The sequence below is a fragment of the Dermacentor silvarum genome, chromosome 3, assembly GCF_013339745.2.
Source record: "Dermacentor silvarum isolate Dsil-2018 chromosome 3, BIME_Dsil_1.4, whole genome shotgun sequence".
In the NCBI taxonomy this organism is placed as follows: domain Eukaryota; kingdom Metazoa; phylum Arthropoda; class Arachnida; order Ixodida; family Ixodidae; genus Dermacentor; species Dermacentor silvarum.
Window position 1 is genome coordinate 113,994,050 of NC_051156.1, and position 72,089 is coordinate 114,066,138.

Sequence of the window (72,089 nt, forward strand, 5' to 3'; positions counted from 1 at the left end):
TGAGCTTGCGCTTTTCTCTACATAATCAGGTAACACGTAAACAAGTAACACGCAACCTTTCAAAAGCAACCGCTTTGTGAAAGCGAGCGCAGCGAGCTCCGCCCTGGTGGCTCTTTCGCACGCTCCAGCAAGAGACCCACCGGCTGCTTCCTGTCATGCGAATATCACATATCACTCACGCGCTGACGGAGGGCATGTGACTAGTGCAGTCGTCGCCTCGGAGGCGCCGAGCTGGCTTTCCCGCCCTCTCGGAATACCTTTCGCTCATCTGTTTCTCTTTGGTGTTTCTCTTTCGTCGTATAGCGGCGACACAAGAAACAGATTATCAATGTATCTGCGTTTGACTAAACTGCGCTCTATCGAGTAGGAATATCCACGGGGTTACCTCAATTTGTCAGGGTTTTTAGCAGCTGGCACGCGGGTACGTAAGCTTTAAACTTTGTGCGCTTATTGAAATGCAGTTAAGTGACGCAGAGTTTGAAGTGAAGTCAACCTTCTCTAATTGTATATCGCATAATTCGTCTCATAGGTTGATTCGAACATCAGTGAAAGTGCTGGGTGGTGGTGGTGGTGAAAAACATTTATTTGCTGTATTTACAAGTGAGAGATACGGACGGCCTTAAGGGCCGACCCTTTACAAACTCTAGGAGGAGTCCCTAGTCCAAGACCCCTGTGGCTTCCGCAGCGGCGCGTGCCCTGGCCACGAGGGCTCTCTGGCCCTCCAAGGTCGAGCAGCCGAGCAGGGCAGCCTCCCAGCTCTCTCGGGTAGGGAGGGGGGGGGGGGGGGGGGGTACATGCTTACACCATGTGGAAAGGATCCGCGAACGGATGATCACAGTGCGGGCATTCCCCGGAGAAGGCCGGGTTGAAATGCTTAAAGGGACACTAAAGGCAAATACTAAGTTAAGCTAAAGAGATGCATTAGTGCACGAGTATCTCTAAAGCGTCAATATTATCGCGAGCAGAGCCTTAGTAATAGAGAAATTAAGGTAAATGCAGGACACGATTAGCGACTCCCCCGGGACATTCAAGTACTCGCCCGATGACGAAGGCACTCCTCGTTTAAATTCTGTCACTAGTACTGAACCACTCGTTATAAAAACATCATTGTACTGTATTCTAAGAAGAAAGAAAATACTACTTCACCAGTTCTATTACAGTTTTACAAAAAAGAAGTAACTGACATTACACCGTGGACAACGACGCGGGCGGTCAAAAGGTTTCGTGTTCGCTCGACTCTGCGCCGCCCGCACTTTCGCGTTTTAGTTTTTCTGTTGTCGTGTAGTGTTGCGCTTGTTTTTCTGGCTCGCGAACCTCGCACTAACTGCAAGTAGCAGAGAATTCCACTTCCATGCGACGTCGCGGAATGCCCGAACGGTCTACGCCACTTTACCAAAATCAGCTGCAGCGGCGCAGCGTACCGCCATCTGTCGGGCGCCGTTACACTCACCAACGGCAGAAAATGGCGTATGCAACGTCACCACTCCTCGGTTGGCGTGGCGGGTGATTTGAATTGCAATAAAGGTATTTGGACCGTTCAGATCCAATTTTCTCGTAAACTAAGTATTTTCTTTGCACGAGACAAGGGATTTGAGGTTTCTGGAAAGGTATTTAAACAGTCCACGTCGACTTAGTATTTGCCTTTAGTGTCCCTTTAAGTATCGCAGGGCACAATATTGTGTTGGTGTACTGACGTAAGAGCCAGCGCTCCTCCGTCTTAGTCAGGCCCGGTGCCGGTGGCGGAAATCGTAGCCTATTCGTTTTGTACATATCCGTGATGTCTCGAAAGGAAGTTACCGGATTAGGTTCTGGAACGTCAGGCGATAGAGGGCGAGGCGGGTCCCGGGAATTAAGCGCTCGGGCTGAGGCATCGGCAGCCTCGTTACCACCTAGCCCTGCGTGGGCCGGAGTCCAGATGACGACACGTGGATTTGGGCGGTCTAAATATTCACAGCGCTTGAGGATACGAGCGGCGCGAACAGTGATGCGACCTTTAGTAAGATTTTGACACGCACTCCGCGAATCGGTGATGATAATCCGAGATGTGGGGTCCGCAGTGGCGAGGGCTATGGCGACTTCCTCCGCGTGATTAATGTCCGGAGCTCGAAAGGTGAGCCCTTGAATGGGTACGTTTTGATGGACTACGGCTGCCGTGTACCACCCGCCGTGGTGAGGGCCGGACGCGTTCGTGTAGAAGACTCCATGCAGGGCGGGACCCATAGCGTCCCTGCAAGGCGGTAACCCGCGCAGTTCGCCTGCCTTCGTAAGTCCCCCTAGCTATGTTGCAGGGCAGAGGCTGGATGGTCAAAGCACCACGCCAGTCCTCAGGGATTGTGGTTCGCTCTTCTGTCTGATAGGTGTAAGAGATATGGAGACGGTGTAAGAGGTTTCTCCCAGCGTGTGACTTAGTAAGTCGCAGGTAATGGTTGTTGAGATGGGCCTCTTTGAGCTCCCCATACGTTTTGATCATGCCCAAGTCTGCAAGACGCTGGTTAGACGTCCAGATCGGGAGATCTAGGGCGCGTTTGTAAATTTTGCGGAGAATACATTCTAGCATGTTCTCATCGCACTTGCGCAAACGCAGGTAGGGTGTCGAATAGAGGATTCGACTGGTCACGAAAGCGTTGGCGAGGCGCAGAGCATCTTGACTCTTAAGACCCCCCCCCCCCCCCCCGCTTGTTCGAGACCCGGCGAACCATGCGGCCCACCTGATCCCCGACCGTACGTAACTTGCGCAGGGTTGTATCGACTTTTCGACTCTTGTGTATGAAGAGCCCCAGGATGCGGATTTCGTCGCGTTCCAGGATAGGCCCGGTATGCAGTGAGAGTACAATTTGAGTTGTGTCTTTTGGTTTGGGGCGAAGATGCACGTACTTTGATTTAGTAGGCGAGCATTCGAGACCGCAACGTCGGGCGTAGTCATCCACGACCGATGCTGCTTGTTGCAGGCAGGCCTCAATACTACCAAGGGAACCCTGGGTTACCCACAGCGTGATGTCGTCGGCGTACAGAGCGTGCTGCACTACTGGGACATCCTTTAGCAATGGGGGGAGGTGAGCCATGGCGAGATTGAACAGGAAAGGAGAGAAGACTGCTCCTTGTGGTGTTCCTCGTGTACCGAGAGGGCACGGGCCATGCTCCTTGTCTTGAAAGCGTAGGTACGCCTGCCGTTCCATCAGGAACTGACGGATGTACCTGACAGCATTATGACCACAGTCCGTTTGGGACAGGTGGGAGAGAATGATGTCGTGAGTGACGTTATCGAAGGCTCCCTTGAGATCTAAGGCGAGGACTACCTTGTCGTCACTGGGATGTTCGATCGGTTCTATAACGTCACAATGGAGTTGCAGGAGGATGTCCTGAGCAGAGCGATGTGTACGAAAGCCGTACATAGTGTCGGCAAAGGTGTGGCGGGCCTCGAGGTAATCGGAGAGCCTATCTCTAATCATTGTTTCCATAAGCTTCCCCACACACGAGGTTAAGGAAATGGGTCGGAGATTTCCGATGTTTATAAGCTTGCCCGGTTTGGGAATGAAAGTGACTAAGGCCGTTTTCCAATCAATCGGTAGTGGCTCGCGCCCCTCCCAGATTTGATTGAAGTAGTCGAGGAGGTGAAGGTATGCCGGGTCTGGGAGGTTGGCTATAGAAGCTTAACAGTCACTCGATCCCGACCCGGCGCCGTTCCTCGCTTCATTTTGGACAGGGCCGCCTTCAGATCGTGGAGTTGAAAACAACGATCCAAGTATGCGTTCTCCGAGCCTGCATAGGAGTACGCCAGTCCGAGGGGGTCCTGTTGGCTGCAGAGATATCTATCTCTAAGAGCCCGTGCTAGTTTGTCCGCGTCACCCGCATAGGCGTGAAACGCGCGCTGAAGATGTTTTTGCGTTTCTGTGCGCGTTTGGCTAGGGTCGATGAGGGCCCTGAAGAGACGCCACGTGTTGCGGTTTGACATCTGCTGGCGGCAGTGTTACAGCGTTCTACCCAATTAGAGTCGGTGAGCTGGGCCGCGTACTCGTCCGCTTCCTGGGTGAGGGCTGCGATGCGGATTTTGAGCTGACGATTATGCTTTTGTCGGCGCCATCGACGGACTAGGCTATGGCGAGCCTCCCAGAGATGCAGGAGAAGGTTATCCACCGCCGGCGTGGCCTCTGAGAGCTGAACCGTCTGCTCGGTTTGATGAAGTGACGTCACGAGGTGTTGAGACCAAGTGGCGTAGCCCTGGTGATCTATGGAAGTCGTATTCGTGTAATCCGAACGGAATTTGGTCCAGTCCGGAAGTTTCGCTTGGTGGTGGGGACGGGTAAGGGGGTGCGTTCGGATTGTGATGAGAAGAATGCACTGGTCACTGCCGAGGGTTTCCTCAGTATTGAGCCACTCTGCATGTCTGATGTTCTTGGTGAGTGTGAGATCGGGACATGTGTCTCGAGTCACGGAGTTACCAATGCGGGTCGGGTGTGCAGGGTCCGTTTGGATGGTGAGACCCATGGTGGAAATAAGTTCCGCCAGTTTCCTACCACGTCGTTCTTCCTTACGGTAATCCCAGTGGGGACTAGGAACATTAAAATCACCTACTATGACGAGCGGCTCCCTCCTTGCCACTGTTAGGGCTTTGCTAAAAACGTCGGCGTAAGTAACGTTAGGCTGTTTAGGTAAACTGTAGATGTTGAGGATGTGTATGGACGGGTCCTGCTTCCTAAGCGGGAGGAGAGTCACCATAACACACGAGTAAAGCGGATCGCAGTCGAGATCCACCGAATTGGCGGTGTAATTTCGATGCACGCATAGTGCGGTTTGCGCATCCCTTTGGTACACTGTATAATTTGTGAGGGCGACGTGCTCACCCGGCTCCTGAAGAGCCACTACTGCGGGCACATGTGAATAGCTTTCCAAGTGTAGCCGGAGAGCAGCCCGCTTAGTGTGTGCTTTAAATCCCCTGCAGCTCCATTGTAGGATTGTAAATGGATCCCAATTTGCGCGGCCGCGGCGCGATCTAGAGCCGTTGCCCGCCATCGTGGGAGCTAGAAATCTAGAGCCGTTGCCCGCCATCGTGGGGGTGCTTGTGACTTAGATATCCGTTTAAGTTTGGGGCGGCTGGTGCTGAAAGCGTGTTTGGGCAACTGGGCAACTATCATGCCCGGGATGCGGTCGACAATGGTTTGGAGGGCGGCGGCCAATCGGTCCTCAATCGTGGTCACTATGGATGCCACATGGGCCTCTAAGCTGCTAACACGCGCCTCAATCGGGGCGAGGAGTGCTGTGGTGTCCCTGTGTTCAGAGGGGGCACTATCCATCGCCTCAGGCGCCTGCCCGGACGGTGTCGGGTTAGCTGAGGGCAAGCGGTTAGCGAGCGCCTCCACCGCCTGCTTTAACGAGGCAACCTGGGCCTGTAACTGACGGATTGCAATTTGTTCCCGGGTGGTAGTGGAAGGGGTCGGCGGCTTGGGGTTAGGGATCATGGATGGTGGGGGCGGAGAGGCTGCCCCGCCCGAGCCACTCACCTGGGGTCCTTGCCGGACGCGGGTGGCCCACGAAAGATCCCCCTTGGCAGTAGATTTGGCTTCAGGTGACGGCGGGTGCGGTTTGGGTGAGGCGGGCGAAACCTGCCTCGTAGTGGACTTCCTGGTTGGCGGACTATCCGGAGTTTGGCCTCGCAGGGAAGGCCCGATAGCCCCCGCGTCAGGGTGCGGGGGTGGGGTAGGGTTGGTGGCAGGGGGCTGAGCCCTCTGCGGCGAAGCACGAGGGCCCGTTTTCCTCAGTTTCCGTGGGCGTCGACGTTTTCGCTTCTTGGGGCCGGCTTGACCCTCCGGTGGAGGAGTGGGTGATTTGGGTGGCGGCGTCCTGTAGCGCTCCTTACAGCACCAGTCCGCGGTGACGTGGGGTCCGGCACATAGAGCGCACCTGGGCGTACACTCGTGAGGGGCGCGGGCGCCATCCGTGAGCGGCACCGCTTTCCCGCAGATGCCGCAGAGGTCTGGTTTGGGGCCGGGGCAGCTGTCGGGCCGATGCTCAACGTAACCGCACCGACCGCATGCTGGTACAGTTTTCTTGTACGGCTGCACCGGAATCAGCAGGGCGTCGTAAGAGACGTACCTGGGCTTCACCTTGCCGGAAAAGGTGAGACGCACCTTATTGGAGGTGCCCAATCGCCGGACGTGTAAGATTTCGCCTTCAGGCCAGTAGAGGCTTTCACGAAGAGTGGCTTCGGTGTCGGAGCTGCGCACCGTCACTACTCCGTAACAGGAGTCTTGAGTGTCCGCACGCAGGTACCCGAACAGGGGCACTGGTCCGACGGGTGAGGGAACCGCAAATTCACCGATAAGTTTGTCCGCTATTTGCGGGTTCGAAGTGTAAGTCAAAATTACATTTTGTTCCCGCACCATCACAACTGTGAGCAGCTGAGTCGCGGTCGCTCCAAGGTGGGCGATGAGCGCGCGACCAGCCCCGTTCTCAGGAAAAACGATGGCGAGGGATAACTGTGTCCGGGGTTTGAGTACAACGACGAAGTCTGTTGCTTTCGGCTTCGGTAGGGGTTGAGGTTGCCACAAAGGCCACTTCTTCCCCCGGTGCGGGCCCGCGGAGCGCGGCGCAGGCGGCGCGAGAGTTGGGGAGCAGGTACGAGCTTCGGCGTCAGCTGCTGCGTCCGGGGACGCCGCATTGGCGTAAGCCGCCGTTCCTGCGTTGCTCGCTTGCTCTCGGCGAGCGACCGCGGCAGCGAGCGCGGCGCTCTTGAAGGGTTGGGGCAGCTCCGGTCCGCTGTCCGAGGACGGTACGGTGGTCCACATCATGCTGTGAGGGTCATATCCAACTTGAGTGTCCGCCACGATTGCGGTCGCAGTGCGGGGCCGGCCGCCCGTTTTGCCGGGAGGTGCCATGGCCGTTAGGTCTAGCGGCGTCGCCTCCGGCGTCGAGACGTAGATCGCCCGTAAAAGACGTAGAAGTGGGCCACTTGCCGGAATAAGGTATCCAGATGAACCGGATAACATTCCGGTGACGGTGGTGAGATTTCCGTGGGGGTCCGAAGAGGTAGTCCGGGGTTCCGATCGAAAATCGACGGAGCCGGTGTGCTGCACGACCGATCTGGTCGCGCGCTCGCAGCGTCTCGTGCTGGGTGATTCCCAAGTTCTTTTAGGGAGGAAAGCGCACGTTGCTTCGAACTTCAAACTTCAGTCGACTCGTAGTGTGTTGTAGGGAGAAGGTACCATTGGAGAAGAAACGCCACACCTGAAGCCGTCCTGAATGGATTCGGGACGGAATGTCACGTTGTAGTGACTGAAGGACACATTAGCAAAAAAAAACACCGCCCAAGCACTTCGTACAGATGGTTAACCAGCGAAGCTGAAACATGGGGCCCCGGGGTTTAGCAGTGGGTCAATCCCGATGCTGTATTGAAGCGTTTCTCAATTATTAGTTACATGTCGGTGTTTCTAGTGGAACGCAAGCACCAATGGCGGGCGGATGCTGCTAACCACGACGCCGAGCTAACTCGAGCGTTGCCGGCAGAGCAGCGTCAACGTGGCAATGGCGGGAACGCGTTCGCCAGGCCAAGGCCCGCTTTCGGCGGGAGTTTCTTGAACAGCGCTTTGGCTTTGGCTGCGACGTAACGTCCACGTTGAAATCACGAAGTGGAACGCAAGCGCCAATGGCGGGCTGATGCTGCTAACCACGACGCTGAGCTAACTCAAGATATCGATTACCCCTCCACCCGAAATCACGGTGCACGTGGATGGCGTTCCTGTCCCCCAGGTAGACCGTGCTCGCATTCTTGGACTACACGTTCAGGCGAATGGGAAGGCGAACTACACTATATCTTTCTTGTCCCGGCAGACCGAACAGACTTTGGCTATGATTCGGCGGGTCTCCAACAGGCGCTCAGGTCTACGGGAACGGGACCTACTGCGCCTGGTGGAGGCCTGTGTGATCAGTCGCATTACTTACCACCTTCCCTTCCACAGACTTACGCAGTCGGAGCTGACACGGGTCGACACAATGCTGCGAAAGGCGACCAAGCTCGCCCACGGCCTCCCACACTACACCGCCACGAAACGTCTGCTCGCCCTAGGGACGCATAACACTCTCAGTGAGTTATTGGAAGCTCAGTGGGCCAGTCAAAGACAACGTCTTTTGCTCACACCCACTGGGCGGCACTTGCTCTCGAGATTGGGACATCCAGTTTTGCACAATTATGATGAAGACATCACCATCACTATTCCGACTTGGGTCCGTACAGCCTTAAAGGTGCACCCACTACCACGAAACATGCATCCTGAGCATGACGCGGGACGCCGGCGCGCCCGTGTACGGTACCTGGTGCGCATGCTCGGTGACATCCCTGAGACAAATACCCTATACACGGATGCTGCTCGGTGCCACAACGGGTATTCCGTGGTAGTGCTGGATGGCGCTGAAACGTTTATTACGGCCGCCTCCTTGCGGAATTCTACACCTGGACACGGAGAAGTCCTTGGAGTAGCGCTTGCTGTGCGACACGCTCTCCAGATTCCTGGGGAGGTGTATATCCTAACCGATTCCCAGCAGGCATGCTGCGCCTTTTTGACGGGACGCGGCTTCTCCAAGGCAGCTCTCCACATCCTACACCAGTCCCCAAACACAGACACATCTGCCCCACAGCGCATCCACTTGCTCTGGACTCCTGGCCATGCCTCACTGCCGGGTAATGACCGCGCACACGCGGTCGCTCGAGAAATTACCCTCCGAGCTGCCCGGCATGACGAGGATCGGAGTCCAGATCAGGCGGGCTCCCCACTCACATACAGAGACGTATTAAAATACTATACACGAGCTAGACACACCATGGGTCCGCCGCCACTGTCATTCTCGCGAGAGGAAGAGGTGGCGCTCCGCCAACTCCAAACAAACACGTTTCCCAATCTCCTCTCCCTACATAAATTTTACCCTGACCGCTACGCAGACTCTTGCCCGGGCTGTAGAAGCTCCCCCACGGCGTTCCATGTCACCGTGGAGTGCACCGCAAAATTATTCCCTCCCCTGGCAGTCCTCTTGCACCCCTTCCGCATCAAAGAGCTGTGGGAGGATGCCCTCCGCGACGGGCCTCCCGAGGTCCGCCGGGCCCTAGTTCAACGGGCCCGTGCTGTCGCTGAGATCGTTCTAGGGACCCCGGACTAGGGGTCCCTCCCACACTCTTACTACCTTTTATTTTTGCAATAAAATGTTTACTCTCTCTCTCTCTCAAGATATCGAACGCATGCGACAACGCAAGCTAAGGAGACGGCGTTGCGGGCAGAGCAGGTACAACGCAGAGAAGGCGTCACTGACGGCGCTGCCAATGGCGCGCGCGCTTGGATGCGACGTAGAGAACGACGTAACTGACGGCGCAGTCAATGGGGACGTTTAGCGAAACATGGAACGAACGGTTTTTCGTTTCGCCTAGCCATATACAGATTTCGCTGTAAAACTGTGTATTGCGAAACTAACTCTTTGTTGGGCGAACCTGTGCCCGGAAAAAAGACAGTCTAGGCTCAAAGCAGAACGACAGCGGCGAGCACAGTCGTTGATCGTCGAAATCTGGTCTGCGGGTTCAGCACGTCGGCTTTTATACATGACTCGTCGAACGCTCCTGCGTGATCTCTGGCGCCCCCGTGCCTTCCGTAAAGTACTAAACAATTCGTGTCGCGCCTACAATGCGATTACACAAAGTTCGGCGTGAACAGAGAAGGGATAGAACCATCAATAACATTCGAGAAACTTAAGATACGCGCATGGGCGTCCTGCGCTGAGCGATAACGTTTAAGATTTGTTAGTCAGGGAAAAGCGGTCACCCGAAAAAAAAAAAACAAGTACGCCTGTCAATGTAGAGCTGTGAGGCGCAATTGGGTGATTGATAGATACATATATATTGGCAGACTGACTTCATTTGGTTTGATGTCTCATAGGCCACACACGGGCTACGAAAGACGCCGTTGTGGGCCACGATCGCTAACGAATAAAAGAAGGCCGATCTAGGTCCCCTCGTCTGTAAAAGCAACAAATCCCCCGTCCGTTATTGATCATGATTTCTGCGAAAGCTTCCAAATTTGGCCACACCCACCGCGATAGCCCAGTGGCTATGGTAATGCACTGCTGAGCTTAAGGTGGCAGTTTCGATTGAGGTCACGGCGGCTGCATTTCAGTGGGAGAGAAATGAGAAAACGCTTCTGTACTTTGATACAGGTACGCGTTAAAGAGGCCCCATGTGATCAAAATTACTCCGGAGCTGATGGCTGAAGGACGTGTTTCATAATCACACCATGGTTCTGGCCCGCAACACCTCAGAATTAAATAAAAAATTATTGGAAGGCTTTTCTGCCTTCAGTAAAAGTCTATTCAGAATTCACAATCAAAATTTTATTCCTACGCATAAAGTTATTGCAAAATGCAATATACGAGAGAAGGTCCTGGAGGCGGAGACTGTACTGTGACCTTCTTTACATAGCATACACGAAAATAAATGTAAACTTAGTTGTAGTAACAACTGTAAAAAAAAAAAAAAAAATTCCGCAGTTTCGCCCGAAAGGTAAAACTGGTAAAACATCAATTGGGATACCAAATTAGTAGATATCAGCACGAACTAAGGATAGTCGTTTTATCGGTCGTACAAGCATTCGTTTACTAACTAAATTAACAAGCACTGTGTCACGCGCGCACAAGCAAACGTGACTTATCTTACTAGATGACTGTGGACTATCGCTGTCAAAACGCTGGCGTGAGGAAACGTGGTGGTAGCAGCGATCGTATTGCCCTTCGTGTTGCTTCTCGCTTCAAAGAAAACTAAGTGGTGAAAACACAGCGCACACGAAGGCGCTAGCTCTCCGCGCACCAAGACACTGTACCCACCACAGATCGCTTTCAAGATACGGCCTACGCGGCCGCGCTCGGCTTTTTCGTACCCAGGCTCCGCCAAGGTAGAACGCCTCCCCCCTCTGGCGAGTTTTTGTTGAACTCTGTGTTTAATACCGAAGCACAAGATTGAGCAGGAACAGGTTCACTAGAAATATGATTCAATGTGATGCTACTGTCGGCAGAATGGTTAATTAGGCGCCACGATTTGGACACATTGGTGCTTAGCAATGATGGAAGGACATTAATTTGGAAGTTAACCTTGGCGACCTTCAATGCATTTACGTATTCTTCAGAAGCAGTTTTATGTTTTGCCCAGCGTGATTCACTCGGTGACTGATTAGCTAGTCGATAAAGGCGTTTTTTTTTCCTTTTTGATAAACGTCGGATATGGCTATTCTACCGTGGGGCCTGGGAATTAGAAGTTATTGTGCGGACAGGAATGTATTTTACTGTTAGGGCGTTCGACTTCGGCTGCAAACATCTTCCAGTTAGACTGGACAGAACGGTCATTAAAACCGTGAAGAAAGTGGAGGTTCCATGTGGAAACATCGAATTTAGATCGTGCAGAGTAAGCATCGTGCAACATACAAGCTCTATTTATCCCCAGTGTAAGTCTCCTCTCACCAGCGACACACAAAGAGGCGGTTATCTCAGGAGCAGTCAGCAGTGTACAAAGGGGCTGCCGAACATTACTTTAGGGGCAGACATCAAGTATTCCTCTCTTGTACGAGCAGTCTAAAGGTCGGAACAGACTTACTAATACTATCAAGGGACTTCAATGCAGTCATTTGAAATTAGCTTCGACAAGAAGGAACAGATGCAGTTTATTCGGTTTTGATTTTGGATGTTCTTTTTTGCTTTCTGTTGTAATGACTACTTGTGGATTTTTTTATTAATGTGTTGGTAAATGTGGGGTAGTCATTTATACATTTGCCCCCGAACCACCAGTACTGTTTCTTCGTGGAAGTGATTAGTCTTTGCAAATTTGTATGCTAAGGGGGTATTCATTACTATTCCGCTGTCAATCTCATTCTTCGAAGCCCACTTTGCAAAGCCTGGGAATTGCTTAAAATATTGCAAGATTAATAAGTAAAAGTGGTCAAGAATTTGCCGTTCCTTTCATTGCTTTTTTTTCGCATACCAGTATCTCCTTAAACATGGTTAAACAGTTCCAAAGCACATGCTTAGCCAAATAATAGTACTGTGATGTACACTGCAGGTAAGCGTTCTTCTCAGCGTGCTTCATTCGAACCACACGGTTTCCATAGTGCTGCCTCCGCGCACACGCCGCTTGTCACCGCTCAGATTTGTTGCCAACGAAGAATCGCTCTTAATGTTATTACAGCGAAGCTGTTAGCCTCCAGTTGGTCGGCACTTGTCGCGGCGCGCTCACCCCAAAAGCGGCTGAGCTGGAAAATGGGCTCGCGTTTTGAGTTACTGCGTAAAAAGAATCGTGTTCTCTTGTATAATCGAATCTCTGTAGGCTGTGTATAAGTCGTACTTTACGAATTTTCTAACATATTTTACTTCGAGAAATTCAATTAGTTCAGTAACGCCGTGGCGCCAGGCGCAGGGCGCAAAAAATAAACGGCAGCTGGTAGGTTTTGTGTTTGAGTTTCCGCGTAGCAGAACTGTGTTTTCTCCTTTATCCTAATTACAATCCGACACTATATCATGCCTGCAGGAAGTGTGTGAGTCGTATTTTACGCATTTTCTAACGTAATTACTTTTGAACGTTAATTTAGTTCAATAAGGCACCTGCGCTTGGCGGACGACCTAGAAGAATGAAGATGCATGCTGCACTTCCACACACGTGCGTGGGCGCGTGACCTACGTCGCTTGTGGTCGCGGTGCGTCTGTAACGCCGTCTGACGTCCGCACCAGTTTCGCTGTACATGCGCTTTCACAGGGCGTAATGGAGGCGGATGCATTATGCATTTTTCTTTTTATGCATTCTGTTTGATTCGGTATCTGTCGGTTCTAAGCTAGCATGCCGACTGAGCTTCAAATCATCACTGAAGTCATAAATATGGCAGTCGTTCGTTAGGAACCCCACTCGATCAGCTCAGTTAAGGCCAGCATTTGAGTTTCCACACTTGAACATGTTCTTCAATGCTTTCCGACTATTTCTGTTATCCTATGCTCAAATATATAACTATACGTTCCTTACTTACACGTGTGCCGTGTGCTGAGAGAAAGCCTCTCTTTCCGAGCAAATGTTCTTCATTCATATTTCGGATGAATATAAAAGAGAAATCATACGTACAATATTGCGTTTTCCAATCATTGTTTAATCAGTAATATTTTACGCAGTAAAAAAATTAACATTTCACACTTTTGGCTACGCAACTTGGGAATTAAAGGTTAAAGTTACATTTTCTTTCAGCATGCAGATTTAGGGCTTCGACAGATGTGCTCATCATAAGGATAACCATGTCCTAGCAATACGAGGACACAAAACGCCCTGTTCTGTACGAAAAGTGATAGCGCTAATGGAAGCGGCCGGAATCCACGGTTGCACATTGTTTAGATTTTGTTTAATTTCTTAACACTGCCGGTCTCTTAGACTTCTGTATTTCGGTAAAATTGGTCCCTGTATTTGCATTAACTGCGAAACATACGTCACTACCAGACAGCGCCCTCGCTGTCGATCTTTACTTAAACGCAAGTATGTACGTAATGCAGTCGAGCCCACTTATAATAACATTCAAGTGCCACAGGAATTTCATTGCTATAACCGATAACTGTTATAACCGGGTTCCATGAAAAAAAATATGACAGAACTGTTGTGAGAAAACTATAACGGCGGGAAGGCGAGTGTCCCTCCCCACCACCTTCCTCCATCCGGCTGATGATTGTGCTGACTCATTTAACTGTTTAACTCGGCTTCCTGCGCGGTCTGATCGCGTGTAACAAGTCGTGGCTGTCGGCGTTAAAGAACGCCACTACTTTAGTAAAACCTCGGTAATTCGGATTTCACGGGACCGAAAAAATATCCGAATTAACATAATGTCGAATTATCGAAGGTATTAGGAAAGCAATAAACAAATGATCGCTACGTCAACACGCTTTTATTTAATGAATGAATCAGCAAAATCCTGTTTCTGTTTTGCACAAAAGCAGTGCGGAAACTGCAATTCTCGTCATCTCGTGAATGATTAGCGCTCGACGCGGTGAAGGCCTCGTGACTTCCTTGACAGCGCGGCCGCGGCGCGCGTCTTCATCTGAGACACGCTTTTCGCTACCGCGCGCACATCCCGATTATTTTTTCGCCAGGTCGCCACCCATCGCGATGTAGATGGTGCTCTTCATCCTCGACAGCTTTGCACTGAGTAAAAACGAAACTATTGGTTGCCGCAATCACCGCCGCTGTCGACGCGATCATGGACGGTGACCTTGCGGTTCTGAAGGCGCGCGGCCGACGCACGCACTGAGTCAAAACGAAACTACCGTTTGCCGCAACTGCTGCGGACGGAACCGCGGCCGCTATCGACGCGATCATGGTGTCGACTACGCATTCATGAAGGCACGTGGCGAACGCGGTGCTATGCGCTGCGGTAAACGGAAGAATAAAGGCTTTAAAGGCACAAATGGCACGAAGCTTGCGTTGGTGTCATTCACGTACGATTTTCAATTACGACTGTAGCGATGCGAACTGCGTCGCTTCGTTTCGCTGGACGCACGCCATTTTATCCGCTCTATTGCATCGCACATTTGCAACGCTTCGACAGCACTACAGTGTTCTTCTAGTACACTGTAGCAGCACAATGCTATCAGCGTAGTTGGCGCATGGCGCAGACCTTTCGTGTTTCGGAGTGGCGCAATGGCGACGGGAGATATAGGCGAGTGAGGCGGGCGATGCGGAGAAGGAAGGAAGGACGCGCGCGAGGGCGTGCAATGACTCGAATTTCTTTCTCTTTTTTTTTGTCTCTTTTCAAGGAGATCGCATTCCATTCCTTTTCGGCACGGACACCACGTGGCCAGACTTCATCGTCATAACCGATAATGCGGCATGGGGCCATTGTAGTAAGCGGGTTATTTCACCATAGAAATCAGGCAAAAGTTGACGGTGCAGCAGCTTCTCATTGTTATAACAGATATATTGCTTGAACCGGTGCACCCAAATCTAAGTACGCGAGGGTTTTAATGTGATTGGCATTATTAATGCGAATGTGAATGGCAAATGGCTTTAATGTGCATAACAAATGCTATTCTTACCAACCCTCAATTACTGAACTGGATAGAGAGTTTTTTGTCTCACCGCTCTCAATTCGTAAGCTTTAACTCCATCAATTACTCGGTGCTTGATGGGTCATCAGGCGTCCCTCAAGGAACGGTCTTCGGTCCACTTCTTTTCTTACTATGGAATAGAAAGTTTATTTCTCTTTCACGAAAAACAAACTAGTACAGGGAAGAGGGGACACTGGGCAAAAAGCTGCTGAAGGCAGCTTGAGGGAGCACGCAGTGCCCCAGGTACACATGAACAGCAATGGGCGGGCATATACAAGATCCGAATGTATGCCGACGACTGCGTGTTATATAACTTCATTTCATCTCACCTTGATCATCTTCGCCTTAATGAATCATTCGTCAGATTTTCAAATTGTGTGAAACATGGAAAATGAATATTAACTTCTGTAAGACTGTCGTTATGTCCTTCTCTACTAAAGCTTGCCTGTTCTTCTTCAGCTATACGAATTTAATGATAATTTCATTCAACGCGTTTCCGAATATAAATATCTTGGTCTCGCTTTCACCACTAACCTGCCCTGGTCAATGCACATTGATTCCATTACAACGAAAACTCTAAAAAAACTCGGCTATTTACGTCGTACGCTGTCTAATTCTCCGCGTGACACTAAATTAATGTTATATAAAACCATTATCCGGTCTATACTTGAGTATGGTATAGTCTTGTTTGGAATCCCTACAAGCAGTACCAATTAGACAGAGTTGAGGCCGTCCAAAGGAAAGCCGTTGGATTTATCTACCGTCGTTATGACCTCCAGTTCTCACCGTCGTCAGCCATGTCCTCATTCGACCTAATATGTCTCGCCGAAGAGCGATAGGTTAATTCTTTTAAAAAATTTTACGGCATTACTCATTCGTCCTGTCGCCTATCCGGTAATGAATATATCAACTTTGCTAAATTATCTTCTCGTAGGAGACATCACGCGCTCAACGTTACACCCTTTTGGCGCGGACTAATACTTTTCAGTATAGCTTTTTTCCCCAAAAAATTGAAACTTGCAATTCACTACCAGGTACCAACCGGTCTATATCCCATTAATTGAATTCTTGTCTGTGCTCCCTCAACATTGCGCTTAACTTTCGTTGCTATATTTCTTTGTTGCTTGTTGCATTTCTTTTTTGTATTGTATTGTATTATCCACTCCTGCTATAGCCCCATCTGGTGCTGCAGTATGCGAAAATATATAAATAAATAAATCACGTCAGCTCACACACTTTCCGGGGTAACCGTTTTCCCGACAACTTTAGGCAATGGTTAGTCCATAGTCCGTCGGACCAACTTTGGTCTCTAGGTAAGGGAAACTGTTCTTCGAGGGCAAAAGAAAAGAAGTCATTTAAGATTTTTGCTCCGCTAAGCGGAATCGAAACCGCGTCGTATGCGTTCACACAAACTTGTCTGAATATATTGTCGCGAGAGGAAAAGGCAAGCAGTCAGCTCCCAGCAAACGCTGTTTACCGTTTTTGCCGCAGCAGCCAACCAACCAACTTCTTCGTCCTCGTCATCCAGCGTTACTAACACGTGGCATTACCCCTCCCTCCCCCCAAAAAGAGAGAGAGAGATCGTCTGCATGCCACTACACTAAAGAACAGTGAAAGTTAAGCCACAAAAGATGGTGACAGGTTAAATAGCACAGGGAGAATATAAAAAATGAGAAAGACAACGGGCGTGAGGACAGGGACCGCACCACAAAGTTTGTGAATTGGAGTCAGCGCGAGTGGTAGGGCTTCATCCTGGTGACGTGAACAATGTCAGAGGAGCGTAGTCTACGAGATTGGTGCGATGTTTCTGCTGGGACAACTTCGTAGTTGACTTGACTTAGGCGATGCAAAACTATGTAGGGTCCCAAGTGACAGCGCAATCATTTTTCTGAGCGGCCTCGTGAACGTATAGGAGTCCAAACCCAGACGAGATCTCCCGGCTTGTATGTTACGTCTCGGTGGCGTATGTTGTATCGATGGGCATCTTGACTCTGCCGAGATAGAATTCATTGCCGTGCAAGCTGACGTGCTTCTTCGGCACGCTGAACAAAAGCGTCTGTATCTGGGGCGGATCGTATCAGACGAAGTTGGTAGGAGCATCACGTCGAGCATAGTGGTGACGTCGCGTCCGTAGACCAGACGAAAAGGAGGGAACCCGGTGGTTTCTTGAAGTGCAGTGTAATACGCAAACGTCACATACGGGAGCATTTCTTCCCATTTTTTATGACCCGTGGCGACATACATGAAAATCATATCTGCAATCGTTTTGTTCAGGCGGCCGGTTAACCCATTGGTCTGTGGGTGATACGCAGTTACCGTACGGTGCGTTGTACCACTCAGCTGCAGAATATCTCGGACCAACTGCGCGGTGAAGGCCGTACCACGATCTGTGATGACGACAGCAGGAGCACCATGTCGCAGGACGATATTTTTGACAAAGAAGTTGGCCACATCTGAAGCACTAGCACGCTGAATGGCTTGGGTTTTGCAGTATCTAGTCTAGTAATCGGTGGTGACAACAATACAGCGGTTATCAGCTGAAGATTGGGAAACGGATTGAGTAAATCCATCCCAACCTGTTCGAAAGGTGAGCGAGGAGGTTGTACATGCTGAAGCAGACCGGTTGGTTTCATTGCTAGAACTTTGCGACGTTGGCAATCACGACAACTTCGGACGTACTGCTTCACGCTTTTTGTATGTTTCCGCCAGTATAGTACTTCTGCTTGATCCTTGCCAGAGTACGCGTGAAACCAAGATGCCCGGGCGTTGGTTCGTCGTGGCATGCATGTAAAATGTCGTCGCGGAGAGAAGCGGGAACAACGAGCACGAAAACGGTTTCCCTGGGATGAAAGTTCCGCTTGTAGAGGATGTCGCTGCGTAGACAGAAAGAGGACGCGCGAACTGCCGCGGGGGTTGTTGGCGGCGTCATTCAAGGTATTCAATCAGGGGTTTCAGCTTTGAATCTTGGCGTTGCTGTTGAGCTAGGTTTAGGCATGGAAGACTACAAAGAAAACCACAGTCCAGGTCAGTATCTTTTGGTGAGGGTTAGGCGGGGCCACGGGAGAGACAATCGGTGTCGGTGTGTTTCAGACCAGACTTGTAGACAATTGTGACATCAAATTCCTGCAGTCGAAGGCTCCATCTTGCGAGACGTCCCGAAGGATCCTTGAGATTCGCCAGCCAAAAGAGAGAGCTGTGGTCACTGACGACTCGGAAGGGGCGTCCGTACAAGTATGGCCGGAACTTCTGGATAGCCCACACGACCGCCAGACATTCTTTTTCAGTTGATGAGTAGTTTTTTTCAGCAGCAGACAACGTGCGGCTGGCATAGGCAATAACGCATTCAACACCTACTTGAAATTGCACGAGTGTCGCTCCGAGACCAACGTTGCTAGCATCAGTATGCACTTCTGTGTCGGTCTCTGTGTCAAAGTGACCAAGGATCGGCGGTGTCTGTAGACGTCGCTGAAGGTCGTGGAAAGCGGCGGATTGTGCCAGGCCCCAAACAAATGTCACATCGTTCTTGATGAGTCATCGCAAAGGTTCGGCAATCTCAGAAAAATTTGGCACAAAACGGCGGTGATAAGCTCAAAGCCCTAGAAATCGGCGTACATCGTGCTTTGTCTACGGTATCGGGAATAAGCCAACTGTCGTAGCTTTGTCAGGCTCAGGGCGAACACCGGTGCTGCTGACAATATCACCCAGAAATTTAAGCTCCTCGTATCCGAAGTGACATTTTTCGGGCTTCAGAGACAGGCCGGCGGTGCGGATGGCCTGAAGAACAGCCTCAAGCCTCTCGATGTGCTGCTCAAACGTGGTTGAAAAAACAACTACATCGTCTAAGTAGACTAAACACGAGTGCCACTTGAGGTCAGATAAAACTGCGTCCATCATGCTTTGAAATGTGGCCGGAGCGAAGCACAATCCAATAGGGAAGGACCTTAAATTCATAGAGGCCGTCCGGTGTTATAAACGGCGTTTTTTTTTCGGTCCCGTTCGTCAACTTCAATCTGCCAGTACCCGCTAAGTAGATCCATTGAAGAAATGTAACGGTCATGCCGCAGGCGATCCAAAGAGTCGTCAATCCGAGGAAGGGGATAAACGTCTTTTTTCATGATCTTGTTCAGATTGCGATAATCGACCCAAAATCGTAGTGAACCGTCTTTTTTCTTGACTAGCACAACAGGTGATGCCCAACGATTTGTCGATGGTTGAATGACATCATCCAGCATTTGCTTAACTTGATTACGAATAGCATCCTGTTCTCTCTGCGGCACGCGGTAAGCGTGCTGACAAACAGGTTGGACGGTTGGTTCAGTGATGATTCTGTGCTTGGTAAGAGCAGTCTGCTTGACCTTCCACGTGGTGGCAAAACTATCGCTAAATGATGATAGTAGATTGAGAAGCCTTTTCTCGTCGGGTTGTTCCAGCTGTGGATTGACGTTGATGTGACTGGTCAAGTCCACATCGCTGTTTTCCTGCATCAAGATGGTCGTTACCGAAGCACATGCGTTGGAGTCGTCCAGCGTTTCAAAGTAGGCCATGGTAGTATGCTTCGCAAAGTGCTTGCATTCGCCACTGAAGTTAGTAACTAGGATCGTGGTTTGCCTATTTTGGAGCTCCACGAGACCTCGTGCGGCGCCGACTTCTCGACCCAGCAAAATGGTGAGGTTACCTTAGGCGATGCCTATATCTAGGTGATCTTGTGGGCACTCAACGAGGACGAAGATGGTACTTCGAGGCGGTAACGTTACGCAGTCATCGACCACGCGTAAAGCCACGTGATTATGTTCATCCTCCACATCCGAATCCGAAGAAACATATAAAAAGTCACGCAGATTAATGATCGCCCCATATTCCTGAAGAAAATCCATGCCCAATATAACCAGTCGAGAACACTTGGGTAGCACAAGGAAAGAAGTGCGAAGGTCGACGTACAAATTGCAAGTCTGGCGGTACATCGTCCAATGGGTGAGAAGAGGTGTCCTCCAGCCGTGATCAGATGTGGGCCGTCCCACGCTGTAGCCGAGTGGCCAGTGAGGCACTCATAACCGAGTAATCAGCTCCCGTATCGACAAGTGCAGTTACCGGATAACAGTCGATGGAAACAGTAATAGCAGCAGAAGTTGTTTTGGCGGTTTCGAAGGAAGGCGTCAGCGGTACGCCGCGAGCGGGTGGCGTTCGATGACGGTTCACATCACAGCGGTCTCACCCCCGGAGGTCGCCGTTTTCAGTTTCCCCGGCGCGGGTTTCCGCTGGTGACTCCAGTATAATCAAGGCGGGTCGAGCGCGGTTTGGTGATGCGTGCCGACGAGGCGATGGCAACCGCGACTGTCTTCGCTGAGGGGCAGGAGGAAAACGGCTGCTTTCCAAGTATTCCTTGATTTCGTGCGGGCGTTCGCCATACCGCGGGCGTCCATCCATAGGTACTGGTAGTCGCGATACAAGTTTCCAGCCTCCCCACAGGGGTAGCACAACGGACTGTTGTCGGGAGCGCGCCATACCGTTGACTTCCGCGGACCAGGACGAAAGTCTGCTTGCACAGTCGTGCGGTGGATTCGGCTTGGGAAGCGTCTAGGAAGCCCTGCAGGTGGCTGTGAGAAACAGGCCGTCGACGGCGTAGAAACCCGAATAGAATCCGCGTACGAGAGCGTGGGAGGTTTAGTTCACGTAGGTGGCGAGGAATGAACCACCTGCCTGATTTCCTCCCGAATGACGCCCGTAAGAGCCGCGGCACTCGGAGGTGCCGGTGCCGATACATAATACTTGTGGAGTTCTTCTCGAACAACCTGCCGTATTAGTTCGGTAAGGGACTCCCTGTCATCATTTGCAGGTACAAGCGGGCATGCATGCGGGACCCGCCGCACAGTTGTCGGGAATCGACAACTGTGTGGGGGGTCTATATATATCGCCGCGCGTCGCAGCTCTGTCAGTCGGTGCGGTGATCGGTGGGATGCCTCAATATATCGCGAATTGAAAACACGTATAGAGCTGCGCTCACATTTCGTGTTAGGTAGGTAGTATCGTAAGCGTCGGTGGACTTTTTTGCCTCCATCGAAATGCCCTCTGGACACCAAAATCAATGCAGATCAGTGTTCTTGCCTTTTGCTTCCATCGGAATGCGGCCACCCCTGACCTGGATCGAACCCCTGACCTTGAGCTCAGCAGCAAAACGCAGTAGCCACTAAGTTAACACGGCTGGTGTATATCATACATTTCGTGTCATTTACAGTGAATCCCGAAGGGCAGGAAACTATCGTATTAACACTGTTGTGAGGCGTTCGATGAGATGCATTTCTAGGTTAGGCTGTAATGAAATGCGACCAGCAGGGATCGCGTTTCCTTCTTATACCATTACACGCGCACGTTTTTCGTTTACAAGTACACAGTCGCTTCGGCGGGACTTTCGCTGCACGCGCCTTCTTCAAAATAGCCCTTCGGTGACGGCGATAAGCCGACTCCGCGTTCCTGCACTTACTTATCGGGAACAGATAAGAACCGTCTGCCTGGAGCATTCACGCCCTCGGTTCCAGGGATCAAAGTCCTGCTTCTGATACAATGCCGAGAGCAGGTGTACGTGTCACTCTGCGAGGGTGTGCGCCTGAACCGTCGCCGCCCGTTTGATTCTTCACGGACAAGGCTACCGTTCGTGGATGACCAACAGAGTGCTTCACCGAAGGGCTGTTCTTTTACCTCCCGTTCTTTTCAATAAACTAACAGTGAAAGTTCATGAACTCGACTACTCTTTCCTCCACGTAGACCAAAACAAACAACCCTACGATAATCTTGCGCTTTTGCCTGCAAATTATATAAAATAAAGGTGTTTCGCCTACTGTTGCTGTGTCCATGCTCAAATTTCCTAGCGAGATTGCATTTTGTAGTCGAAGTAGCTCAATATAACACTTGGCAGTCTTACTTGCCTAGTTCGTCAAGAAAAAAAATTATTTCCCCTTCGGTCTGCGCCCCTCGCAGTGAGTGATGCTTCAAACATGGCGGCTTCGTAACTTCCGGCGTCTGCAGTACGGCGAAACATAGCCTTCGAGATTGGCTTTCATTATTCGCTGGGGAGTGGCGATGGGGATACTAGAAAGCCTGGACGACAGCAAATTTTCTTTATTTTATGCAGAAACCAACAGCGTAACAGTGCCAATTGTTAGAATGAGCGATCCAGAGCATAACATGCCATCTTGCGGCGAAACTGTAGCAAGAACGAAGGAGCGGTAAGCGCGAAATATATATTTTTCTTATAATCTGAAGGGATCAACGCATAGTCTGTACTGTGCAAATATTTTCCAGCCTGCATCTCCGATTTTCCTTGTTCTATTCGCAAGGGGCAAATCTATAGTTTTATTTTGCAGCGCCACTCCAGCTGATCGCACATCTCGCAAATGTGATCCGTTCGCAAATGTTCTTACAAAAGTTAATACCGTATAAAATAATGGATTTTTCTGCTATTATGCACATTGTGCAGGTAAGATAGAATGTAATCGTAGCTAACCAGAACTTGTAAAAGAGGATGTCTGTTGAATATGTAGTTCCATTGAACACAAGGAATAGCTGAACGCTTAGACCTTCATTACGCGGTTAAATTAGTAATGAAGCAGACTCTAGCGAGTTTTGTAACAAGCACCACTTTTAGCGAAGGTCTAGTATGCCTTTCGTGCTAATGTATTTTTCATGAGAAATGATAATTATAGCAATGCATTCACTGCGCTAAGCAGCGCAGTGCCTTACTTACTTGCCTAGTTGCTTGGCCAACTAGCCAAGTAAGACTGCCTAGTGTTATATTGAGCTACTTCGACAACAAAATGCGATCTCGATGCGAAATTTGAGCATGGACACAGCAACAGTACGCGTAAAACCTTTATTTTATATAATTTGCAGGCAAAGCTATGTTAAATGTTAAGCATTATAAGTATACCTTATATAAAACCCGCCGTTCAGTTTTATTCGGGAAGTCCTGGCAGATCACTAGGCAGACATGAAACAGGTATTAAATAGTCCTAATGCTGATAATTATGATCAAATTATAAAAATTATGACTAAACGCATCAATTGATGCGTTTAAAATCCACATCTCATTATTTACGCCAAAAATTGAAAAGTACTGCGAAATATTAGGTTTCTTTTTGCATTGAAAACGTGTTTAAAAATATTTTCACGTATGTGGGGCATGGGTAGCGATTGTTGAAGTTGTTAAAATCAAAGTTGGAAGGAGCTTATTTTCCCCCTGCACACTCTCCTTGAAATCTCCCTTCGTGCGATTATACTATGTTCTTTTAGAACACAATGTAAGATGTCAGTTAATCTTTCATGTTTTTTTTCTCTATCTCTCCGACCTGCGCCCTCTGCACCGTAAAAAGCAAGAACACTGTGCCTTTTATGACGATCCTCTGCAAAAACAAAAACAAACAAGACAAGCGTTCTGGAAATGAATATATTATGCGCAAGCTTTTGCATCAGATACGCCCCACCCCGAAAATTTGGCGCGTTTATGACAACGTGACATCAGTTGTGCGCGGAGAGGCAGTTTCGGAAAAACTGCTCGGAGAGTTCGAGGTTGTTCGACGCGCGCGGGTGTGACTGCGAATCTCGGAGGCATCAGCATCTCCTTTGAATGGCGAGAGATGGCGACGTATGTAGTTCCGCCCCTCCGTATTTTTTTTTTTTTATTGTTTCTTTTGTGCTTAACTTTTCTTCTTTTTTTCTTCACCTTCGCCTGTTCACTTTATCCCCACCATCAAACAAACGCCGGAATGCGCCGACAGCAGCAGTAGCGCCACCGCACTAGACATCGTGGCGAGTATATAAACCGCCCTTCGCTGTCGTCTGCTTCACCATTCGACTTCTGGTCCTTTGGTAGTTCGGCAGCAGCAGACGCCCAATTCCCGCCCTCCCAGCCATGGCCCCCAACAGGAACCCACCCATCAAGTTCACGCAGGTAAGACCTCCAGTAACGCGCGCACATAAAAAAGAAGAAAAAAAAAACAGACAGGGCAACTGTTGAGACGCTTTCTCTCTCACCACGGCTTCCATGCCGGTGATGTCGCACTCTCTTTTAAACTGCGGTTTTCGGCGTCGGCGGCGGCTTCCCTCGTTTTTCAAACTGTTATTGTTGATGGTATAGCTTTCTTTAACTTGGGCACGGGTAAACGACCCACCCCTTACCCCGTGTCTCGAAGCATTGCAACTTTTCGTCTGAAAGCGGGGGATCCCTACCGCGCGACTAGAGAAGGTACCGAGCGCGTTTTCTGCGATGCGGCGTTACGTTTTGCTGTTCTCAGGAACTGGCAGGCGTCTAAAGCTTGCTTCGAGAGCACACCGCCTGCAGTGAGGCCACCTGGGGTTCTTCGAAGACTCTGAGCGCGCATTCCCGAAGCAACGTCGCAATCTAACGGTGTTTTTTTTTTTTTTTTTTTTTTTTTAGCCTAATAGTCGGAGGTACATATTCTGTGCGCTCCACTCAAACCAGCTCTGCAGTTATGTTTAGAATGTGCAGTAATACTAAATAATAATAACAGTAATAGCCAAATATCTTTTTTCCAAAATCGCGAGTTATGCAACCGGGCAGCATTTTTTACCAATTCTCGCTATATCCAATCTGTTAGCATTGAACTAGGTGTCACTGGTTAGCTATAATGTGAGCGCGAGGACGCCAACGAAGTCTAGTAATTGCATTAGTCTTCACAGCGGGATTTGAAGTATGTGCACTAACACTGTACAACGCTTACGCAGGCAGTTGAATCGGGCTAGTTGGTAACAATCCGTGATGACTTGTAGAGACAGTAAAACAAAGACAAAATGAAGCGCAATAACTTCAACTGAAATGTAATGCAGAAAGCGCATCCATATGTCATCAAGGCGGAAAAAGATTGTACAGAAGGAAGTCATCACGCAGCATTCCAAGCACGCCATTCATGCTACACCATCATGCACACCTGCTAGATATCTTATTTATTTCCTTGTGAGCAAAATTGACGGTGCGCTTACGCAGACTGAATCATAACGCTGCATTTCGTCTGCATGTGCTATCAATCGACAACACTGCTCTGTGTTACGATACACTAGACACGTGTTATCGAAATAGGGCGTACACCCACACTCATGACAGTGAACTACTAAATGCCCATATGCGCTGCGCGTGACATGACACGTGATGACTTTCTTCTGCGTAATCTTTTTTTTTTCTGTCTTCGTGACTTATACGTATGCGCTTCCCGCATTAAATTTCAGTTGAAGTTGGCGCTTGTGGTGTTAAGTTCATTGTTTTAGTGTCCCTGTAAGTCATTTCACTGCCTACCATCGTGGCTTACGCAGGGCCCGAAGGCACAAGTTATTGTGCGCTCAATGGCCACGTTACCAGCCAGTTACATCATGACTATACATGGGAGAAACAAAAGATACACATACATATACAAGATATGTATATACAAGAAAAGTTGGAACGTCAGTGCATTTTAACGCAAGTCGACGGCGCTTTTCTCAAAACATGGTGCTAGCTTCAAAATTCGTTGAAACTAGAGATGCCTTGTGAAAGCACTGGCTCGAATTCGTAAATTGCAGTATGTTGGCTAAAGCAGTTAGTTACAAAATGAATACTGAATATTTTTTTCATTAGCCAATTATAAGTTTCGACTTGTGCAAGTAATGCCCGCCATAGCTCTTCGAGTATCCCAGCTCGATGTGTAGATTTGTGCTCCAAAACGGCAAGCTGGGCCGAGTTCGTAGGTTAACATGCCAACCAACTCGATTTCTGATATATGCCACGGGCAGTGTTTTAAAATATTCTCTTAATAATAATTTTAAAGAACCACCACCTCTATATAACAATGCCACATTCATGCGCTCCAAGTCTTCCACCTATATGTGTAGGGCCAGACACCTTCCCACACAGATAAATCAATCTAGGACTAGGTTTTTAGCAAAATCCAAGAACTCTGTCGTGCACCGCATGCTTTGAGATTGTATAAGGATGGTCAGCATTTAAAATTGGCCATATAGTTTACTTTGCCTTTAAAGTGGTTAATCTCCTATCTCCAAGTAAATACTTGGGAACGGAGAAGTCTGTTTCTGCGCTTCCTCTACTCCGAATTTGGTGAAGTTTTGGAGTTTCAAAGAATAAGATAGCCTACCAACTGCAGCAGTAGAATTTCTATTTATGTCATCGACTTGTTTTAAATATATTATTGAAAATTGCAAAATTTGAAGGAACTCAAGTATCAAGGTACAACTCTTAACCGCAGCATTAAAATACAATATCACAGTTGTGTAAACTGTGTCTATTAAAACATATTAAGCGGACATAACTGATGAAGTATGCGATGCAATCTATAATGTAACATTAATTTGCGAGGAGCACTTTTGCAGAACCCTCGTATACATTGTTCTGATTTGACGTTGGCTGTAAACTCGTATATCAAATTAGTCCGCTTCAAATGTTCTAGCAGATGCACTTGACAGAACTGCTATGTTCGACTTGGTACACTGAGTTGTGAATTCGCGAATTCCAGTTCTTCAGATTTGTAAATTCGTAATTTTTTTAACTTCTCAGCTTTCGTCAATTTCTGTAAAGCTTTGGAGCATAAGTCAGTATTCTCGCTTCCGACAGTCGGTAGACATAATCTACTTTTCTTACTTGCAACATATTTCATTCAAATCCGCTCAGCCGTTGCTTACTGAGAACATTTGTACGTTTCATATGTATTTGAAAAAGGAGATGGGAGCTGGGACCCCGAGCTAAAGCTTCCCCTTAACAAAATGGGCGCAGCGGAACGTAGTTCATTAAAAATTACCCTCGCGTCCGGACAATGTCGCATACGTGACAGATAACACAACTTTTGCTTAGTTTTCTTGTTGTTTTGTTTTACTGAAAGCAAAGAAATACATTCGGAACCAGTTCTTTCGCTGGCTCTAGACAAAGCTTGACAACATCTGAAAACACTGCACTTAGGAACCATTGTACATACATTGATACACATAGTATAGACTTCGATATTTCGGCTCTACGGGTTCCCTTGTCGTATACGACCCCTTTCTCTTTCCTACCGACGTGGTTTGTATCACGCTTGTGTCTACCTTCAGTACGGGAAGATAGGACGTGGAAGCGCGTAAAGGAACTCTAGATTCGTCCCAATGCAGCCATTATCTGACCTTCAGATATGCTGGCCCTTATCGCTCGACGGTGGCTGATCCGACTCTTCGCATCTCGAAGTAATGGGTGGAGGAGATTGTCGGTGCCGTTCTGGCGACTGATAATTTAAATTTATTGGCATCCCCTTTGAAACGGGACTGTGGCAAATAGTCACCTAGCCTGCTTGAGTTAACCAGATATGCTATACATGCTCTTCATTCGAGTATTTTGTGTGCATCTCCTGAATCTTAATATCCTTAATCTCGACTGCTGACCGGTTCATGCTTCCATCCACTTTAAATTCAAGTGCTTAAATCCGAACGTGACAGCGACACCCGCAGGTAAACAAGCACCCGAGAGTCGGTAAGCGACTTCCGTTCCGCTGCAATATATATAAAAAAAGAGAAATCGTAAATCGGCTTGGATATGAAATTAGATTTATGTAACTGAAATGACAGCTCAGTTGGTGTAGCTGTATGTGGATGATTATGACCGAGAAAAAAATTTGCAACTTATAGCTCCCTTCGCTTGATTAACAGTAGAGAACAGGAATGAACGCTAATGAGAGGACACATGTGCCGAACTACAAAGTGGCGCTTATTCAAGCGAGAGTGCAAGAGCAAGAGGACTTCACAAAAGCTTTATATTCCGTTGTGTTTAGAAACAAAGATATCCGATTCGTTAATGGGAGGTATATATATAATCTTCTTTGCGATAATATATCGAATACGATCCATATATATGTATAATCCAGGAGGTTAACGAGGTGGTAGTATGCGGTTTACTACCCTACTCTATGGAACGGGTAAGGGGAGGGCATTAGATAAAGGAAGAGAAGGAGCTAGCTAAGCAGGCATTTTGGCGACAACTAACATAGCCGCGAAATCAAAGACGCGCTAAAGTGTTGTAGTCGTTCGCATAGGCCAGCAGTTCAAATGCCGCGCGCCATCTGCTGTGCTGACAATCGGTGCGGCCGCACGTGCGATGCCTGTCTTACCGCACGAGGAATGATGGTAGCTTGCGGAGCATTCTTCGACTAGAGGGATGCCAGCGCTGCATCCAGTGTATCGAGTATACCTGCATTGCACTTAAAGTCAACAAAGTGTGTGTGGCTTGTTTAAAGGCGCAAGGATAGCGTCCACTGATAATCGAAACGATAAATGACGTTCTCATCTACTGGCGCCCCATTATCCGTTTTCCATGAAGAATTAGAAATGCACATAAGCTGTACGAGAAGATCTAATCGAGGTCGACCAAATACTAGTGATGTGCGAATATTAGAATTTTCGAATAGGAATCGACCAGTCATTGCTTATTCGATATATAGGTTCGATAATTCCCGTTCAAAATTGTCGAGTATTCGCTTCGTTCGATTATGTACGGGATAGCAACGCTTATTGCAGTCCCAAATGAGAATAAACAGTGGAAGCGAGGACGTTTCCTAATAATTGTGCTTCAGGGGAAGCATGTGGTTGCTGTGCAGAGATTTCAGTTTCTTGGTGGATGCACGGGCCAGGTAAACTTCCGTTGAATAATCTTCAGTCATTCTTTTCGCGTACCTCACTTTCAGTCAGCCTATATTCCAATTTGTTGTCTGGCATTAGGTAAACCAAGTTAATATTTGGCCATCCACACAATGTTCGCATTTGCTTGAAACGACGTACGGTGTTACACCATCTCACTTCTCTGCTTGAACGAACTCAACACTGTACGTGCATCTGGTGACTTGCTGTCAGCGTTTTTTTTTCTTACTGTCATTGTCATGGTGCACCAGATAACTCAAGGCAGTTCTTTCTCATTTTACAAGATTCTCACCGGATCGGATGTTCATTTTCGAATGGCACAACACCCATTTAGATATACCTGTAAATAGGCCATGTAAATAATGTCAAACCTCTTTTTCACGAGGAGGACTTCACACAAGCTTTATATTTCGTTGTGTTTAGAAACAAAAATATCCAATTCGTTATTCTGTGGTAGTTTTTCAGGAATATTCGTCTTCGATTAGGCTAAGCAATTTCAATACTGGAACACCCAAACAACATACGCTAATTTCCGCTGCCATTGTACAAGTGACATTGTACATTTGTGCGGTCTTTGAAGGATAGTTAAGGGTTATTTACTGCATTTAGTGATGCATAATCACATGCTTGGTAGAGAAAGTGGTGCTAAGGTAGAAGCACCAGTGATACATTTTAATATAAGCGCGGAAATAGAAATAATATATGTGGATCGTATTCGATATGTTATGGCAATTAAAATGTATATACACGCAATGCAAGTTACGTTAGCAAGTTGCAAACCTGGATGCAAGTTACAAAGATACCGATCATCAATTTAAGAGGACACAAATTGCAGTAGCGAAACCTCCCATTGAATGCAAGGAGGCATGAGGAAACAAGATTACAAAATTTATGGACCAAATGCTCGTGGAAATATACGCGCAATATTTCTCACAGCAAATTTTGGTACCCAATAAAACTACAATGAAAGATTACACAATTTGATGATGAAAGTGCCTGAATGAACACCAAAGAGATGTGTGGCAGAAGCAAGACTGTTTCTTTACCCCTGTCATTGTATAGACGGTTGGTAGTTGTGAAGTTGTACCGCAAATCTTGCTTTATATGCACGAGAAAGATGAGACTCTCGTATGCAGTTAATAAAAACGCAATTGCTGCGCGTTAAAATAAACGACTAGAGACAATTTCAAGCGAATTACCTGAATAAGGGAAATGATATCAAGACTTGCATAGAAGTGCAAAGCTATGCGATATCAACGACAGTGGACAATAGTTCGGCCACTTGACTCGATACCGAGTTGGAAAATGATGGTGTGAGTAGCCCATTCAATTTAGCAGAGGACGTTTGGACAAAGTCGAGAGCAACAATAAGCAGAAGCCAGAAAAGATAACCTAGACACAGACGTGCATGGTTCATGTCTTTGTCTTTCTCTTTGTCTTTCTTTTCCTTTTATCGTTTACTGTCAGGCTATAACCTTACCGAGGAGACTTTGGTCAAGTTAGGCTTATAACATAAGCGCTATCTATTTCTTACTCCTGTTTTTCTTTTTTTTCGCGCTCTGCGCTCCTTTTCCCACTACGCCAGAAGTACTTCAGTATTGCCTCCTTAACTACAGCGCGAACAACGCATACTCACTCGCATAAAGAAAATCGCGTCGTGACTTAATATTTATTTGGTAGATGTTAAGAGTTTTATTTATTTATTTATTTATTTATTTATTTATTTATTTATTTATTTATTTATTATTTATTTATTATTTATTTATTTATTTATTTATTTATTTATTTATTTATTTATTTATTTATTTATTTATTTATTTATTTATATAAATGTATACATTCTCCGGAGAAATCTATACATAAGCTCGCACGCCATCAACCCTTTAGGCAACATCACCTACACCATGCGGTAGAGATGCTCCGTCTACTTTTTTCACTCTATATAGTTACTTCCACTTTACTACTCGCCATGACTTCCTGTGTTGCTGCTGCTACTCGCACTGCTGGTGAGCAGAGTTGGTCACTGACCCCAGACATGTAGATGATCTTACCTTCCTGGATATTCGGATACGGGACTAGCTAATTGCGACAGGAAATGTATACTTCCTTGGGAACTCGCACCCGGTTTCTGGTTCATGCCGCGCAAGCCCTATTGATTCTAGCAAGGTTGAAGCACACGTTCAGCGTATTCAACAGAGTCGGCAGGACAGTCATGCGCTCTTAAGAACTCGGCACGGTAAAGGTAAAACCTCAGCTTGGTTAGTAACCTAGGATTACCTTCACTTCGTCTTGGGAAAGAACAGTTTTGATCATTACACACAAATAGTTTAGTTTCATTTTGTCTGTAAAACTATACATCCCTGTTCTTAGAACTTCCAGTCACAGGGAAGAATCAAGGATCGTAATGCAGCGAGAAAAGCTTCCTTCATACAGGTGCTCTCAGCGAATCCACAAGTTTGGTCTGGTACCGCGAGGGTTAGCCGCGAACCTCATTTCAGAACAACGAAACGAACAGACAAATTCGGCATGATTTGTCAAATTTTTTTACTGAGGAAGCTCCGAAGAACCTGGAGTTTGAACACGACTTCTCACTTACGTAAATTCTTCGTCTCGCGGTCCAGGGTTAGTATCAGTAGCCTTGAAGCACAGTACGGGAAGTTGGACCGGGAATGTTCTTACTGTGCACCGCACGATGTCTATGGAAATGAATTAAGCCAGAAATTGAGGCTCATAGGACGCTGATGCATGTGTGATTGTTCTCGTGCGATTCGTAAAAATATGAAAATCTTGCCTCAATCCATGCACATCTTCTGCGGTTGTCTGTACTAGTGCACAGTCTAGACTACAGTGCGCAGACAAGAACAGCAGCTCATTCGCTTCTGACACTAGGCAAAGAATTTGTATTACACACAACGGTAAGATTAGACAAAATTGATATATTCGCTCACTCCTCTCGTGTATTTGTTGTCTAGGTTATGGATGGCTCGCAGATGTATGTCTAACATAGAATCACGAACCACCGTGCTAACTTGCCACCGTAAAACTGAATCACATGAACTTTTTTAGGGCAACGGTAAATGACTTTGCTCCGCAATAACATAGTTGTGAACATTCCGGTTACCCGCCGTGGTTGCTTAGTGACTATGGTGTTGGGCTGCCAAGCACGAGGTTGCGGCATCAAATCTCGGCCACGGCGGCCGCATTTCGATGGGGGCGCAATGCGAAAACACCCGTTCACGTTAAAGAACCCCGGGTGGTCCAAAATTTTCCGGCGCCCTCCACTACAGCGTGCCTCATAATCAGGTCGTCGTTCTGGCACGCAAAACTCCGTAATTAAAAAAATTAAATTAAGATCCCTACCTATTCACGGCCTATCTCCCGTAGTGCCATATCAAGTAGGATTAACCAGCGAACTTGCATTTTTTTTTTCATTTTGTGGTGAATCCCCCGCAGTGGGTATGAGTCACGTGTTCTATGGGCAACGCAACAAATTTTTTTACTCTTTGCGCATAGTCGAACGCCATCATTCATTTCACTGAAGTTGGTTTCTCCAAATTCTTTATTAACATTGCAATTATTCTCTCCTTGATTGTAACCTCCTTTAAAATTTCAACCGTCAGTTAGTCTGACTGCTCGCTCGCATACTAGTCTAGTTATTCCAATATCTTCTTCGGTTCTTTTCCGTTACTTTGCGTTTCTCATTGTCAAATAAAAATTTTCTTGAGCTACCTCCTGCCGCCCGATTCTTGGCCTATCCCTCTAAGTGGGTACGAACCATGACAGAGGTTCATCATCATCGCATTTAGGGGTGGGTCGCACAGCTTTGAGCATATATCGATTTCGTTCCTTCTCGGTTGAAACGTTTTTAATATATCGGGGATCTCCCGTCATTGCGTGATGCGAACTGCGTAACGAGCGCCTTTTTTTTTCCCCGTCTCCTCTGTGCAGCTCTTCATCAACAACGAGTTCGTGAACTCCGTGAGCGGCAAGACCTTCCCGACGTACAACCCGGCGACGGGCAAGAAGATCGCCGATGTCCAGGAGGGCGACAAGGTGAGTCTCGCTGTTGTCGACTGAGGCGCGCTACTCGCTGACGGAGGATCGGGCTCTATATATACGCGTCAGAAGCTGTTAATTGGTAGTATAGTAAACGTGACCACAGATCTAGATGGCTAATTAATGCAACTAAAAAATGCAAGACAAGTTTATATATCCAGCTTTGCGCTTGTTTGTCCCTATATTAATTCAGCTTGGCGGTGTTCTCATCGTCGGTATGAGGCTTGCAACGATGCCACGCGATCAATAAAATGCTGCGGCATTTCGATGGGGCGAAATGCAATTAGTAATAATATTACTACGATGATAATAAACACCCGTATGTTCAGATTTCTGTCAACGGTAGCCAGTAGATGAAGTTAGCCTGCAGTTGCTCGTAGCATATAGTTATAAATTTATTGTTAAATCTAATCATTCACCCGCTGTGGTGGCTTAGCGGCTATACGGCGTTGTGCTGATAAGCACGACGTCCCGGGCACGATCCCCGGAATTTCAATGGAGCGAAATTCATGATCAGTGTGAACCACGCATGAGGTGCACGTTAAAGAACCCCCAGTTGGTCAAAAGTGATCCGGAGTACCCCCACCACGGCGTGCCTCATAATCATATCGTGGTTACGGTGCGTAAAACCCAAGAAATATCTTTTTTTCGTTATTTAGCCTTATCACTCATTCATTCAATTCATCAATACACTCGACCATTCAAATGCCCGGACTTCTCTTTGTTCGGTACTGCGTGAACTAAACTGCACGCATTCAGTGTTTCACCAGCTACGTGCCTAGTAGTTCCTTTTCTCTGCAGTGTTCTTTATTTGCCGAAACCGACTGCGTCGTGATTTCCATAGCGGAATACTGGCTGTAACTTCTATATTTGTTTATTTTTACTTTTTTTTCACTTCGGCTAGAAGGTTAGGTAGGTAACATTCACTTCCTCTAACGCATAAAAAATCTCGTATTCTCCATCCACACGTGCCCTTGTTAGGGTATAAAAATATGTAAACCTTAAAACACTAATATAGAGGCAGAAGGGGGGGGGGGGGGGGGGAATCAAGAGCACGCTGTTTTTCTGTTTTTTTTTCTATACCGCTATCTCTAGCTCGCAAAATATTTCAACAGTTCTGCCGAAGCCACCCTCCGTAACTTCCAGCCCCATCCCTCACTCCTTTCTTTTTATTTTTCTTCCTTTCCTGCCTGTAACTCGTCGACTATTTGCCCGTGACTTGCTGCTTCGCCACCTGTTTTTAATATTGTCGCGAACGCTATGCAAACAACGGCATTGAGCAGCGCCATCTCGGCGAGTGTTTATTTTCCAAGGGTACGTGCGCTTTCGTTTTTATCGGGGGTTTCCTATTTTTTTTTTTTTATTCTGCAAGGTTGACGCGTGGTTATTACAGCTTCGTTGGCCGCGCTCCTTCAAAGTATACTTTCTTTTCGATGTATCGCGCAGCAAATAGTCTCCTTAGTGATGCGATAATTCTGCACATCAGTCCCATTGGGTCTGCGCGGATAGCTATAACGCGCGTTTCACGTTTTTCGATGTGCCACAGTCTATCAACTTATTTAACAAAAAAACGGCGTACATATTTCATCACATAGAGCACACAATTTTGTAACCTTTACCATCATAATAATACGGTAGTATATGGCATACTAAATCAACGTTGCCCGAAATAAGTTATGCACGTAGATACATTGCATGGCGTAACGTGGTGCATGTATATTAAAATTTGTCGCAAGACATTGCCCTTACCGACCGTGTTCGACAATACCGGCATTCATAGTACGGTGTAACATCAATTCATGTTGTGATATACGAATGAGTCATCCGATCACGCCGTTTACACCAATTCACGTATGTACGCGGTCCCCGACATTCATCGGGGATATATTAATTTTAGAGTTGGGAATAGATGATTCCGCGTTTCGTTTTTCGTAACGCCACTTTTTCTTCCTGGTTTGGCGAAACGCCGATGCATTTCTCCGCAAAGTTCGGGAATTAATATCTCGAAGCTGGTGCCATCCTGAGAATTCGTTCCAGGTGGATCCGCCTTGCGAACTCCACAGCTATAATTTGTAAATTACAATATGGGCCATAGGGGAAATAGTGTAAAACTTAATTAGCGAATTTTTAATTCGATCGTGCATTTCAATTTTTTTTGCAAGTAATGTTCGTCTCTTCGAGTAGACCAGCTCATGAAATAGAATTGTGTTATTTGCCACAGGCAACCCTTCAAATTTTTTCAGTGTTTGCTGAAGCACCCCGTATATGGCAGTGACATTGAACAGGCCTTTGCAGCTGCTCGCTTTCCCGCAACACTGAAACGCACTTGTTTCCTTCCGGCACACGTTCGTCACAGTTGCGCTGCGCAGACGAGCACTGCCGCAAGGCCGCGCAGCTGCGCCAGTCCTTCGTGATAAAGTCACTATCCGCGTACAGTAGCGAGAGTGTGTATTCCATTAACGCCTAGTTGACGATGTGATTAAGTGCCCGTCATACCACGTCACACGAATTCTCAAGCTGTCGCTGATTTGAGCGTGCCTGTTGAAACGCGTAGGCATTATAGGCATGCAGGCGGCCCCGTGCATTTAGAGTATTTGCTCTTTTTTTTTTTTATCACCACGCACATCTTTATTTCTAGCACGGGCGAACATATACGCAGCACTTGCTCGGGGGGTCGATATAGAGAACTATAGGCATCCGGTAACAACTCCACATTTAGCTTCTCGACTTATTCTAGGGCCCATATGTTTGTACGAGCCGGTTGTTGAATGCCGACCTGCAATTTCACATTATAAATAATTTACCTGCAAGCAGCTTGTGCACTATAATAGACAAAGAAAAATGCACTGCGTTAAAGTTAGTCGTCACGGCTTTGTCTTTGGAAGGTTCGCTCCGCGCATTAAGCGACTTCATCACGAGATATCTTTCCGGGGGGGGCAAACTTGCCCAATTGACTGTCGCAGTTTGTCTCGCGTTCGTCAGTCACGTCGTACCGGGCACATTACCATCAGCGACCTCGCGGCTCTAGGTAGCTCAGGCACGCACGATGTTAACGGCACTCGACTTGCGATACAGAATAATTGGCCAGTATAGTGGAGTCCCCCCTCGACGTCACTTGGACTACGTTAACCTTGCAGCTCGAGGCAATCACTTGCACTCCGCCCGACACTTCCATCTTCAACGATCAGCGGTACTTGACAATCCTGCGCATCCGTTCACCATTATAGAGGTTGGAAGGCGCAACATTTTAGACGAGACACACAGACGATCGATGTAGAAGCAGCGCCGCATACGAAACAGGAAATGTGTATAGAACGACGATTATAGTATACTCCGAGTGTCGTCGTCCTTCCTAATCCTTCTAAGCAGTGAAACAGCACTTCAAGCGAGCCGTTTTCTTTTACCAACCTGGTGGATGCGTCCGGTGACGTCGCCACGGCGACACTCGTTCCAGTCGACGGGTTCGCTTGGTTCCCGGCGACTCGCCCACGTCGTTAATACTGGCGGCACAGCCGTGAAACGATGTGCGAACGATCTAGGATCGTCTATACGATGGCGCGCTACCGGGTGCCGCCGAGGACATGGCGATCCGTCGGTCAGTCGACTCTCCGTCGTAGCTCCGTGGTGCGTTTCCTGTGCTTTCGCCGTTGAGGATCCGTTCCCAACGACGCGCTACTCCCTCTCGCGATATGCGACCGGTGCATCGGACGCGTTCTCCGCTTTCAGGCGTATTGCGTGCGAATTGTTGGCTTCGTGGCTGCATGGATGCGGGCACGGAGACCCTGTGTGCAACGGTCGCTTGCGCGAGTGTAGTCTGCCTATATTGCCCTTTCGTGGAACGAGGGTCGCCATTACCTGCACTAAACTCGCGCAGACCTTACACGAATCTAGTAACCTATTCTCTTCATGGCATGGTTCACGACGACTCGTTGCTTCAGTCGGTTCTGAATTCTGCGTGTTTTGTTCTGCTCAGTTTGGTCAGCTTCTGCAACGTGTTACGATTTTTTTTTTTTTTTGCTAGCACGCTTTTTTTTTTTGCGTGGCGTCAGTCTTCTTCTTGTGCCGCTTCCATGTTCCGTCTGAACTAATGCAGCATGAAAGGGTAATAGAAGGAACGGCTACATCTCTGTTACATTTGCGTCGACAATAGTAATGTGCGCAGAAGACGACTGCAAACTTGTTCTTAAGTTTTGAGAGCATTGCGTGTGTCTGCCTTTCTGTCCGTCTTTTGCTCCAACCACTGTACGTCCACTCATTCGAACCTAATCTTCCGGAGGGCGAGGGGGATGGCGCGACCTTTTTTTTCTACGACGACGACACTTAATTAAAATTAAATTATGGGGTTTTACGTGCCAAAACCAGTTTTGGTTATGAGGCAGGTCGTAGTGGGGGACTCCGGAAATTTGGACCACCTGGAGTTCTTTAACGTGCACCTAAATCTAAGTACACGGTGTTTTCGCATTTCGCCCCCATCGAAAGGCGGCCGCCGTGGCCGGGATTCGATCCCGCGACCTCGTGCTCGGCAGCCCAACACCATAGCCACTGAGCAACCACGGCGGGTGACGACGACACTCGAACGCTATCATATGCTTTGGATGAATGCACACTCTGTATGCGTGGCTGTGTGGCTAGTGGTTTTTTTCACCATTTCACCATTTGGTTTTCTTCACCATTTTCTTTTTGTTCCTCTGTTTGGCAGCGCGGTTGATTGTGCCCCGGTGTCGTGGCGGAAGCCGCGGTGCCGGGCGCCGGCGCGAAGCGGCGGTCGTTGGGGTGTTGCGGAGCGCAGCGTAGCAACACCCCAAATAAAAGTATACTGCTCCAGTCAGGTACACTGCTCCCTCCCTTATAGTGAGATTATATTTGGATCATCAAAACAGGGATGCGTTTGTTTAGGAATACCATCGATCCCTTAACAGCAGCGCAGCCACAGTTGTGCCTATACTCGCGGACAACTTTCTGTGGCAATGAAAGGAAAGCTACGGAGGCAAAGCGCGCACAAGTGAGAGCGCTTCTGAAAAGAGTCCCGCGTTTTATTCCACCTTGGTTTAGGCTGGGGAACAGAAAACATAAACAGCTTATTAGCAACAGTTAAACAAGACAGAACACACCACTGAGTGTAAAGGTTTACTTATTTTGCGGCTTTTCCCCTCCGCGTCTGGGCAAACGCGAAACCGTCGCACGTGGAAGCTGCGTCGATTCAGCGTCTGTTCCGATATATATATATAAGTGGTTCTTGAGGGAAAGGGAAAGGTTGGCGCTATCTTCTGCAGCCCTTGAGGGTTAGCGCCAAACTTTCCCTTTCCCTCAAGAACCACTTATATATATATATATATATCGGAACAGACGCTGAATCGACGCAGATTCCACGTGCGACGGTTTCGCGTTTGCCCAGACGCGGAGGGGAAAAGCCGCAAAATAAGTAAACCAGCCAACGGCACTGTCAAACGCTGTCGGACTACTTGGCGCGGTAACACATCTGCAGCATCCACGCGCCCGTAGCTTTCCCTTCATTGCCACAGAAAGTTGTCTGCGAGTATAGTCACCACCAGCCTAGCGCGTTCTCCGTTCCAACGCCGGCGGCGTTGCAACGGAGGCATTCCGCCGGTGCCATCCTCCTCGCCCTCCTTTTCTCTCTCGCGTGTGCAATCATCCGCGGAAAGCAACATAAGCGTCCGGCATAAGCTCTTGCCTGTGTTCTAATGCGCCTCAGGAAGTCCAAATGAAAGCGCACCAAGCGTCTCAACGCGTTCGCTGGCCCGCGAGGAGTGGGCCAGCGAACGCGTACAGCTCATCGAGTCACCGATCATCCCTTCTTTGATCCTTATTTCCCTATATACTACCCTCCGCGTACAGTAATTGCATAAATGGTCGGTTTTAAAACGACATGAACAATTATACCACATGTGCTACTAGTCAGTAAGGGCAGCCATTACACTTCTCAAGTTCACTGGCATATGACTACATGGATTTCGCGAGAACGAATCTAATCCTGTGACCGAAACGAAAGCGAAGAATGAGCAATAGCACGAGCTATGTCGCACCGGCTACGTGCGCGTGGCCGGTGCGACATGTGCGTGCTGGGGCAAGCTGTAAGCAGCCTGCCTGACAGAGCTGTAGACGAAACTCTTGAACTGCAAGGCACGGTAGTGCGATGGCGATGAAAAAGGCTGGGCTCCGTCTTTAATGACAGTAAGCTACGACACTACAAAAAATGTCGCAATTTCACCTGAAAGGCGAAGCTTCGATTCCTATTACGTTTGACGGCAGAAATGCACCTGGAGTGTCCATATAGTTTCGGTCACAATAAAATAAAAAAAAACGAATAAATGTAACGACGCCTTGGTAATCAACTTGTTGGCCGTCGGTGAGTAAATTTTAGTGTGAGCTTCAAGTGGCGAATACGTATTCAAGTTTCGGTCCCGAATAACTTTTGTAAGCAATAAGTGTGACATGTTCACGGACGTGGCGTTGGTAGCGTGTCGGAAATCGTGAAATTTGATTGGGCGGCTAAGGTGATGTTAGTGTTACGCACGTGCCAGGACAAGTGCACCAGCACAATGTGTGCTTATCAGCTTACGGGCGGATATACTGCAGAGAGCATCGGCGAGTCTGATCGGTGACGTCATTCGCTATCTCTCATTACATTTAATGTGCCGAGAAATCTTTGGAGAGATCACGCCACCTCACTTTTTTTTTTTTTACTTTGCTCTCGACATTCCAGCAGGCACGGGTGCTCTGCCTCCATTGTTCGAAGACGCGTGCGCAATTGCTATCGACGGGTGCCGTTTTATTATCGCATAGCAGAGTAAGCTCGCGACTAGAGCGATTGGCGGCAAGCCTTCGTTTCAGGCGCCATCAAGCACCTTTCTGAACGCCTACAATAGAACGGCTAGTAAGCAGATGCGGCGCCGCTTCGTAGAAAGCTCCTGAAAGCGTCAGTATAATCGCGTGTATACCTATGGAGGATTGTCTTTCCTGCGGAGATGAATAACCTCGGTCGGGGCGTTGTTAACGGGAATCGGCAGCTACGGATCAGTCTTCGCCTATATACCTGCGCCGCAGTGCCTTATAGATTATACGTGTTACGGCTGCACGTGGTTTTCCGCGATTCCTTCGTAGGTGCGCAGTGACAACTGGTCTGCCTGACAGGAGTCCTTGCACGGGACAGTCTGCGCAGATGTTGTTCATCCTGTTTCAGCTGTCAGTCCGATTGTTCTATGACTACATCTTGCAGTACATCAAGCCCAGTTAACCAAATGTAGGTGTTTCCGTCGGTCATGTATATATCGTCGGGCAAAGACCTATTAATGAATTGCAGTGGGGGAAGTTGGCACGAATAAAGCATTATTTTTTTAATTTATGATTGTGCGATTGCAGCTTGCATTGAAATATATTGGCTTCAATCTTGTTCTCACTGTGGCATAAATCGAGTGACCAGTGACTGGGCAGTTTCTTGCGTGGTCCGCAGGGTTAAAATGAGATTGGCGTAGCGATTGCAAAGCCCAGAACTTGGTGAACTGTGAAAAGTAGGCTGGTTTACTTGAAAGCACGCCGCCTATCGGACGCCGCAGACTGTTCAGGTTCTTTGGCATTGAATAGGATGTGCGATACGTCTGAGGCACTTAGGCAGCCCGGACACTTCAGCACTTAGGCAGCCCGGACAATTCGACACTTCAAGCCTGTAAACCAGCAGGTAACATTTCCGGGCATTGCTCGGAAATGTCCGAGCAATGCCCGAAAATATTAAGAGCTTGATATTAGCGACAAGTTCAGCGCTATTTCTATATCTGTAATTTTCTTTCGGGACCAGACGCATTCCGAGGACACAACGTATCTTGTTTTAAAGCCTTGGAAGCAAAGGATACCTTGTCAGACAAACACTGAAACCGCAGATGCCGGCGCCAAATGAGACACCCAAACAAGATCTAAAACTGGCGGCAAGCCGAGAACCTTCGTCTTTTGCATACGCAGACTGTCCTATCCTCGGCTGTCGTGCGCACACACACTTTAGTTCTTATCTGCGTCTCGTCAACTGCCGGCGGTTCAAGAGGGTGCAAAGCCACTCGGCTTCATGTCCGCTTATGTTACCAACCGGCTCTTACACACAGAATTGGCTGCAATGGCGACCTATAAATGTATGCTCCTCAGACGAATCCCTTCTTCATTATAATGCATATTGACTTTAATAATGCTTTTAGAAATCACCTCCGAAGCGAATTCACAACATATTTTACCTGGGTACTATTTCAGATGCATGCGGAACTGTATGGAAATTGTTTACTTCTATTCTTCCCTCCGGCTTTGAGAGAGAATAGGACACTAACTTGATATTCGTAGTTGTCGTCACTGCATTCACTGTATCTCACTGTATTCAAAGCGTACACCTGTAGCGTACGCTTTGAATGGATGTGAAATCACATCCCATGAAACACAGAAAGTGCTTAAGAACGTCTAAGATACTTCTTTAAAGCAGAAGCGAAACGTCTAAAGGAAGTTTCAGTTTGAACGTTATTCGGATGTACACTTCCTCAGAATCGGCTTATTCAAGACAAGAAAACGAGGATAATTACACGATATATATATATATATATATATATATATATATATATATATATATATATATATATATATATATGCGTGTGTGTGTGTGTGTGTGTGTGTAGGTCCCGTAGTTAGAAACTGAAAGGGACCTCTGTAGCTCAGCTACGGTTGACAAGCTCCGTAGCTGTGCTAACGCCACATTATTAGAAGTTCAGAAAACTTCTCGAAGGAAGTTTTTGATAACGATTTTATACCTTTATCTCTATTTACACATAAATTCGACTACACTTATCGCAATTAATTTATACCAGAACTAACGCCAATACACATTTTTACAAATATATGTATATGTTAATATAAAGCCGTTCACTGCAGTAGGTTGTAAAGTCGAACTCACGACCCCAAGTTTTTGAGTCGGATGCCTTAATCACCGAACCAGATCAGTTTTTTTTTATTCTTTTACAATACAGTATCATTTAAATATTCAGTAGGCTGACTTCGCCCCTTTTCTTTACGCATGACTTATCCGTTAAATTTATAGGATAGTGGGAGCATGTTCTGCAGATCAACGCAGGTGCGCATCACTGTTTATGCTACGCGCGAGGAGTCTGGAGATGCGTGTACTCGCAACCGTATGCGAGACAGAAAAAAAAACTGCTGCCCTATTTCTGGCAGGATGGCTAAACCTTCGACATATAAACGTAATACGTATAAAGAAAGCGGGGCACGTGAAATGAAAGAGAAGGCGAAGACTTTTCTGTTGTCTTGACTCTTGAGTGCCTCTGTAGCGCTGCACATCGCTTAATGCAATATTAACTATAGTCCACCAATCTGTTCTGCTCGGGCACATAAATGTTACAAGGAGTGTCAGCGAATGAGCATTCTCTATACACATCTGCATGGAGAATGCCGTAAGATCTCTGTTCGGTGTATAGGCACATCTATCAATACAATATCTAGCAAATGCAGATATTGTATTGCCTGGTGTAATTACATGTCATTTGTTGTTTAGTTTTTCACTCTTCTAGCTCTTCTGGGTAGTCATTCATGCAATTCCGTATTTATAAGCACATTTTAGCGCACGTTCTTTACTCCGTGTGGACAATTAACCCTCCTCCCCCCCCAATACAAGCTTTTAGAAACCAAATTAATTGTACTAAATCTTCTTACTATTTTTAGGAAATGAAAAGTACATTATGCAAAAAAAGTATTCGCGTTAGACAATGTCTAAATATATTCCTCGACATGAATGTTTTGAGAACAAAGATTTATTCAACGTTTCATTATATCCCAAGATGTCTACACACATTTCAAGTCATCTCAAGAAGCTTTATAGAAATTTCGCATTTTCTGGGATTAAAATTCGAGATGCAGCCTCATGATGCCAACACGCTGCGCGATGTCAACTTCATTTCTGTGTTTAGGCAAACAAAAGCGGTTTTTACCGTAATAAACGCGAAGGGGGCGGTTACTTCTTCCACATAGATCGAAATGCCGTTTTCAGCATCTAGACATTGTACCTAAACAAATATGTGTGTGCATGTGGGGAGGTGGGTTTTGTTGGTAGCGTCCTATAGTCGAGAATAAATGCCGACTGGAGAATCGATTTCCCCAGAATTTCCTTCGGTTCTCAAGAGGATGCAGGAGGAGCGACGCTGCTTTTTAGTGCGTTTCGTTTACAATTTCGCGGGGGTGTCATTGCACCGAACAAGACAACGAACTGTCTCTTTTCTCAGTTGCCGACTTGGCGCGTCCAACTATTGCACTGTCACGGCCAACGAGCTTATGGTATAGCACCGTTCGCTTGGCGTCTTGCCACCGCGCCTCGGCGTCGTCGTCTCCGTTCGGTGTCGGGCTTCTCGACTGCCCAGCTCGGTTCTTCTCAATTGTCGAGTCGCATACAGAGCTTCTGTCTGGCCTCCCTGTTGTCGCTGCGGCTGTCAGCCGTCAAGGGCAAACTATTTACGGCGCGCGGGAAGTGGCAGTTCGGTCTCGCTTCCAGACCGCCGTGTTGTTGTTGTTTTTTTATATTTTTTTCCCCTTTTGCCAGTTGTTTATGGCCAGACGCGTCACCGCGTTACAGCCGACTCATGTCACGAAAGCACCAGAGCAGTCCATGCGTTCTAATTTTCTATGTATTTTTCGTGACTTATTTGGTTCCCGCACCTGTGTCATTTTCATTGCGGTATTCGTGAATTCTGACGCAGTAGCTTTTCATGCTATGTCCTGACTATGCGCACTGTCACAGGCGGCAACATTGTTGCTAGCGCACGCGCTCATGAACACATGGACACGCGCTACGGAAACACTTAACTCATCCATCGAACGGTCGAAGCTGCTAGTAGGACTGAAAAAGCTCGAAAACTTTATATGCTTGCTTTAAAAATAAAATTGAATAACCTTTGTAAAATAATTTTAAATTAAATTAAAAAAACGCTTACGCTTCTGCCAACTTGAACCAAATTCTGCTGAGCTGTAGACGAGCATGTATTTACGTTACGTGTTCATTCCGTACCGTACGTGTGTTCGCTGCTCCACGCACAAAGACTTATAGTGACAGCAGCCCATTTAACTCCGCGGTCGAAACTGGGGGTACGATGCTCCTAATGGCGGCATTGTCCGGACAGGCCGGTGACTCCGCTTCCGGACATGCCACGTCGATCGTAACCCGCAGCTGAGTGCAGCATTTGTCGCAACTTGTGTTGTGATAATGTTGATGCGATGGTCCGAGCTAGGTCATTCATTCCAACTCGAAGGATCGCCGCCTCAGACAGTTGCCGTATGTGCTCCAGTTTTAGCACTCCGCAATATCAGAGTGATTTGCGGAAGCTGTTCTTTAGCATAGATGTTTTTTTTTTATGAGTCAATGTGAGCACGGCAATATTCGCTTCGGGAGAATTCTGTACTAAGTTTTACCGCCAACAAATGAACGCCGCCATCTTGTGCCCTATATCTATCAAGATAGTGTGTCTATGTATGCAGACAAAGCTTACAGTTCCGCACCCAGTGTTGTGTGGGTGAAATTATCTGTGTAGACAAATTTGGGCTCGTACGAATGCGTTCACTTAGCGGAATGAACCAAAAATTTATGAACATAGCTTAGCGATTGGACAGATACACAAAGCTAGTTCAGCATAGGTGCCGTTGTCAGATGGGAAGGGGACTTGGTACCCGAAGGTACCGCGCCCCAGAGCGTACATGTACTCATCATATAGGTGAAGGTCACTTCTAATGTTTAAAGCAAAACTGCATTTGCGAACCCTCGCGGACAGTCCCGACCGATGCCGCATTGACCCCTGCCTGGCGGACTGGCTCGCGCGCAGGACGGAACTACCGTCTTTACTACCCTTTTAGGTGTCAAGTATGATTGGCTTGTTTTCTACGCAATTACTCGGCAATAAAACAAACGATACCTAAATATTCCCCACTGCAGCAAACAAACGTGACCTAGAGCGCAATCTCCTTTAGTGAAGCAAACCTTTCTATGCCAATTTTTCTAATCACTGAGCCACATTCGCACGTACTTACATTTCTATCGTAGTAGAGTATGGCATGCCTTCTTTGATGGCGTTCTATTGTGCCAACGCCAACTTCTTTTTCGAGATGATCGTCGCGTGCTGCCGACGACGACGATTTCCATTCTACGGTATACACGACGGGTAATTTTCCAAGAAGAGGGCGGTACGTTTCAAAATAAGATAAAGAAACGTCGCGCGTGCGCCAGTTTCCTTTACGTCAAAGACGCATGAATAAAAATTTATTCAGTCGTATGAATGAATGAAAGGGGCAGATTTATAGCACTCCATTGACCGCTTCACATATATAGGTGTGCGTTGGATCTGCATCTACTTTCTCCTCTTCATAACAGGCCGACATCGACAAGGCTGTGGCCGCTGCCAAGGCTGCCTTCGACCTCAAGTCGGAATGGCGCACAATCGACGCCTCGCAGCGGGCTCTCTACCTGCTCAAGCTCGCCGACCTGCTCGAGCGCGACAGGGACTACATCGCCGTGAGTACATCGCCCTAGTCATATATATATATATATATAATTGTACTCGTCTTGTACGTTAGCGCGTTCGCCGCTAGGCCTATAGGCACGAATCCGTAGGCTCGGCCCGCCTGCTCTTTGTTGGCAGGTTCGTTGATTCATGTATTTGACGTTTTTGTGGAAATCTGTGGAACTTCGTCTTTTTCGCAACATTCCATTGTCAAATGCATAAGCTGAACAGACAAGAGGAACTGCAGAAATAAACGCACCCTCGCATACAGACGATGACGAGCGCTTAGCGTCAACTTGCTTGAGTCTATCAGCGATGTGGACACCGCGTCAGGACACTTGGTAAACTGCGCATTCCAGTGTTCGTCCAAAGAAAAAAAAAAGAAAATACCAAGCAATGAAGAAAACGACGGAAGATACAATATTAAGCATAGATCACAAATATAGGGCAGCGTTGAGGCACTCGTGCAACGAATACCGATATGGTGAATTGAGGATTACATACTAAAAGAATACATTCAAATGAGCAAGCAAATGTAAGTTCAAATACACGAATACAGAAAACAGAGAAAGCCTCATTATCGCTCTGTTTTTTTTTTCATATTCTCGGTCACTAATCTTCAGCAACGTCTCTGAACTCGGCAACTTGCGTGCCTATTTCCGCAGAGCCTGGAGACGCTGAACAACGGCAAGCCGTACAAGTACGCCCAGGAGGACATTGATACCTCCGTCAAGCACCTGCGTTACTACGCCGGCTACGCAGACAAGGTCCATGGCAAGACCATCCCCGCCGGTGGGTGTCCTTAACCTTGAGTAGTCGCAAAATTGCCCTACATAATGTTTAGAAAACTATACAAAAGTGGTTCTGTCAAATATATCATCGTCCGCCTATATTTAGGTTCACTGCAGGACGAAGGCCTCTCCCTGCGATTTCCAATTATCCCTGTCTTGCGCTAGCCGATTCCAACTTGCGCCTGCAAATTTCCTAAGCTCATCACCCCACCTAGTTTTCTGCCGTCCTCGACTGCGCTTCCCTTCTCTTGGTATCAATTCTGTAACTCTAATGGTCCACCGGTTATATATCGGCTATCCCCGTTTGGTCTGATCCACACCGCTTTCTTCCTGTCATATGTGTATATGTATATGTATATATGTATATAATCAGGCCGCTAGTTTACTGTCTATCTATTGGACTCTTCCTTGTCCACTGTTTTCTACACTTTCAACAAACAACGCGCCGGAAATTTCGAATGTTATAATTACAGACCAATCGAAATAGAAGTCCTATATAGCTATATTCGCTTCTGGGCTGTTCATAGACACTGCATATCCCAAAAAGTTTGGAGGACGCTTCCGCCGTGGTTTCTCAGTGGCAATGCTGTTGGGCTGCTAAGCACGAGGTCGCGGGATTGAATCCCGGCCACGGCGGCCGCATTTCGATGGGGGCGAAATGCGAAAACACCCGTGTACTTATTTTTAGGTGCACGTTAAAGAACCCCAGGTGGTCCAAATTATTCCGGAGTCCCCCACTACGGCGTGCCTCGTAATCAAATCGTGGTTCTGGCACGTAAAACCCCACAATTTCATTTAAGTTTCGCCTTTGAGTGGAACGCTGTACACACTGAGAAAAAAAGAGTATCCCATACTCCTTTCGAAGAGTCTGGACTCGTCGCGTATATATATATATATATATATATATATATATATATATCATTTACAGATCTCTGGCTGCTTATCGGGCTTTTTTCTCGTATATTTAAATTACAATCCGACGCTATCACGTATGTATATAGCTGTGGTTAAGTCGTACTTTAAGATTTTTCTGGTGAATTTTACTTTGATAAATTCGATTTTCTTCCCTAACGTCTTGCGCCACGCGACGGGCCTGCCCGGTTGGGGTTGTTCGGAATGATGTGGTTCGGGATGATTATTTCCGCCAACAACACCGCCGACGCCGGATTTTCTGCGACACGGGGCCCTTACCACTATCGCGTTAAACGTATATAAAGCAAAGTAATTGTGCCAGGAGTACTACGTCCAAATTCATTTTGTAATAGCTTTACTCCATTTCTCTCTGTACACCTTTATTTTTGGGCAAATTATGCCCACCTTTCAAACAGTCAACTCAAACGAACGGCACTGCGAAGTGTAACTCCATATATCTTTTCATTCATCTGGAATAACAGAAGCGGCTTGTCTGTCGGAACCATTGCATATACACTGGCGTTTTCCATTTCGGTACATTATGTATCTTATTTTTTTTTCCAAAACACCAATTTATCCACATTATTGGCACGAACCCAACTTTCAGACCCGGCAAAGGGTGCATCTACATATGTGCACTGGTCAATAAAGTTACGATTTTACCTGCGCTGTCACGCGAATTGCGATTGCAAGCATGTCTTCCACTTGTGCTATTGCCGTGCTTATTTGGCGCTACAGCTATGCACGCTATTTCCGCATTATAAATCATTCCGCTACTATGTCTGCCTCTGGCGGCCTGAACGTACGAATACATTTATTTACGCCGGCGAAATGGGAAAACTTGTTTGTCGACTACTTTACGCAAGTTCTTAAAGCGCATAGCAACACGCATCTACAGTTTCCGTGCGGCAATAATAATGCGAAAGCACGTGTGCACTTTATGCCATTCTTCTTGCTTAACGAACTCTAACGCTTCTTCGATAATACTTAAGAACGACCGAGAGCAATAAACAAGATTGAGTGCTTCAGTTGTTGGGACGCACTGCTGATCGGTGATAGATGACGATTATGAGGTTGTTTTATTCTATCGGTAACACAATTGTTATAGATCACCAGTGACACATAGCACGAACTTACTTATTGAGCTGGATTACTCGGAGAGATGGACATTCCTTACACTGGAAATCAAACTATAAGTGACTAATCAAGAAAGCTTCACTAATGAAACTTTTCAACTAATTACTGTAGCTCACACATTTCACTATAGGCGAATTGAAGCCAATGATTTCACTAGACGAATCAATTGGCAGGGAATTTTGAAAATGTTACCAGTTTTGAGATAAGCCCAGTCAAACTTTGGGTAAAAATGCACTGTTTTTTCACTTGCCTTTTTTTTTTAGCGAGACACCTTTTTATGCCTTGGAGCTCAAATTCCTGGAACATCAATGCATATTGCCGACGACTTTGGGGGCGCACATCTCGAGGCTGGTTTCATCCTCAGAATTCGTTCCGTGTGGTTATGACTTCTGAACTCACCTGCTGCACTTCGTAACTTACAACATATGCCGTAAATAAATTAGTTTAAGTTCATTAGCAAACAGTTTAGTTGAAGAAATGTTTTTATTTCTCGCGAACACAATGTACGCCTCTGGATATAATCTAGCTCAAGAAGTAGAATTGTGCTGCATACTGCGAGTGACATTTAAAAATTCTGTTAACGAAAAGAGAAAAAAAGCACCCTTAGCGGCGCATCTACTGAAATAACCCTAACGGCAAACCGGGAAGAGTTGGAAATTCATGATAGTAGCGCACGGAACAGGAAGACGCGGAACGATATAGGCGGGACAAGCGCCGTCTGGCAACAGAAACTTTATTGGAAACAAAACGTGTCTCTGTTTTTCTGTTATTGTTTTGTTGTTATTATATATGTCAAGTATATTGTTTCACAGTTTCAGGCACCAGGACAGTGCTTGTCCCGTCGTTTTTGTGCGCTGCTCTCATGGTAGATCGATTGCTTCAGCAAATACTAAGCGCACCCTCTTAAAACTCCTTTCTAACCGGCATGGTTGCTTATTGGCTTTGGTGTTCAGCTGCGACCACCAGGATTCCCTGGTGGTCGAAGACTCGAAATTAATCCGCAGTGCCCCATGACAGCATGCCTCATAGTCGTATCGTGGTTCTGGAACGTAAAACCCCACAATTTAATTTTCAAAACTACTTTACACCAGCCTCTGAGCGTGCATGGCAGGCCACATGTGTGCATATTAAAAAATGTCGCAGTTCCGCCCGAAAGGCGAAGCATCAATTGCGATAGCAACTTAGCAGAGAGCTATACGGAGTAAGGATAGTAGTTTTATCAGCTGTATAAAGTTGGACATGCAGCAGCACCAGCAACGCGCAGAACTGTTGTCGACGCCGTCGCCGTTTTGCCCCCGTTCGCACCGAACGGGCGCGGCGTTGGTGACTATTGCCAGGGCCTCCGGGGGCGGCTCGGAGGTTTTCGACGAGATCCGAATGGGACACTCGTTGAGCAGCCTCGGAAGTCTTTAACACATTCTCGCCTCGCAATGTTTTTATATATATACGCATTTGGTGCCACAGCTAAACGTCGCCTCCCCTCCCTCCCTCCCGTCCCCCCACGGCCTTTCGCGCGACAGAAGTCGCGTTAGTTCTATATATGTATATGGTGATTGTAAAGGAGGGAAGAGACGCTTAATTTTGCAGCCCTTCAGGGAGCACGCCGCAGAACGCGCGTTTGTTCTCCGCCGTGCGTTCGCTCCCCGTAAAAGCGCGCGTCCCTCACGCCCTTTCACTCGTACATACGGCGCGCGCGACGATTTCATCGCCGTTGACGTCATACGGAACCTCACGGCGACGACGACGCCGACGGCAGAAATCCTCTTTGAGTGTCCACATAATTTCTATCGCAATAAAAAGAAATTCAAAACAAGCTTTCATCCTCCCAAGAGGCCTAGCATTCCGTAAACATTCGAGCGCTCGTTTTTTTTTCTCCAACTTGTATTAATTTTTTGTCGCAAAATTAAGTACGCACCATATTTAGTCGAAATCATTTGGGAGTGTTCACGACTTCCGTTTGTCCACTCAGGCATGGGAAGTGTGGTGCTTCCTCTTCACAATTTTTTACGTGTAGCACCGATGTACGCGCGATAGCCGCAAGCTCTCGCGCTCCCTGGCTACACGCACAGCATCGGCTACGCTACCTTTTTTTTTCTTCTTTTTAAGGCAATGTCTTCCTTAGCCAGTTACACCCCCTCCCCCTTTTTTTCTGTATCGATTATTTGGGTTTCTAGTCTTCTTGGGGAGCCAATCCAGAAGAGTTATACTGCAGTCTTAAAAAATGTGGGCCCTTCCCGAAGATAGCGCAGTCAAACAAATTAAGCCCGACGCGCCTCCTACTCCCCTCACGAGAGGGGTGACGCGATAGAGTGCCGTGCGCAGTGACTCAGGAAGACTTCGTCTTTGATCTACATCAGCTATAGGTTGAATCACCTTCCGTTTTTTTTTTTTTTTTTTTTCAGATGGCAGCTACTTCACTTACACCCGCTGCGAGCCAGTCGGCATCTGCGGCCAAATTCTTCCCGTGAGTACGCAGCCTCGAAAATCATTGACGACCGCACAAACTGACTCGCGGGCACATTTTGAATTATAACGCACAACTTAAGGTTGTCGCTGACGACAGGAGGTGACCTGCAATTGTCGTTATGACGTGTTAGGTGTCAATACGGAAAGTCATTGATAAACTGACAGGCGTTCTCACCGTTATATCTGCATCCTAGGCGAAACAATCCTGTTTCGTATCATCTTCTAGAGTATAGAAATATGTTAGTATCTAATTTACCGAACCCACCACTGTGACTCAGTGGCAATGGCGTTACGTTATTCTACTGAGCACCTGGTCGCGGATTCTATATCCAGCCGTGGTGACCGCATTACGATGGGGGTGAGATGCAAAACGTGCTCGCGCACCTTGCTTTGCGTGCACATTATTCAACCACGCGTGTTAATGCTTATCCGGAGTGCCCCCACCATACGACGTCCCTCTTAAATCACAGTGCAGCTTCGGATCGAACTAAAGTCCCACAGTTTATTTTTAAGAAACCGGCCGAATATAAGCTTCTGGTGAAAACAGATAAGCGTACAAATTGGAAGAGTACCAAATTTAGCGGCAAGGTTTGCTACTGAAAATTAAAGTTTTGCCTTTAGCGCTACACAAGCAAAGAATAATTTACACGGGGAGTCTCTTGAAAATCGCAGGAAAACAGTTCGTTTAAAACTTTTTCATACTATCTTTCACTCAACAATTGGCATAGACAAGCAACAGTACATACTTGAGCCTTATTATATGCGTCAGCTCGAGGGGACCACGCTCATAAAGTACGAGAAATATTTTGCCACACAGAACTATTCAGGACGTCATTTTTTTCCGAGAGCAATACGGCAGTGGAATAGACTGCCATCGTCAGTGGTTGATGTAATATCGAATGAAACATTTATGCCTTGTTCGATTGATGCGACATTACTTATGTTATTTTTTTCTCTGCATGAATAGTGTTATTCTTTGATCATTATGCTTACTTTTTGTACCATATTGTTTATTTCTAAGTCATGGTGCACAAATCCGCTTGCTAGGTATCCCCCCCCCCCCCCACACACACTGTAATGCCTTTAAAGGTACTGTTGGTGTTGCGCAAATTTAAAAAAAATACATATAGCGAATTTGCTTAAGACATGCTGGTGGTGGGCTAGAAATCAGCGCGTACAGCGCGTCGTAATTGCAGCCTCCGCGATCAACTTCAGAAACATTTTCAGAGCTAATTGCGGAGGCCACGCTCCGCTGTGCTGAGTATGGTGAACGCCACCTAATTGGCGTTGGTAGTGCTTCTTGATGCCAGCGTCCCTTCGAATGCTGGCATCGAGGCGTCGTAGCGCTGAGACCACCGAAGCGTTCACTGTCGGTGCGCGTTAGTGTCATAATGCAGTACTTCTCTTTTCTGCTCGTAGGCGGCGGCACCGCCCCGAGCAAGAGCGCGGGCACACGGAGGAGTGTTAGATATATAAGGCGCGTCTGTGTAGCTCTCTGCAAATGTGTTTGTGGCGCAATGGGTTAAACGCTCGGCGATCTATCGTCGCGGACCGAGAGGTCGTGGGTTCGATTTCCAAATTTTGCATGTTTGTGGAACTTTTTCTTCTGGTTTCTTTCTTTGTATTATGTTCTATGACGTATTTCCGTGACGGAAATACGTCAGTGAAGTCATAGCGAATTTGCTTAAGACATGCTGGTGGTGGCTAGTCGGCTAATCATGATGCAATATGGCAGCGCGCTTTGATAAAAGTACGTAACTCGTGTTAAATAGTTCACTGTGTTACGTCCTTGTATCGAAGCGCGCTGCCATATTACATCACATATGCAGAAGTCGGCCACTCGACATTCAGTCGTACAACGGATTGATTGCGCGTTCGCGTGCAGTGGAACTTCCCGGTGGTGCTGATCGCGATGAAGCTCGCGCCCGCGCTGGCCGCCGGCTGCGTGTGCATCGTGAAGCCCGCCGAGCAGACCCCGCTGACGGCGCTGTACGTGGCCCAGCTGTGCAAGGAGGCCGGCATCCCCAAGGGCGTCGTCAACGTGGTGCCCGGCTACGGACCCACCGCCGGCGCCGCCATCGCCGAGCACCCCGAGATCAACAAGGTCTCCTTCACCGGATCCACCGAGGTGATGATGATGAGCGCGCGGAGACGGTGCACGTGCGCTTGCCTGCTCTTCTTCCGTGAATATATACAGCGGCGAGATGGGAAAGGCTTTACACGTGGGGGCCGCAGGAGTATACACGTAACAAAGAGAGAGAAAAGCGAAATTACGATGTTTCCGCGTACCACATATATCTACAACACGACTCGGAATTGTTACTACGAATTAAACGGACACTTCATAATCTTGATATGGAACATTTTAATAGGATATAGACTAGTATACTGATAAATTATATAGAATAGCAAAATATAAGATACTGCTAAGGAATACACAATAGGGACATTCTAGAGTACTAACTGGGCTCGTCTGTTCCTTTATACTTTCTTAGTCTTGTACCTTCTTATATCTTCTTAGTTTTTACCACTTTATTTTAGAATGCTATCAATGAAATACAATTACATTATTTTTTTAATGTGAGGGATGTTGATAGCGTGGAGCGTGATAGCGTGGAGGTCGTTGACGCGCTGTCTAAGTGATGACACTCTATTACGATTCATAAGCACTTCTAAAACACTGGTGCCACCCGAGTCGTCATGTCGACGCGTTTCCCTTTCTGTGCGTGTTCATTTAGCAGCAAGTGTGTATTTCAGTTGACAATGCTCTTTTATTTTATATAGTCTAACCCAACTGAGTGCAAGAATAATCAGTAAGCGAATGGTCTTCTCGCGCTAGTCACATTGTCCTTGATTGCTGAAATCAAAAGCATCCCAAACACGTTCTCTTCCCTCTTCACAGGTGGGCAAGCTCATCCAGGAGGCTGCCGGAAGGTCCAACACCAAGAGGGTCAACCTGGAGCTCGGCGGAAAGAGCCCGCTGGTCATTTTCCCCGACGCTGACCGTAAGTGCGAATTCTCTTGACGCTCAAGAATGTTTTAATGCTAACCTGGGTAGCGTACCGTCAGGAGCACTGAAGCAATTAAGGATGAAGTTAAATGGCCGTATGACCCTGTTCTTCTAGGTACCATGCCCTTTTCGTGTCAGTGCATTTGACAATAATTATTTGAAAGATTGGCGTTAGCCTCGCAGCAGTGCCACTATTAGTCTAACGAGAAGATGCACTTCGCGACTTCGCTTTAGTCGTATAACCTTTGAAAATTCCTGTCTCTGTATCCGTGGGCGCACTTATTCCGGGTGGGTCAAACACCTTCGTCTCGGAGAATGTAGGCGAAGAAGGGTAACAGATTGTGAAGCTTTCTGCAAATTATAAGAGCAGATGCATGGACAGTTCCCGGCCTATAGATGACCTACTAGTCGGAGCAAAAGCGTGTTATTCACATCTCCATCGTTGAGCGGGGTCTTGAGCTTAAAACGAGTAACAGCACTTGGAACATGATCAACAAAAGGAAACGGACTAAGTACTGCACCCGTTTCCTTCTGTTTGTCCTGTCACAAGCCTGTCGCCTTTTTTTTTTTATGCGGACTGAAACTCACCGCAATCCACTACCGGCAATGAAGACTGAAACTAGATTTATTTCTTTTTCGTGTGATGTCACACTTTCTGAATATGTGCTACTACAGACTCCGCTCTAACACTAACGTTGACAATTTTTCTCTCACCTTCGTGGCTTGCGCAGTGGATGAAGCTGCCCAGATCGCACACATTGGTCTGTTCGCCAACATGGGTCAGTGCTGCGTGGCTGCTAGCCGCCTGTTCGTGCACGAAGACATCTACGACAAGTTCGTGGCCAAGGCTATTCAGCTGGCCGCCCAGCGCAGGACTCAGGTTGGCGACCCCTTCGACGATGCTACCGAGCAGGGACCACAGGTGAGGCGACGCTACCTATACTTCGCGGCACCTTCTTCCCTTCTTGCAGACGTGGCGTGCTTGGAATGAAATGTGTTATATACATGCTACTTCATATTGCAAAGTGCCGGTTACGTAAGCGCATTTGAAATTCACCCAATCTTTTGTCATCGAAACGTGCGTATCTATGAAAGCAAAACGAAAACTGATTTTTGCTTTAGGTATTCAGTGCAGGTAGCGCGGCATTAATTCTGCCATATTTTCACTCTATTGATTCCAATCGTAATGGTAGCTGAATGGCTGTGGCGTTTTTCTGTAGAGTGCAAAGTCCCGGGATAGATTCTCCGCCGTGGCAGCCAAACTCCAATGGGGGCGGAATGCACGAACGCTCGTGTTCCGAGTTTTTGGTGTACATTACAGAATTACAGGTGGTCTAGATCCGAAACTCTCAATCGGCGTGCCTATGCACGACTATGGGAGGATAAACCCAATGTCCAGTCCCCCAGTGTAATCCCATAGGCGCCAGTTTGCCAGTCTTCAAACTGCGATGGTTTCCAACCGCACTCGGCAGCCAGGGCTACAGCATGCTTAGAAATACGAGCTGAAAGCAAGCTGTATGCTGCAACTTACGCTTCTCCTATTCATGAGGCCACCCCTGATGCACAGATTCAAATGGGCACTGCTCACCGGCCCCCCAAGCGTGCGTTTCAAGATATGCTGTACGAAATACCAACAGTAATCGCGTCGGCCTTACGAATCCCGCATGACCTAGCTTTTAGCCCTCATGCCCGTCACCTCCGGTTCGCAGATTGACGACGAGCAGTTCCAGAAGATTCTGGGCCTGATCGAGTCCGGCAAGAAGGAAGGCGCCAAGGTCGAGATCGGCGGCAAGCGAATCGGCAACGAGGGCTACTTCGTCGAGCCCACCGTGTTCACCAACGTGACGGACAACATGCGGATCGCCAAGGAGGAGATCTTCGGCCCCGTCCAGCAGATCCTCAAGTTCAAGACCATGGACGAGGTGCTGCGGCGCGCCAACGACACCACATACGGCCTCGCCGCTGGTGTCGTCACCAAGGATCTGAACACGGCCATCACCTTCTCTGACGGCGTGCAGGCCGGCACCGTCTGGTGAGTGCGGTATATGCTCTCTCCGCCCATGTGCGAGATCAACCACAGTGCATTTTTGACGCTGTGATAGAAGTATTCACTGATTAAACGTAAATTCGCGTATTCAAATAACCATCACAAAAAGCCCGACTTAAGTTCGGACATATCGGTTCCATAATAGTTGCAAATGGTTAGTTATTGAACATTGTTATGGGCATATAGGACAATTGTCTTTAGGTAATTCGCTGATGCATCCAAGAGTGCACTGGTGCAGTATTACGTTCAAAAGGAGCCTCCAAGTTACGTAAGACGCCGTGTAATGGCTGGGCTGCAGATAATGCCTGACGGCCTGATGGTTTTTAATGATCTCAATCTCTATAAAACAGTGGTGTTGATTTTTTTTTAACATTCTCCTCCACCGCATTGTTTATAAATCGAGCTTCCATCTCCGGTTGGGCAGCAGAACAGCAGTTTAAACGATGGCGGTAGCTCCAGTGTCACGACAAGCGAATTTATCTTCAAGTATCGTTGTGGGAACTCGGACTTCATGCAGGTGGACATCCGCCCTTAGCCCCCTACATCACTAAAAAGTGTCGGTACTTAGTTTGCCTCAGGGCTCCATTTCGCTTTACATCGTCCTTTACGTTTAATTTCCTGCCACAATAACCAAATTCCCATGGTACAGGTATGGAAGGGAGCCTCATTACTGATACTTAAGCTCTTGTTAAAGAAAGCAGGGTTGTGCAAATTTGGAAGCTCTTTACTACGATGTCCCTCGTAGCCCGGAAGAAATTTTGTGGTACAGTGCGTACGGGAAGCTATGTATTTGAACCAATTTGCACGCAAAAAGCCGACGCGGACAAGTGACAGTCTAGTTTACGGAGGATGTGAAGCTTATTTTATTCCTTCGTTGTCGAATATCTGTGATGTAGTGCTATTAAGGCAAATAGGATTACCATTATTCTAAGGAAGAGAAGTGAGGCAAGGTCTGTATTAGCGGGTTGTCATCTATTCAGTGTCTAGTGCGTGCGTGCGATGGCACTCAGAACAAATAGCTGTCGCAATAAAGCAGGCTTTAGCCATACTATATTTTGTGAATGCCACAGCTGTACCAGATATTGTGCTCGCAATTCTGCATCACAAAGGATGTGGCCCTTGTCTCAACTATACTTAAGTGTCGCAGTTTTTTTTTGTTTGTTTTTTTGCGTTGAGACATTCTTGAACTCTACCGTGAACCTGTTTCACTCATCACGACTTACCACGCATGCGTCTTATTTGCCTCTGACAGGGTGAACACTTACCTCGCTGCCAACGTCCAGGCTCCATTCGGAGGCTTCAAGATGTCCGGTCTCCACCGTGAATGGTGAGATCATTGGTGTCCTCTTTAATTTAATAACTGGACTTTTATTATTTGTGCTAATTATGCCGCTGCCTCGGCGTGCTGTCTTACGCATGAGAGTAAAAGAAGTGTGGCTTCCGGCATCCCAATCTCCTTTTGCGTTACATGTACTTCATCATCGATACGTATAATCGCCTCGCACCTCTCATATTTGGTCATTACAGGAGACGCGTGGCTCTTTTAAACGCACTCGATAACAAGTGCACCGACTGTATTGTGCGTACTGCGGATGTATCACGTGTATTGCATTTGAGCGCAAATAAGGTGATGCATTGCAATAAGTGCACATTAACATTTCATGCTTTTACTTAGCTACGATCGTGCCAGTTGCCCTCAACTCATTCTAAAGCTTCACGCGAGAAGTTCACGTCCTCAATTGCCTAACCTTTCCTGTGCATCTCTCCTTATTTTTCAGTAACGAGGATGGCATCCTGAACTACATCGAAACAAAGACGGTACGTGCAACTGCTTTGCGTGACCTCTGAGAACGCTTACGTTCTAAATGTATTCCCCACTCAATCCAACCTTTCCTAGAAGTGTTCGATGCATTCACTCGCTAACGAATTGGTGTGTTTCTGCCGACAATTTCGACTACCGAGCACTCGATTCACACCTCGTCTGTTTTTTTTTTTTTTTTTTTTTTTTCTTACACAGGTCACGATCAAGATCCCTCACAAGCACTCGTAAGAAACTCGCCCACCATGCTCTCAAGACGAAGCATTCCTTTGTTCATTTTGTGAATGTCTTCCTGTTTTCTATACACTCAAGCGAACCCACGTTTTATATAAAGCAAGTAATAAAACGTTGCCTACACAAGTTTTGCGTGCTTTGTACAGCAAGCGACTAAGGGTTGGGAAAGAAAGCTAAGACTTGTGCGTTCGAGTTGCTGAGCAGAGCATGTGGTCGGCGGATGCGCGAGGGTGTTGAAGCATGCCCACAACAGACGCTCCAACACACGCTCTAACAGACGCACGTGCGTGCACGTAGGCTTCTCTTTATCTTGTTTTGCTCTTTTCGCAGACAATGGCTTGCGTATTACAACTCTCTGGAAGCCGTCCAGTGTGTCTAGATTATCGAGGAACAATGAAGTGAACGTACGTAGAACTTAACTGGAACCTGTACTTCATAACGCCGTTATGCCCATTGTTAGCAAAGCAGGAGGTCATTGAACACTTGTTAGCATCCGCGCGGATTGGGAACACAGGGGCCATACGGATCTCGAAACATTTTGTTTTCAGTTTGTGCAGCTTCTTTCCTAGCAATGATCGTACCTGATCAAACGGTATTCCGTTGAACTCGCGACTGCGTTACTATGATACCTAATGTTGCTCAAAAGTAAAGAGTAACTTTGTCTATCGCCGTAAAGAGTAACTTAGTCCTCGGCCGTATGTCGACCACGGTTAGGGTATGATCAAACATCGCCTAGCGAGGGATATAGATTTTAGATGAAGGTAAGCCAAACGCCGTTCCACTGCTTGCGCGCCATCTTTCAGTGCGCCTGGAGGTCACGTAATGCGGGTTTCGAAGAAGCGGCACAGCTGGAATGGTGAAGCGAGAGACAGCGCAAAGCGTCCGCATTGGGACAAGCAAGCGCGCTTCCAAGCTGCCGGCGCTCCTCACGCTGGCATTGTAACAGCGAGTGCTCGCAATCATCGAATGAGACGTGACATCATTCATGTTTCGTTTGTTAGTGAATGTTTGCCGCTTTTTATACGGCCTAAAGGACTACAAACTTTACTTCATGCAATGGTCTAACACTTTTCTATCTCTACAGCATTGCTTCGCCTTTCGGACGAGGCTGTCATTTATTGTTTTGTTCGATCTTTTGGCGCGCTTTTGTAGTCCTACCTCTTTTGTCGTGCTTTCTTGGCATAAATTATTGTCACCGCAATAATGATTTCTTTATTTATTTACTCTTGAAACCCTGTTGTCCTCGACAAAACGTTCACCGAGGAACAAAGAACAAGGAGGAAGCATTGCGCAACATGATTGAAACCAGACGAGTCGGCCCAACACGTGGTCGGCACTTCAGAGCATGCCGTATATCTTAGTTCTCCAGCTTTGCAGGTAGAGCCACGGCAGAACAGCCGAACACGTGTGCATCGATAGAAAAACTGCCGGGAATTAATACTCTCCGTAAATACGGTGAGTCTAAGAGTACACGTGTTGGGCTGACTTTTCCAGAGAGACAGCGAAATGGATGGCTTCACGGAGAGTTGACTTGGGAAGGCTGGCTGTGCGTCGTAATGCTCAATCCTAGATTATTTCCTTCCTCCATACCTGACAGTCGGTGCAGTTATACATGCGTCAGCACTTCTATGCCTATCCCAACGAGGAAACCCGCCCGTCCGTCACGTAAGACGATCGCGTTCAAGCTAGGGCCCGCAGGAGCGAGCGAATTGCGTCTTACTTAAGGCGAACTAAGCGACAAGAACGCGGTGCACACAAAGTGATCAGCACTCGTAGCACTCTGTCCCCATCGCAAATTGTTCTCAAGGTAGGGGCCGCGCGTCTCGCTTCAACGCGGTCTAAGCAGCGAGAACACAGTGCACACTAAGCTATCAGCACTGGGCGCTCTCTGTCCCCATCGCAGATCACTTTCAAGACAGCGGCCGCGCCATACGCAGCCGCCGCAGGAGTACAGTTGATCACGGCTCATAATGGTTCGACGCGGATGGATAAGGCGCTAAACAGCGATAACGGCTTATAATGATCTGAACGTCACCAGCGCACTTGGCGCTGCCACCTGCATTAGTTTGCTTGCGTCATCGATTCATGCGCCGCCATCCGCAGCAGTTGTGTTACCACAGCGCTGTCGTTAATACTGCTCGGATGAAGTTTCATACCATTGATAATGACTCCGGGCGGCATAGAGATGAGCAACTGGCACAATGCTCACACATACTTGGACAACTCCCAGAGGAGTTTCTGCGTGAAATATTTTAATTGCGTAAGCATTTCTATGTCCACTCACTGAGGAAAATCGTCGCTGACGCATGACACGACGCTCATGAAACCCACGCTTGGAGAAGGCGAATGTATCTCAACCATATGAATGTGTTGTACCGCGTTGTCTGTTGTCGCGCAACACAGAGAGATAAGCAGTCAATGAATTGATAAAGAAACGTAGTGATTTGTGGTTATGTAGGGTCTGATCGCGGTTGATGGTGGTTTGACGCGGATAGATAAGGTGTTAAAGTGCGATAAGGCTTATAAGGACCGGTAAGGGTTGATAAAGGTCGGATAAGGTCCGATAAGGTTGATAATGACATACAAGGGCTGATAAGAGTCGGATCGATTCCGATAACGTTGATATAACGACCGATAAGGGTTGATAAGGGTCGATAAGGGTTGGACCGAGTCCGATCAGGTCGATAACGACCGATAAGAGTTAATGGTTTATACTGGTGGGATCAACAGCCAAAGCCGATAAAAAAGCCAATAAAGCATTGAACCGTCTACTGCTTCGTCAACTGTGGTAAAAAACATACGTCGCGTCGTATGCGTAAAGATGAGCAACTGGCACAATGTTTACGCTTACTTGGGCAGAATTTTAGAGCGCAGCTCTTAGGCGCCCGTTCCTGCGGTGTGCATCAGCGTAACCGAGCGAACGAGCACAGCGAAGGAAGAAAGAGCGAACGCGAAGCGCAGCAGGGGATGAAAGACGTGAGATGGAATGTGGAAGAAGGGGGTGCAGTGGTACCACGAAGCGGAGGATGAGGGTATGGCGAAAGCGTGAGAAGAAATGCGTAGTGCGGCTACTATGGCTAATAAGTGGCATCAGGGTAGCGTCGCCTGGGAGGTCTGTCAGCGGCGGCTGCTGTGAATCGCACCCACGCGTCACCCACGCACTGCCTCTCGCGATCTCCAAATTAGCCAGGCAGTCGCGCCACACTTCGCTCCGTTTGCAACGTGCCGCACGAGACAGATTGTCCGCGCCAGCCAATATATTGCGACACGAAAACACGTACAGAGCTGCGCTCAAATTTCGCATTCGGGAGTATTGAAATCGTCGATAAATTTTTTATCACATTTTTGTACATCCTGTTCATTCACGCTGTTCTAACGATATACTATGCACTACCGCGAAGGTAGACAAAAATACCCCCCTCCACATAAATCACTAGATAAACTACAACAGCTGACCAGGAGACGCCTTCAGACTGGCTCATTTGCCAACCCTTACAAGTATTCGCTAATTTATCCTGGCTGCTTCTCACCTAAATGCAAAATCTGCGACGCGTGTAAAGCGGACCTGACACATATATTGAGCGATTGCCCCGGGATCAAACCGAGGGGGGAACTCCAACTTAATTTTTAAGTTTTTTTTTCTTTCATGAAGGCTACATATGCTATTTTACACATTCATTTGTCTTTTTCAGTTATTTTATTTTCGTCATATACAGTGAACTACCACACGACAAATTTAACTTTCATGGGCTCTACAATTGCTTCCGTTTTTGTTTTTCTCTCGCTTATAATACAACAAGAGGTCCAATTACAGGGTTCCACTAACGTACCTCTTCCGGGGTATTGTACTCCATATTCAAATACCGGGTGCCCCGCGTAATTTGAGCCAAGCTTTAAAAATGTGCAATGTCACGTGGTTGGACAGATCCAAGGTGGTGCTGTTTGCCATCGCTTGGAGCTACTCAGATTATATTTTTTTGCATTCCGCCTAATTACATCATCATCATCAGCAGCAGCAGCCTATATTTATGTCCACTGCAGGACATAAATATTGCACAGCAGCATTAAACACCGCCGATACAGCTTTCTGTTGCTCAATACGTGCTACATAAACTTTTTCCAAGCATGACAGAATACCGCGAAGACGAATGCACGCCAAATTGCTGCGCGACTGGTCGCCCAAAACACTTTCTTCCGCCATGGCAGTGGGAAGCGGCGGTGCATGGCGGGTGGGGCTGCTTGAGTGAAGGGTACCATGCAGGCTGCAAGAGATGCTTCTTTACACTGCTCGACGGCTGTATTGAGCACGCTAATCGGTGGCAGGGACGAAAAGCGAGCTCTCTGGTGACTGCACTTACACTACATGCACACTACGCACATGGGTGTAAATACGACACCGTGTCCCGAAAAAAATGACCTTGTAGACTGCGGGCTCTGCATGTTAGTCGTACATCCGACATGGCGAAGAGTGAACAATTTTATTATCCAGTTTACATGCTGGGTGGTCATTTTGGGCTAAAAGCTACATACGTAGCTTGGCGTGACCCAAAGACCTAACAAGGCAGTACTATTATAGCAAACAGTGTGTGCACATACCAAACGGACCCCACCAGGGTTCATAACTAGTTGAAAACGAACCGACTAGCATGCCGACCATCAAACTGTCCCACTAGTAAAAGAATACCGCATACCTGTAACCTATATGGAACAATGTCTTCTATGGTCTCAGCTCGACGACACATACGACAGCTGCCTGGTTCGTCCTATTAAAGGCAGCCCATTTTCCCAACCACTATTTAACATCAATGTTCATTAAAAAAACATTATAACGCCAGGAGGAACTCCTATGGCAGAAACACGGAATCACGTCACTGGAAGTGCAAGCACTGAGAAAAACCGAGTACATGCAATCTGGAATAGAGAAGCAAAAGGGCCTTGCAGGAATTAAGCATTTAACAGCACTTAACCCTTAAACTGACAGCTCAACAATATTGTTGACCTAACAAAAGTATCTGCAAAAACTAGCCAAATCCAAACATTAGTCTATGCCTTTCAATTTACCTTTAATTATGTACCTTCTCAGCAGTGGTATTCAATAAAAAAAATGTCACAGTTTCGCCCTAAGGGCGAAGCAATGAATGCGATAGCAACACAGCAATGTCATACGAAGTAAGGTGAGCGGCTTTGGTAGCAACAACACGCAGAACTGTTGTCGACGCCATCGGCGTTTTGCCCGCGTTAGCTCAAAATGCGTGCGGCGTTGGTGACTGTTGCTGGAGCCTCTGATATAAATAGGCACTTGGTGCCGCAGCTAAACGCCGCCTCCCTTCCCTCCCCCTCCCCCACGGCCTCTTGCGCGTCCGAAGAAGGCGCGTTTGCTCTACATATATGGTGATTGTAAAGGAGAAAAGAGACGCCTACTTCTGCAGCCCTTAAGCGAGCACGGCGCAGAACGCGCGTTTGTTCTCCGCCGTGCGTTCACTCCCCGTGAAAGACGCGCCCCTCGCGCCCTTTCACTCGCACATACAGCGTTCGGCGCGCAGCGACGATTTCATCTCCAAATGACGTCATACGGAACCTCACGGCGACGGCGACGACGACGGCGACGCCGACGGCGACGGCGACGCCGACGGCAGAAATCTGCTTTTGAGTGTCCATATAATTGCTATCGCAATAAAACGTGGGTAGCTTGCACTAGTGGTGCAATGCTGGAGTAAACAGCGGAACAGCGGAGTTGGTGATCGACCAAGCTTCTTCCAGGTTTTACTAGGCTTGGCTAAGTTTTGCTAGGATAGAAATGCGAAGTGCTGCTACGCACGGTATTCCGAATCGGCTCGCCGCCGACGCGCAGATTCTCGCTTGGCAGCACGACGCGCTTCTAGATGAACGGCTTCTTCGGGTGTCCGGATCTTCCTTGGTCGTCCCATGTCAAGGCTACATACATGTACTCACCACAGAGTCAACGAGACTTCTGCCACCGTCGCGGCGGCTCCGAGACCAGTGACGTCACGTCCAAGCTGCCATAGAGTTTCTCACTATAACACCTAGAGGGTAAACTGGCGCCACCGTCTACGCGAGTTTCTTAAAGGGCTGCCGTGCCATCATGGGAATGACGGGATATGTGTCTGCGAGGCTTGTGTTGGCTGGTGTTGTACGAGGCTTCGTCTAAAACGTGTATATATGGCTACACAAATAACGCGTTCTTAAAGTAGAATCTACATAAAAGGCTTTCATTCACCCATATTACATCTCTAAATAAAGTTTACTCACCTACAATGCAGCATCAAGTGATGAAAAGCAAGAACAGACGACAAGTTGTTCCAAAGCGAGCGAGAATCTTGTCGTCTGCCCTCCAACTTTAGCGGCCAGCTGATACTTTTTACGTTTCATAGAATTGTGCATCCAATAGTATGTCCTCAAAATTAAACAAAACATGTTTTTGTGTAATAATAAAGCTGAAGCAGTTTTTTACGTGCTGTTTTAGCAGGAAATGAATCATTGTGACAGACGGAACGGTGCTAGCCAGGCGCGTCTTCAAGGCGTTCGGGATCTCCAAGAACGGTGCCAATCCGAATCCACAATATACCGGCATTCCCTTGCATACCACGGCGCAGCAGCGCCACATTTCCCTCTAGGTTTTATAGTGTGAAACTCTATGCAAGCTGCACCTCCGCACTTGCCGGGGGCGCAACACTGCATTTGCTAGTAGGTACAGCGTTTGACCGCTGGCGCCACGCTGCGCCGCTCGCACGTACCGCGTTTCTAGGTGGTTCCGTTCACCGAGGGCGCTCGAACGCAATGATATGTTTTGCACGAATGCAGCCCTTGGAAGCCTGGCTGTATGGCTCAGTGTTTACGGCGTTCGCTTCGGGATCTTGCGTACGCGGGTTCGAAACCTGCTCTGGCTTTTTCTTTTAATATCACGCTTTTCCCTTTTTTTCTCTCACTGTTTGCCAACGTGGTCGCTTGAACCCCGGCGCCACGGCGGCAGCCGTGGTGCCGGGCGCCGACGCGAAGCGGCGGTCGTTGGGGTGTTGCGGAGCGCAGCGTAGCAACACCACAAATAAAAAAATACTGCTCCAGTCAGGTAGACTGCTCCCTCCCTGATAGTGATATTATATTTGGATCATCAAAACAGTGATGCGTTTATAATACCACCGATCCCAACAGCAGGCTGTCACCACCAGCCCAGCGTTTTCTCCGTCAACGCCTCCTCTGTTCCAACGGCGGCGGCTCGAAACATGGTACGCGCGAGCGGCGCAGCGTGGCGCCAGCGGTCAAACGCTGTACCTACTAGCTAATGGAAATACGCTGCCGGGGCGTGGCTGGTCGAAACCTGCCTAGCCGCTGCGAGAGGCGCCTGCTGCAGTCACGGACACCGCGCGCGTTCGGCGCGAACGCGGGGAAACAAAGAAACGCGAACGGCGTCGAGCGGCCAGTCGTGCGGCAATTCTGCGTGTATTCGCGGGCTTCTTTCACACAATGACCCATAACTAAATGTGGGTCACATAAATGTGTTTTTCCGAAAAAACACATTTATGTAGCACGTATTGAGCAACAGAAAGCTGTATCGGTAGTTTTTCACATTGCTCTACAACTTTCTCACAGATACTTTGATAATTAGGACAGTACTTCTCGAGCTAGATAATTATTTACAATTATTAATTAAATCGCAGTAACGAAAAAAATTACTGGTGGCTACTCCACTGTACTGGAAGCAATACGCACTAGGTTGGCTTCGCGTAACGCCGTTCCTCTTTTTTTGTAAATCGTGCTGCGTGATAGCTGAGACACCCTGTATACGAGGTCTGTTAGAAAAGTATCCGACCTTGTTTTTTGTTGTTGTTTTTTTGCGAACACCTGATGGATATGAAACAAGCGCGCTTTCATCAGCCGACTTTGAACCCTCGTGCGCATGCGCGAATTTTTCCCCGCCTGCCGATAGCGTCAGTCGCTGGGACGCAGCGTTTGAGTGAGGTGTCCGCAGTGGTCTCGCCTTTTTTTATTTTTTATTGCAAGGAAAATGACGGAGCGACTGCAGCACCGCTACTGCATCACATTTTGCCAGAAACTGGGCGACAGCGAAGTGGAAAGCATTCGGAAGATTCAGGCGGATTTCAGTGACGATGCTATGAGCAGCACACAGATTAAGGAGTGGTACAACCGGTTTAAAAACAGCCGCACATCGGTGGAGAGCGAGCCCCGCTCCGGTCGGCTATCAACATGCGAAATGACCAGGTCATTGCCGAAGTGAACGCTGTGGTGATGCGGGACCGTCATGTGACTACCCGCGCGAGAGAGAGGAAGCACTTTATTTCCACCCGTCAGAGAGCATGGGTGATCAGGGTGAGACGCAGCTACCCCTTTCTCCGTCTACCTCCCCCCGAGACGTCAGCCGCAATCAGTTGGCTTCCGGCGGCGACATGGGCTTAACAGATGACTTGTTTTTGGGCTTGTTCTTCCTGGCTATGAAGAGAAGATTCCCATGACTCTTTGTTTCCATCTAGACCGTAAAGCGCTCGGCAAGCCCAGAGCATGTGATTTAAGGTCGCTATGTCTTCACAGTTTTTGCATTTGGAAGAGTGCACCTCAGGATACCATTTGTGTAGGATACACGGGTTTGGGAAGGTACCCGTCTGCAGTTTTCGCCAGATTGCTTCTTCCTTCTTTGTGAAAGATCTATGGGGGGGGGGGGGGGGGGCAAGGGTTCTCCTGCCAATTCTATAGTGTTGTAGAATTTCTCTGTATGTGGTTAAGTCTCGCTTTTTGGACAGGGAGTAGCCTGCCTGCGCTGGGGCCCGGCGTGTGAGTCCTCGGGTGACCCCGTTGGCGATCTCGTTCCCTGTGAGTCCACTATGAGCGGGCGTCCATATTATTCTAATTAGGTCATTGGGTACGTTCTCCTTGCCTGCTTGCAGAATTTTGGCGGCGTCTTTGGACACCTTACCAGTGTCCATAGGCTTTGATTGCAGTTTCAGAATCGGTGATGATTATTCTGGTTGCTGGGTTTGTGATTGCCAGGGCCATCACCGAAATTGCGGAAGAGGTGGGCATCATCACTTTTTTTCTGCACACTCCATTATGACCGAATATTTGGCCATGAAGAGAGTTGCGGCGATATTCGTGCCGAAGCTGCTCACGGTGGAGAAAAAGCAGCTTCGGGTTGAAGACTCACAGGGCATGCTGGATTCCACCAACAGTGAGCCCTACTTCATTAACACCCTAATCACTGGTGACGAGTCTTGGGTGTACGTGACCCGCCGTGGTTGCGCAGTGGCTATGGTGTTGGGCTGCTGAGCACGAGGTCGCGGGATCGAATCCCGGCCACGGCGGCCGCATTTCGATGGGGGTGAAATACGAAAACACCCGTGTACTTAGATTTAGGTGCACGTTAAAGAACCCCAGGTGGTCAATATTTCCGGAGTCCCCCACTACGGCGTGCCTCATAATCAGAAAGTGGTTTTGGCACGTAAAACCCAATAATTTTTTTGGGTGTACGTGTACGACCCGGAAACCAAATCCCAGTCGTCACAGTGGAAGCATTCCACGTCACCAACACTAAAGAAGGCCCGCCAAGTGCGCAGCAACGTCAAAGTGATGCTGACTGCTTTCTTTGACTCTTGCGGTGTGGTACACCATGAGTGCGCACCACAGGGTCAAACAATCACCAAAAAGTGCTACAGAGATGTCATCCTACGTGATGCTGTGCAGCGCAAGACACCGGAGTTGTGGTCAACAGGAAATTAGCGCATCCATCACGAGGATGCTCCTGCACAGTCCTCGCACTTGATTCAGTCTTTTTTGGTGAAAAAACAGACTTCTGCAGTTCAACAGGGTCCTTACTCTCCTGATATGCCGCCTGCGACTTCGGGCTGTTTCCCAAAATCAAGAGGCCATTGAAGAGAGCGCGATTTCAGACAAGAGAGGACATTATGGCTGCAACGACAGCTGAGCTATACGCCATTCCGAAAGAGGCCTTCTTGGAATGCTTCCAACCATGACAGCACCACTGGGAGAAGTGTGTGGAGTCCCAAGGAGACTACTTTGAGGGTGATTAGGTTTCCAACGCTCCAGTTACGTCAGTTTTTTTTCTTCGGCCAAAGGTCAGATATACTTTTCTAACAGACCTCCTAAATGCCACTGAATCTCCATACGACACCACATTCGCATCCTGTTCGTGCACAAGTGAAATTATATGTGTATAATTTCATTCCCAAAATATGTCGCGTGGCAAGCCCGGTGTATAAGACAAAATATGCCACAACCCATCTGACGATGAATATCGAATGCCATTAGCATTGAAGCAATGTAGTGGCGCACCGAAATTCCACCTCCGAATAGCGTTATGTACCAGGCGTGCATGCATACGAACGAAGTCTTCTTCCTGTTCGAGCGCCCGCTGCAGCTTGTGACTAGGGAACATATACATGCAACGCCGTTTTAGGGTGGTGACAACATTTGTAAGGGCACTTGCCGCCGCCAGGTAAATTGGCGGGTTAAACTTGGGGCACAAAATGGCGAAAGACCAGCCGACAGACCACATTTCCCGCAACCCTTGGTGACGTGAAATTAATTAACTTATTTTAATAAACTTTGGCCTGAGCAGCCAGATACAAATGGCGCGTCTGAGCTCCGTACACGGCACGTCTACGTTTTGGTTAAACAGACTAATAAGGACAAGTCTTTATTACAGCACACTTTGAAAAGCACCCTTTATATATCATGTACAACTGGAAGGCAACGACAATGCTTAATGCAGTTCACATTCTTGGCGTGAGATAATGCTACCACGAGCACGCCATCGTGCCTTATAACTTGTTGCTTTTCATGTGTCGCACGACATGCAATAGAAAAGTAAGTTTGATGCGTTAAAATAAAAGGAAAATGCAACTAGTATATTAAAGATGCATGCAGGTTTCTTGTGCGCATTGGCGCAAAACTAAATTAAAGAAATTTAGTAGATCGCATGTCCACAAGAGTACATCAGAGCGTGACAAAAAAAAGGCAAGAAGACTGGGGACCAAAATGGCTACCCACCAAATTTGGCGGTAAATAGCGGTCAAAATGTTGCTGTTGTCACTAGGGAACCTACATGCAAGCGCTTTTTTAGGGTGGTGACAACTCCAAAATTTTGAGCGCTATTTACCACCAAATTTGGTGAGTAGCCATTTTGATTCACAATTTCGCTAGAAGTTGCGGCGCACACCTGCATTCTTTTTGTCACGCTCTGATGTACCCATCTTGGCACGTGATCTAATAAATTTCTTTATTTTTGCACCAATGAGCACACGAAACCTGTATACATCTTTAATATACTAGTTGCCTGTTCCTTTTATTTTAACACATCAAACTTATTTTTTTTTTCAATAGCATACACAGCAACAAGTTATAAGGAACGGTGGCATGCTCGTGGTAGTATTTTTCTCACGCCAAGAATGTGAACTGCATTAAACATTGTCGTTGCCTTCTCCTTGTACACACTATAAGAGGTGTTTTTCGAAGTGTGCTGTAATAAAAACTGTGCCTATAAGCCTGTTTAACTAAAACGTAGACGTGCCATGCGCTGCTCTCAGACACGCTATGGGTCTCTGGCTGCTGAGGCCAAAGTTTATTTTAAAAAATGGATTAGTTTCACGGCGCCAACGGGTGCGGGAAACGTTCTCTGTCGGCTGGTCTTTTCGCCATTTTGATTCCCACATGCCATATTTGGCGGAAAATTTTACCCGCCAATTTAGCTGGCGGCGGCAAGTACTAAACTTACAAAGGTTGTCACTACCCTAATACGGCGTTGCGTGTAGGCTCCCTACTTGTGTCAGTGACCAGTTTGGCCAATGTACACTTACTACAGCTTATCAGGATCTCAAGGATTGCTTCTAGGGCAAAGCCGATACAATTGAAGTGATGTGCATTGCTGTTCGCATTAAGTCATCATCCTCTTCAAGCGCCCACTGCTGGAGCCAAAGTGGTTCTTTGAAGAACGGCACATATCCAGTGACCCTAGTTCATCCTATAGTTGGTTTCGAACCCGGATGATGATTATGATGATGATGATGACAACGTTCTTTATTGGCCCTGAAATTGGTGGTTGATCCTAGAGCACTGCACGGGCCGATTTTTTCATCGAATGACCCTGCCGAGCAGTAGGGCAAGCAGTTTCCAACGGCGCGACCTTGATGCGGCCCAATCCACTTCTATCGCAGCGCCGCCACAGTATTTTTCCACGTTGCGCGACTCACTGCAAAGCATGCGCCGCTCTGACCACTCGTCCCATTTAACTGTATTCTACACTCTAGCTGAAGCGCAGCCACGAGTCCACGGCCGGTCGTGAGCGCAGCGTATGGATGGAGTAAGTGGAGAAAGAAAGCTTCTCGTTCCTTCATGGTGCAGCGTAATGCGCTGCTGCTAGGCGGCCTATTGAGAACATGCGTGCAATCATGGATGGACGCAGTGCCATATCTCAGCCGCGTGACGAATTATCTTATCTTACCAGTCATCGTTTTACCAATTCGCCTTTGAAGAAAGCAAGTCGCGAACGCGCTTACACCATGCTGAAAACATTAATTACATTGATTTAGGTAAAGAATACAATGACATCCTTTGATTTGAGGCGAATTCGGTCTTTCTGGACTTTTACATTCTGTTCAAATAGCGCAAAATACGACGGAAGAAGAAAAGGGAAGTACACAGGAGTAGCATTGCAACAGTAGCGCACCCAGGATCTCTGCAGGCGGGGGGGGGGGGGGGGGGGGGGGGGGGGTGACAGTTTGCCAATACCATCTAAACCGCACTAATTTCAATTTCTTCACGGGAAATTGTCAAAAAATGCACTTTTTGCGAGTGTGCAGACGATTGCGCGTCTTACATCTTAGTTACAGTACTCAAATGCGCAAGGAAAGAAAAGGGGACAAAAGAAGGGGTTAGGTCAGCCTCAGGGGGGGAGGGGGGATTACACCCCCCCCCCCCCGTCGGTGCGCCACTGCACTGCAAGCTTCCAGCTGCGCCGGGGCAACAGGTTTTTCCGATTCGAGACGCGCGAGCATAACTCGCTGCACGTTACATGCATACCACCAGAAAGCCCGAGCCCGGCCCGGGCCCGCGTCAAAATACCCGAGCTCGGACCGGGCCCGGGTCTAAAAGCACATGTCATGCCCGAGCCCGGCCCAAGCCCGTGAAAAAACTGCCCTACCCGGCCCGGCCTGGCCCGCGGGCCGGGCCCGAGCCCGTGCAGTGCTCTAGTTGGTCCCCCTATTCCGGGAGTCCGTTGGATGTTGCAGCCGCGCTTGCTCATTCGGTCAACGCCTGGTTTCCTCGGCACAGCAGCCTGATGTTCTATGCCCTTAGATCATGGACAACCCGGCAGCTCTATTTCGCCAACTAAAAGAGCTGCGTCGCCCTCGCGGCCTTGTGTTCAGCAATAAACACTGTTAGAGCTAACATAGCAACTAACAGTTTGTGCCGTGAACGTAGTTCGCGAAACATTGCATCGCCCGAACGAAAGCTTACGAGAATTGTTCTCAAGCTCGTCAATTTCAGGGCTTAACTTGGTTTCCTGGTCCACGTTGGGCTGATCTCTTCTAAGTATGATCAGCTATCCTCTATAGCTTAAATAGCAGCTCATAGTCTGCTAGAAGTAAACGTGTAATCTTTTATTATAGCCTTCTCCAACCACAAGACCCATGGCCCAGAACGTGTGTTTATTGACTTCAGAAACCACGTACAATGACACGCATGTACAAGCCTGCAAAAAAGGCTGTGGTTAAGAGATTTTCTGGTTAAAGAAAAAAAAAGGTTACATGCAAAACCAGAAAGCACGAAGCACCGCCAAGATGACTTCACTGTCCATAGGCTTGGTTCTTCCCCAGTCACGTGCTCTGTCAGTGCTTGCTAAAATGTGCTGTCAATGGTTGCCCCCAAAACCACCGGAGACCAGACGCCCACCGAAGTGCAACTCGCCTGCACACTTGGGCCACCAGCGGACATGCATGGGTGACAATCCGGCTGGTCCTTGCTTCTCGGTCGCTCTTCACGTGTCGCACGTGATGAAGGTGATGATGAATGAGTCGTTGACCACGTACCCGTTCTCCGGGTTCTCGATGTCATCCAAGGTCATGATGGCCGTGTAGCCGATGCCCTCGTTCTCGCCGTCCTTGGGTCGCTGGAAGCAGTGCTCCAATTCCTTCCCCAGATCTTCGGGCACAATCTCGGCAATTTTGTGGTACGTGTTGCTCTTCTGGTCGACGATGACGAACGTGCTGCGCCTCCTGTAGGGCCACTGCAGCGTAGGGTCGTAGGGTCCCTTTGTGATGTACACGTACACGCTGAGGCAAATGTTACC

At 47.7% G+C, this 72,089-nt stretch overlaps 2 protein-coding genes across 2 annotated transcripts in view; one reads left to right on the forward strand and one right to left on the reverse strand.

The window, feature by feature from the left end:
* The first annotated feature begins 23,877 nt into the window (after positions 1 to 23,877).
* Positions 23,878 to 57,872, forward strand: LOC119445710 (aldehyde dehydrogenase 1A1-like). Its single transcript, XM_037709992.2, has 12 exons — positions 23,878 to 24,028; positions 32,689 to 32,793; positions 45,209 to 45,349; positions 46,004 to 46,130; positions 50,581 to 50,642; positions 52,530 to 52,772; positions 53,547 to 53,649; positions 54,386 to 54,576; positions 55,364 to 55,686; positions 56,954 to 57,028; positions 57,480 to 57,519; positions 57,719 to 57,872. The coding sequence occupies exons 1-12, from the start codon at positions 23,990 to 23,992 to the stop codon at positions 57,749 to 57,751; spliced, it is 1,482 nt and encodes a 493-aa protein (XP_037565920.1). The 5' UTR covers positions 23,878 to 23,989; the 3' UTR covers positions 57,752 to 57,872.
* A 13,570-nt stretch (positions 57,873 to 71,442) lies between these two features.
* Positions 71,443 to 72,089, reverse strand: part of LOC119445711 (TNF receptor-associated factor 6-B) — a 1,814-nt gene continuing 1,167 nt past the window's right edge. Inside the window, exon 1 of the mRNA XM_037709993.2 lies at positions 71,443 to 72,089. This exon is cut by the window's right edge and continues 1,167 nt beyond it. Coding sequence (XP_037565921.1) covers positions 71,778 to 72,089 — 312 coding nt within the window. The 3' untranslated portion in view covers positions 71,443 to 71,777.

Excerpts from the sequence above, each read along its gene's own strand:
- LOC119445710 (XM_037709992.2), top strand. The coding sequence starts at position 23,990 with ATGGCCCCCAACAGGAACCCACCCATCAAGTTCACGCAG. Across the intron at positions 50,643-52,529 it reads TCTGCGGCCAAATTCTTCCC|TGGAACTTCCCGGTGGTGCT; the intron begins GTGAGTACGCAG and ends GTTCGCGTGCAG. Across the intron at positions 57,029-57,479 it reads TCCGGTCTCCACCGTGAATG|TAACGAGGATGGCATCCTGA; the intron begins GTGAGATCATTG and ends CTTATTTTTCAG.